Source organism: Phocoena sinus, chromosome 4, assembly GCF_008692025.1.
Source record: "Phocoena sinus isolate mPhoSin1 chromosome 4, mPhoSin1.pri, whole genome shotgun sequence".
NCBI classification, from domain to species: domain Eukaryota; kingdom Metazoa; phylum Chordata; class Mammalia; order Artiodactyla; family Phocoenidae; genus Phocoena; species Phocoena sinus.
Genome location: NC_045766.1, coordinates 41,031,415 through 41,103,503, shown reverse-complemented (window position 1 = coordinate 41,103,503; position 72,089 = coordinate 41,031,415). Strand labels below are relative to the sequence as shown.

Here is a 72,089-nt window from a genome sequence, read left to right as displayed (position 1 = left end):
GACCTAAATATCCATTAATAGGGTGATGGATGAATCAAATGTGAAACATCACATGATGAAATATTCAGCAGTAATTAATTTTTTAAAAAGCTTCATATAACTAGTTCTTCAAAACAATGTTGAATGAAAAAAATTATTTCATTCTTCTGTTCAAAACCCAGACATACCTCCTTGTTTCACTCAAAACAGCTAAAGACTCTACAATGGCCTATAAGGCCTTATACGACCCGGTACTCCTATAACGTCTCTGACCATACTTCCCATGCAGTTGGCTCCAGCCACACAGGCCTCCTGGTCACCCCCAGGCACATTCCCACCTTGGAGTTTTTGCACTGGTTGTTCCTTCTGCCTGGAACTCTCTTCCCCTCTAATTCCCTCATCCTCAAATTTTTGGTCAAATTCCTTCTAATCAATGAGACCTGTCCTAATCACTCAAATTATAATTGTAACTCACAAATTAGAACACTACCTAACACCATGCATGAAAATAAATTCAAAATGGATTAAAGACCTAATGTAAGGCCGGATACTATAAAACTCTTAGAGGAAAACATAGGCAGAACATTCTCTGACATAAATTGCAACAAGATCTTTTTTGATCTCCTAGAGTAATGAAAATAAAAGCAAAAATAAACAAATGGGATCTAATTAGACTTAAAAGCTTTTGCACGCAAAGGAAACCATAAAAAAAACAAAAAGACAACCCTCAGAATGGGAGAAAATATTTGCAAATGAAGCCACCAATAAGGGATTAATCTCCAAAATATACAAACAGCTCATGAAACTCAATATCAAAAAAGCAAACAACCCAATCAAAAAATGGATGGAAGGTCTAAACAGTCATTTCTCCAAAGAAGACATACAGATGGCCAAAAAGCACATGAGAAGATGCTCAACATCACTAAGCATTAGAGAAATGCAAATCAAAACTACAGTGAGGTATCACCTCGCACCAGTCAGAATGGCCATCATCAAAATATCTACAAACAATAAATGCTGGAGAGGGTGTGGAGAAAAGGGAACCCCCTTGCACTGTTGGTGGGAATGTAAACTGACGCAGCCACTATGGAGAACAGTATGGGGTTCCTTTAAAAAAGTAAAAATTGGGGCTTCCCTGGTGGTGCAGTGGTTGAGAGTCCGCCTGCCGATGCAGGGGACGCGGGTTCGTGCCCCGGTCCGGGAAAATCCCACATGCCATGGAGCGACTGGGCCCGTGAGCCATGGCCGCTGAGCCTGCATGTCCGGAGCCTGTGCTCCGCAATGGGAGAGGCCGCAACAGTGAGAGGCCCACGTACCACAAAAAAAAAAAAAAAAAAAAAAAGTAAAAATTGGGCTTCCCTGGTGGCGCAGTGGTTGAGAGTCCGCCTGCCAATGCAGGGAACACGGATTCGTGCCCCGTTCCGGGAAGATCCCACATGCCGCGGAGCGGCTGCGCCCGTGGGCCATGGCCGCTGAGCCTGCGTGTCCGGAGCCTGTGCTCCACAACGGGAGAGGCCACAACAGTGAGAGGCCCGCGTACCGCAAAAAAAAAAAAAAAAACGGAAAAATTGAGCAACCATATGATCCAGCAATCCCACTCTGGGGCATATATCCAGAGAAAATCACAATTTGAAAAGATACATGCACCCCAGTGTTCATTGCAGCACTATTTACAATAGCCAGGACATGGAAGCAACCTTAATGTCCATTGACAGAGGAATGGATAAAGATGTGGTACATATATACAAGGGAACCATAAAAAAGAACAAAACAATGCCATTTGAAGCAACATGGATGGACCTAGAGATTGTCATACTGAGTGAAGTAAGTCGGACACAGAAAGACAAATATCATATGATATCGTCTACATGTGGAATCTTAAAAAATGGTACAAATGAACTTATTTACAAAACAGAAATAGAGTTACAGATGTAGAAAACAAACTTATGGTTTCCAGGAGGGAAAAAGAGGGGAGGGATAAATTGGGAGATTGGGATTGACATACACACACTACTATACATAAAATAGATAACTAATAAGGACCTACTGTATAGCACAGGGAACTCTACCTAATACTCTGGAATGGCCTATATGGGAAAAGAATCTAAAAAAGAGTGGATATATGTATATGTATAACTGATTCACTTTGCTGTCCACCCGAAGCTAATACAACATCGTAAATCAACTCTACTCCAATAAAAAAAATAATAATTGTAACTCACCCCCTGATACTCCCAAACCCCTTTCCCTGTTCTACTTTATCTTTTTTCCATAACACATCACTTTCTAACACACCCTATAATCCAATTTTTATTGTGTTTATTATCTACTGACTGTCTCCCTGGCTCAAACATAGCTCCATGAGGGCTGGGATATTGTTTTGTCCACAGGCATTTCCTAGGAGCTAGAACAATGCCTGGCACATAGCAGATGCTCAATAAATATCTACTAAATAAATAAATACATGAATATTTATTGGAGCATTTTTGTAGGGGCAAAAAAACCTTGAGAAACACTGAATGCCAACAGTAGGGAAATAATAGAATAAATTTCTTATCATGGAATGTCATGAAGCTATTCAAAAAACATGGATTACATCTGTTATCTGCTGATTTCAAAGAGGTTCATGATGGAGAAGGGATAGCATGGTATGTACCAGACTTGGTACATTGGTTACCTTGAGGAAGAGAAGAGAAAAAAATTTAAATAATAATAAAAGATTAATAAAATGGAAAAAAGCCTTCTGATGTAACATTAAGTAAAAGTATAGACTACAGAGCCCTATCTATATTATTACTGCAGTGTGTAAAAATTTTAAACAGATATGATCAATGATTATGAACTAACTTGGCCACATAAAAATGTTGACTAGGTTTCAATGGGTAATTTTTGTCTCAGATTTCTTGTTATTTTAATAGCTTTCATAATGAAGTAACATTTTTAAAAGAGAATATAAAGAAATCTTGACCTATTATATTTTCATTAAAAAAAAAACCTGAAAAGAAGCATTTTCATTTATTTTTGAAGTAGGAAAGACTTCCTGGTTAATTAATCTTTTTCCACATGCAAACACATTCCGTCCTGGAACATATCACATTCAGTTCTTCCCTAGCATTATTAAAGACGTGAATATTTCCCAAAATAAACCTCTAATATGCAATAAAAATCTGCCACTTAAACCTATTTAGCATTGGCAAGAGTAAAAGTAAATTCACTGTTTTCCTCTCAATAATATTATTATGCTATTTTACACAAGCAGTATACTTTATAATTATTTTTCAAATTGCTTTCAAGTAGTTTTTTTTTATGATCCTTTTTTTTAAAAATGTTATAAGAAACTGGTAGAGAAGATATTCTTAGCCTGATCTCATAGATGAAAAGGAGAAAGTTTGAATGACTACCCAAGGTCACTCAGCTAGTTAAGTAGGAACAGTGCCCAGTTACCCTGCCTTCTACTTCACTGATTTTCCATTTTTGTCAGTAAAAATCTGACAGTCACATTCTTACAGCAGTTTTTTAAAGTACAAATGAAATATTTTATCAAGACTCTCCTGTCTTCCGCTGAGGTGATCACTTACCAATTGCTTTTCCTTTGGGATAGAAGAAAAATTGGATTTTCTAACCACCAGATCATAGTCACCTCCCAAGAGGCACCAGTGCGAATAAAGATCAGATTATTTAGAATGGTGTCAACATCCCTGCTTCTAATTCATAACCACCAAACGAAAGAAAGTTTATGGAAAACTAAATAAAGTCGATAACACAATATACGCTCTGAATAATTGGGCCAAAATCAGTTCTTCTGATATTAAGTAAAAATTTTCACCAATGTATGTTATAGATATCCAACTGTTTTTTTCATTTATTTTTCAGTTGACAAGAATAAATACAAATGCAAATTTTTCCTTTTTTTTTTCCCCCAGAGAAAACAGAACAAATCAGGCTAGGAAAGGCTAGGAATAAAAGGATAAGAAAATCAAAAAGGAAGGAACAAGAATTATTAGAAATAGTTTTCCCCTTTAGTGCTGTGTTGTCCTAATCCACCTAACGTAGCCCCTTTAGTTACTTTTCCCTTTAGAGGTGATTGACTTGTGCTGATTCTTTATGTTCTCATTTTCCACTGAAGAAGAGCCTGCATTTGCAGGATGGATGATCTGTCACAGAGTCACTCTCTGAGGCCAAGTAAAGAATGAGGATGCCTCCTCTTCCAGTGATAAAACCTTCATTGTCAACTGACTTCATTACTACTACATGCTCCTGTGCCCACAAACTAAGGAGAAGAGATGAAGTAAAGAAAGGAGGTAAAGAAGAGAAGAGAGGGCTTCCCTAGTGGCGCAGTGGTTGAGAGTCTGCCTGCCGATGCAGGGGACACGGGTTCGTGCCCTGGTCCGGAAAGATCCCACATGCCGCAGAGCGGCTGGGCCCGTGAGCTATGGCCACTGAGCCTGCGCGTCCGGAGCCCGTGTTCCCCAACGGGAGAGGCCACAACAGTGAGAGGCCCGCGTACCGCCAAAAAAGAAGAGAAGAGAACCTTGGAGTACAGAAGGGTGGGTGCCAATGGTATCCAGAATTTCTCTTGCAGTCTTCTACTGAGACCAAATAGAAATGCAGGACATTTCCTAGTGGGCATAGCTGACTCCTTACACTTCTGACAGCGCTATCATTTCCATAGGTTACCCACAGCGCTCCACCCCACCCCACAAACCATCTGGGAAGTTAGATTAGCAGAGTTTGTGCTGAATCTATGGGGTGGGGGAGAGAAAGAGAAAGAGATGTGGAAACCAGAGTACTGAAGTTTCCAGCAGAATCAAGAACAATGTAGTGTCAGATTTTAGCCCCAAGAAAATGTCATAAAAAGAACTCCAACCAAACTTGGACTTTTCAAAGTGGCTATAAAATTGCAGGGTCCTGCCCACTTATCAATTCCCCCTGCTCCTCCCCACACCCCCCCCCCACACACACACATTCTGAAGTGTGCATAGCTGCCCAGGTGTGGTATTGGTGGAAGCGGTGATTGTTTTAGTGGGATTGGTTTATTCTGGTTTTGCTTTCATTTTATATCAAGAGTCGGAAATGTAAAGCACATTTAAGTTGCCCCTTACATTTTCACGGATAAGATATTTAGGTGGATATGTTACAAATGTAATACAAATATATTGAGTGGCCATGAAAAATAAAATGTATGGATTCTTGGGATATATTCTGACAGTAGTAAATGTTTTCACATCATATGATTTTATGGTATGGTCAAAAATTCCCCTAAAAGTAATTAGCTGAATAAAATGTGACATCATGTAAAGGTAGCCCCTATTAGCAATTGTTCTGACAATCAGTATGAATAAAGCCAAAATAAAAACTTTATCAGATCAAGAGGATAAGATTACATTTCTGGAAGATGGCACGCATGAAACTACATGTGCTGAGACTGGGGAGACAGAGGACACCATCCCAGCCCAGGTTCCCTCTGCCTGGCTCCCCTCCACAATGCTGTCCTGGCTGAAGGCTGGTGTCTTCATTTGTACAATGACAGAGCAACCCAGTACAACTCCTGGGACTGTCATGAGGTTAAAAATAAAATAGTTTGTTAAGAAAGTATATAGAAATCTAGAAAATTATGTGTCACTATTTATTATGTATTAATATAATTATCAAAGATAAAACCATTCTTAAGATATGCGGGTAATTAAATACTGGGTGAGAGACTGAAATAAAGGAGCAAAGACTTATTAGAAGCTACATTTTTGTCATATTATCATTTACAAAAAACTAGGACAATGCACTCTGTTTAGTAGAATGTTTCAGGAAACACAGTAATAACAACAACAACAATGATAATAATAAGCTTTGCATCTGTATGCTAAACAACTAAAACCTCACTTCACCTTCCCAATGTGGATATTATTCCTGTTTGATAATCAAGAAAAACATTTAGCCACCTGCCCAAGGTAGCTCAGCTCTAAACTGCAGAGCCAAGACTGAAATCCAGTCTCCTGACATGTCCTCATACGCTCTTTCCAAAAAGTGCTATTTAACAAGCAAATTTGTTAATGAAGCTAGATGCTGCTATTAAATGACCAAAGTCAAGTAAAAAGTTTTTAAGAACAAATAACACAGAAAATAACAAGTGTTAGTGAGGATGAGGAAATTGGAATCCTTGTGCACTGCTGCTGCAAATATAATATGGTACAGCCACTATAGAAAACAGAATGGAGTTTCCTCAAAAAATTAAACATAGAATTACCATACAATCCAGCAATTCCACTTCGGGGTTGAAAAGTCCACTTCTGAATTGAAAGCAGGGTGCAAAAAGATCATTGCAACCCATATTCATAGTAGCATTATTCACAATAGCCAAAAGGTGGAAGCAATCCAAGTGTCCATCCACAGATGAATGGATAAACAAAATGTGGCATACAATTATAATTCAGCCTTAAAAAGAAGGAAATTATGACACATACTACAACATGAGTGAACCTTGAAGACATTTGGCTCAGTGAAACAAGCCAGTCACAAAAGACGAAATGTTGTATGATTCAACTTATGAGCTGCCTAGAGTGGTCCAATTCATGAAGACAGACAGTAGGATAGTGATAACCAGAGACTGCAGGGGAGGAGAACTAGGGAGTTATTGTTCAATGAATACAATTTCAGTTTTGCAAGATGAAAAGAGTCCTGGAGACCGTTGATGGTGACAGTTGTGCAACAGTGTGAAATACTTATGTGAACATACTTATGTCACTGAACTATCCATTTAAAACTGGTTAAAATGGCAAATATATTTTCCATAATTTTTAAATAAATAAATTGTACTAATAAAAAAGCATCCCTTCAATGAAAAGTATCTGTGATGGTTAATTGTATCCATCGATTTGGCTAGACTATGGTGGCTAGACTAGTTTGGTCAAATACTATCTAGATATTAATGTAAAGGTATTTTTTAGATGTGATTAACATTTACAATCAGTTGACTTTCAGTAAGGCAGATTACCCTCTGTAATGTGGGTGGGCCTCATCCAATCATTTAAAAGCCTTAAGAGCAAAACGGAGGTGTCCCAAAGGAGAAAATTCTGCCTCCACACTGCAACATAGAAATTCTACCTGAGTTTCCAGCCTTCAGACTCAAGATTACAACATCAGTTCTTACCTGAATCTGCAACCTGCAGATTGTCCTATAGATTTTACACTTGCCAGCCCCACACTTGCATAGCCAATTCCTTCAAGTAAACTAAATGCCTCTCTCCCTCTCTCTCATATTCTACTGATTCTGTTCCTCTGCAAATCCTTGATTAACATAGTATCTAAAAATCTTAAAGAGAAGCAGTCTTTAAAAAAAAAAAAAAGAAACTCATGTGTTTAACACTAGTAGCCAGCAAAAATGCAAATTAAAACCACAGTGAGATATCATTACAGACCTATCAGAATAGCTAACATGAAAAATGTCAAATGCTGGCAGGGATGCAAAGAAACGATCACTCACATATTACTGGTGAATGTAAAATGGCACAGCCACTCTGAGAAATAGTTTGGCAGTTCCTTTCCCAACTGAAAACGGAATTATTATATGATACAGTGATTGTACTATTGATCATTTATCCAGAGAAATACACATTTATTTTCACAGAAGAACTTATACATAAATGTTCATAGCAGATTCATTTATCTGAGCCAAAAACTACAGACTACCCAGATGCCTTTCAAAGGATGAATGGTTCAACAAACTGGTATATCCATGCCATGGCATACTACTCAGCCACAAAAACCAATGATCTACTACATGCAACCACCCAAATGAACCTCCAAAAAACAATGATGCTGAGTGAATAAAGTAAATCTCAAAAGGATTCATACTGCAAGATTCCATTCTGTAACAATCATGACATGACATAATTATAAAAATGGAGAACAGATTAATGGTTGCCAGAGGGTAGGAAAAGGGGAGGAGATAGGAACGCTATAAGGGGGGAATACAAAGGAGCTTTGTGGTGATGGTACAGTTGAGTATCTTTATTGTGGTGGTGGTTACAGAAGTTACACATGTGACAAAATTGCATAGAGCTACATACATACACACACACAAATTGTGCATATATAACTGATGAGGTTGGAATAATCTGTATGGATTGTGCCAATGTCATATTCTTGGCTGTGATATTATCCTGTAGTTGTGTGGGATATTGGCATTGGATGTTTAGAAGGGATACGTGGGACTTCCCCGTACATTTCTTTGTAACCTCCTATGAATCTATAATTACTTCAAATTAAAAGTTAAATAAACTAATAAAACACCTTTTTTTAATATTCATATAAACTTTCTCTCTTTAGGAAATTAGACCTTATTCTAAATAAATTCTTCGTTCTAGAGTTTCTTTAATAAACATGCATTTTTCCTGATCCACTCTAAGACCGATTTTTTTGTCCATTTAATCTGCCAGCAATTTATTTCCCAAACAATAACTGCCTATGTAATAAAATAAAATTACCAGGAGGCAAACTTACATCTATTAGGACTGTTTACAGGTTTGTGAAATGTAACTACACAAAAGATATCAAGCGCAATGAACAAAAGAGTAATCCTACTTATGCAAACAATGTGATTCTATTATTTTAATAGTTTATGACCCCCTTTAAGACAAATAAGCTTCAATATTAGGAATGCCACAGACCATTCCACCACTAGACATTTCTATTGACTGGGTTAGTGCCCTTTCAATACCAAATTAATGGGCAATCATGGCAAACAATCTTAGTAAGGTAGTTTGCATATTTATGAAGACCCAGTAGCTTAATAAACTGTTATAGGGCAATGAAAGTTTATGGAGATCACTAGAAATGTCAGAATAGTACTCTAAAGATACAATAAAATTTAGTAATCCTCGTTTAAATCCCAACCTATCTAAAATAGAAACCAGTAGGGTTTTTTTTTTTTATTAGCCTTGTCTAACTCATAACAGAATCTAATTTTCTTATGTGGTGTTCCGTTTACTAATATTTAGTTGACCGTATGGAAGGGCTGCCATGAGCTAGATTGTATATAATAAATTTAAGGGATTTAGGTTTAATTTTATGAAAGATGATTTCTATGCTCTTTAGCTGTACATATAAAAGTTGATGGATAGTTAGAGAGAAGGGGTATGGTAGCTAAGATTATAAATAAAACACCATACCAATAAAACTACAACAACACCACCCCTAAAGCTAAAATATTATGCTACCATGTCACACTGGGGTTTGGAACTAGGTAATGAATCAGATCCTCTGGTTTTAAGCAGAGCATTTATCAGCTTAGAGTTTATCTCCACAGTGATGACTGCCACTGCTCAAAGTAAAATCATTGTTAAGCTTTTATGTATTATAACAACTAAAAGCCACTGACAAGTCTACAATGATAATAGCCTTTAAAGGCAGGATTCTGTAAGTTACTTGTCAAGCTCTAGTTAGTGGCTGGCCCTTTTTCTCCCAGCTGCAGCATCTACCAATCTTCCCCACCCCTGAGTCTGTTAGTCTCCTCCCTCTGCGGAGGGTCAAACACTGGGAAAATCTGGACCCTTTTTCATGTCTGGCTGAGAAGGAAGGAAAAGATTAGCATCTAAAACTATACTATATATCCCAGCCCATCACAGCATATAGGATTATTAAAGCGATCTCTGCAAAAATTAAAGAAGAAATGTTTCTGAAAAGTTATTTCTTGTCATTTTAAGTAGCTCGCAGAGATTGCCCCTGAGAAAATCATAGTGGAATTAAAATCTCTGACCCAACAAGTTTAGATGGATACGTTTTTTTAATTAACTTGCTACATATTTTTTCAAAGGGGCTTCTCTTTATAAATCCAGCCAAAACTGTTTGTACTTATAACCCCAAATGTCTCAACAAATATGTTTTCTACATATTCTACCAGCCAATGGATAATGTTTGCAACAGCTAAGAGTAGAGGAAAGAAAATCTGGATCTAAACCAAACCAGAGGGAAAAGAGGTACTAGATTTTGTATCCTTTATTTTACAGTCAAATTAAATAATTTTTGAGAAGACTTAGAGTTTAAATATTAGAGTGGAAGCTTTTCTCCTCCACATCAAGAGTTAATACCTTTAATTTTTGAAGAGCACGTTTAAATGTATAAGAAAACAATTTCTAAAAAGAAAAAGAATATAAATGGAAAAATTTCAGAAAAAAATTATTGAATAGCGTGTTGTATATGTTCAACTTCATTAGTGGTCAAAGCATGTTGGCCAGGTTGTGATGAAAGCATGGTAAAGGTGCTGCCAAAGGCACTGTGAACTGGAAAATCCATTTGAAAAGGACTATAAAAATATGTAGTAAGGAAGGTAAAAATAAATTCATGGCACCTTGACCTGATCAGCCCACTCCTGGGACTGTATGTTAGATGCGGCAGACACTGCAGAATCACTGACTCATCCTTAACCCTTTCCTGTGTGCCATCTTCTGGCCAGGTGTGGCCACATATCACAGTTCTAGTCAAGGAAAGTGAGAGCAAGTCTACTGGGTGCACCTTTCTTTCTCCTTCCTCCTACTTTAAATGGGAAAGTGGTAGTTGAAGCTGTAGCAGCCATCTTCCGGACATAAGAGAAAGATCGTAGAAACACTGGCCCTGAAATCAGTGAACCACCAAATCAATGCCAACAACCAGCACATAACCTCCGAATTTGCTGTGTAGGAGAAATAAACCTTGGTTTGTTTGAGCCACTTAATGATATACAAAGGAATAAATTCAATAAGAGAATTGCTTAACATGCTTCTGACTAATTCAAGATCTTTCTATATGAGTGAAGAAAGGAAAGCGACCAATTGCTTCCTAATTGGGAGATGTTTAGGAATAATGATGCATACAAATCAGATGATCAATCTGAAGATCATGTGTTTGGTGGATTGATTGTATTAATGACCCCGATTTTTTATCCTTTCCTAGAGTCACACCTTTCCCCATGAGGCTTTGCAGTTACTCTCAAAAAAGAGACAAGATGACTCTCCTGCCCTTGATTCTGAGTTCAGCCAAGGCACTTGCCTTTGAACAATGGGATGTTAGCAACCCATGGCAGAACTTGTCTTGAAAAGTACTTCTGCAGTGTACTTGTCCTCACACTATCACCTCGGCCATCTTCATGAAAATCATTCCAGGCGAGCCTGCTGAAGGCCAAGACATGTGAGTAGTGCCAGGTCTCCCCAGTTGTCTGAGCTGAGGCTATTCTAAGCCATCTGGCAGCCAGGCAACTCTCAGACAAATAAGAGAGCCCAGCCAAGATCAGCAGAGCTGCCCTAGATGGCCCATGACTGCCACATAAAGAAGCCCAGATGAGATCAACTGAGCCCACCCCAGACCAGCTGAACTCTATAGACTCATGGAATATTTACTGCTGCATGTCACAAGAGGTTTTGTGGTCGTTACACAGTATTTATATGGCAATAGGTAACTGATATAATGCAAAAAACAAATTTATTTAATATCTGATGCTCATCTACAATATACCAGGCCTTATGTTCAGCAAAAAGAAACAGGATTGTATTACTCTGTGAGGACAAAGTTGTAAACTATATGACATATATGGGAAGGGCTAGGAAGGATGCTAATGCCATACATTGTCTTTATTTTGGTTGTTTGTTTTGTCTTTCCTTTAAAATGGCTTTCACCTGCCAAGTTTGTAGGTCGGTGGCATGCAAAGGATGAAGGAGTAAATGTGAATTGAAAAAAGTGGAGAGAATGAATGACAAGAATGGTGTAGAAGTGGGTAAGGAGACATTAGGATGACTAATAAGTCCTTTTTGGGATGGAGAATACAGAAACATGTTCATAAGCTCAAATGAAAGCACTGGAAAAGATGGAGCATTAGAAGAGATGAGAGACAGGAAAATTGATGTGTAAAGTCAGTGAGGAGAGACAGGAAGACACAGGTTGCCCAGCACAAGTGAGGGCTGAGATGGAAGGAAAAGAAGCTACCTCTGTCTCTAAAACAGTGGAAAAGGATGGAAGAGTTTTATGTGCTTTTAACTGTAGAAGGTGATAAAGCTGCTACCTCAAGGGCTGTACTTTCTTAAGCCGCAATGCAGCAAAATTATGTACCAAGGGTGAAGAGAACGAGGTGGGGAGGGAGCAAAAAGTGTTTGAAAGAAATAGTGAAGGTCTGTGAAAGGAGGCTGAGTGTAGGTAACACCAAGGATTCCTGAATTGTGTTGCAACTTATTTCCTGTCTCAAAGAAGAAGTTATGTTTCAGAAGAATTTTTAAAAGCACTTTAAAGTGACAGCAGAGAAAAATCTATATAAAAATAATGCCTTCATTAATACCTTGCTTACTGGTATTGCTGAAGTTTCATTTTTAAAACTCCTTGATAGTTTATTTAGGGGTCAGCATAGATTCAATAAGATATGGAAATTTAGGTATAAGGTATAGTGAATTAAAATATAGACCAAAAATGTACAAATGAGAAAAAATTTTAAGTTATCTTCATGCACTCCACTTACAATTATAATTTTAATTAGAACATCTTAACTGCTCCATCACTTGATGAGGATTTTCTTTTCCTAATTCTATTTTTGCTGCCTTAATAGTTTCTGCCCTTAACTGCATTAAAAGATTCTATGGTTGTAAATTCCTTAGTAGCAGTTTGGGAATAAAATAACCAAAAAAAATGGATATTACCAAAAATACACATGTAAGAGATAATGGTGTTTAGTGTAAAAAGTATGATTTAATTTCCCTTCCCCACTGCCACCATGTTACTTTTTTTTTAAAGCAAGGGGAAAGAGGCTGATATTAACAATTTTAAAACTAGTTTAACTTTGACAACCAGGGAATTAAGTCATAAGTTTTGAGGAAAAGAATGGAGTAGGGTCCAAAGTTACTGACATCCACAACTTCCTTGACTTCACTCAGTTACAGCATAACTTGAGTAAGCAGTCCAGTTATTCCTGTACTCCTGTATGGATATATCGACCCCCCAAAAAAGTACTTTATGTGCACAAACACTACCACATTTTTTCCCACAGCTTTCTAACCTGTTTGGGGCCATAAACCCTCTAAAAACACACATTTGCACACATACATTGAAATTTTGCACATAGTTCCGGGAGGTTTATAGATCCCACAAAGCCCACCTAAGGGTCCTCCTTGAATCTCTTCTAGATCCTGTTTTCCAAGGTTCTACTAGATTAATGAATCTATGAAACTATTTTTGTTCTGTTCAGCCTGCATCAGCCTTACCTAGAGGGACAGTTGAGTGTTACCAAATTGATGTTTCACCTGAGGCACTGAGATGCAATAAAGCAAAATGAAGAATTTACAGAGAAAATTATGAAAACTAGTCCCCTGACTCTTGGACCAGTCAACCAGGTTAAAGATTCTTTTTAAAGGGGGTCGAAGGAAGGATTTTTTTTTTTGGACCCAACAACAGTCTCAGCCTCCACTACCCCTCTCCTAACTTCACCCTCACCTAAAGCCTAGTAAGCAGGGGCAGGGGGCTTCAGTGGGACAGTCGGAGAGCCCATTACATGTGATGTATGTCTCCCTTACTCTGCAGCAGAGTGGACCGGGGGCTGACTCCTAACCTGGGAGATCCAGAGGGGCAGAGAAATGACCAACTACTACAGAGGGGAATTGCTGTGCACCACTAAGAACCAGTGTGGGGTCAGTAGGTGAGGAAAGACTCAGCAACAGAAAGCTCAGGTAAAAGTCAGAAATCCTAGGGCTTACAGATGGAGGCTCAAACATCCACTGACATCAATTTGCAACCCCCCTCCTCCTTCCAAGGCAGATGCAGGTGAGAAGTTCCTAGAGATGGGGATCACGGAAGGAGTTTTGAAAGAACCTCACAGAGAACGAACTTCAAGTCTGCCTGAGCCAGCTCACAGCAGCACCATTTCAGGTAAGAACTTTATTATAGCTTTTACACCCTTCACCTGCGAGTTGAGAGAAGCGGTGAAGAAGAAAGAAAAGGAGGACCATGACACTCTCTCACAGAGCAAGGGACCAGCTGAGGGAAAAGAGAAGATGGTTGACAGATCAATTATGAAATTTTGATTATTGTGGAGGACTGAAGACTCTAATTTCTGAACTGAAAATGTTTATGCCTTAAATCCATTGTGGGCAGGTCTTTTACTTACCAAAAGTCCTTTGAACCTGCCTACAGTTTCCAGTGGAAAAGTCTCTTCCATTAAATGCAATTTTAGAGAAATCAGGGGAGACCGAAACAAAACTGCATTTTGATTGTGTCTCTCAAATTATTTGTTCAGTCTATAGCATGAAACAGCATTTCAGAGGTTGCAAACTCTTGGCATGCATGCTTGATGAGTCTAGGAAATAAGTGTGTCTAGCTGCTGAAGTGATTTTTTAATTTAATGTGAATGCCTTCAGGTGCCATTGGCACCCCCCAGTTCAGCCTCTACATGACTCACGTCCCCTACCACCGACCGCTCACAGTCACTCATTTATGTCCCTGGCTAGTCGGTGAACACACTTGAGTTTCAGGCGGCAAGGTCTCCACCTTAGAGTAACAGAGATGGATTTTATGTAGATTCAAGCAACTCTTAAGTCAAAATCTTGGCTCCAGCGTGTATTGGCTTATCCTGGACAAGATATTTAATGTTTCTGAAAGGTCTTGTCTATAAAATATGTTCAATATCTATCTCATCAGTTACTTAGAAGCTAAATAAGTTACTGTGTGCAGTGCAAGTCACCTATCACAGAGTGATGGCCCAATGAATATTAGCTTCCTTCCTCCCCTTAATTTTTTATTGCTAAGTCCATTAGATGAGAAAATAGGGTTGTATAAATAACTGTTCATTGCATATACTGCTAGCTTTTCTTTTAGCTGTTTTGAAGGCTTTATAGCAAAATTACATTAAGAGAAAATTCCACCTAATTATAAATAATAACCAAAAATTGAGTTGGCCTCAATTAAAACAATTTCATCCAAGACTCTTCAAAACATTAAAGTTAAAATATGTGGCAACAATATAATTAAAAAGTCAAAAGTCTTGTAATTGCCTTGTTTTTGCAGGGAGTAAAGGTAAATGTATGAAATTTTTTAAATTCTCTCCAAAGGACTGTTTACCTTTCACTTGGCCTCATCAATTTTTATTTGTTTTTTGTCATATTAAGGTCCTTTTCAATTACTATTTCAATAACTATAGCTTCAGGGTGATTAAGCTTTGTCTTTGAATGAGTAGTTTTAACTGCTGGCTTTTCTGAGGAATTACACATTCTTGACTGGCATTGACAACTCACCAAGTGAAGAGTTACAATGGCCTGTTGATAGATCAAATTCTAAATGAAGGTCATATTTATGTTGACATGACTAGGAATTAAGACATAATCAGAGCAGCTCACATAAAAGCAGTTACCTAGTCTAACCATGCATTCTGTGTGTGAACCTCTCAACTATATTGCTGATAAATGATTGTCCCCCCTCTGCTTGGAAACCTCCAATAAAACAACTCACCATGACCATGAGCATCTGATTAAATTTTAAAACATGTGTAAGTTTTAGAGACTGTTTCCTTATATCAACCTAAACCAACTGGCTCATTAGCAGAGATCCCTCCAGTCACTGCCACCTGATACCTATGTACACAGCCATTCCAATTTTAGCTGCCCACCCAGAGACCTCAGCTAAAATGTCATCTAAGATGAATGCTGCCCAAATGGTGGCATGCTACAGTTAAGCCAGTTTATAATTGTTGCCAATGGCATCAAAATTGATCCCTTTTAAAGTTGCCTGTGTGCTTTAAAACTTTAAGTGCATGTGTGTGTGTGTGTGTGTGTGTGTGTGTGTGTTTAATTTCTTTATGAGTAAAACCTGGGATAAAGAACGTTCTTGATCAGCATTGCTGAGAGATGGTATCTAAAAAAATGATGTCCTCAACTTATGAGAAAAAATAAAATCCCTTTTTCTGTGTCACCTGCACATTCTTCGAAATGAAGACACTGCTGGAAAAGAAGCTGGGGACCCATGTGACCAGCAGTGACTTTTGTGATGTCAGCTCTGCTTTGTAACAGACCCTGAGCTAAATACCTTATTCTCATTTAAACCTCCAGTCACCCACATGGTAGGTGCTATCATCATTGCTCTTGAGTGAAGAAACTGAGACAGAGAAAGATAAAGCAGTTGTCCAAAGTCATACAACTAGTCAGTGAAGGAGGCAAAATTTTTACACCACGAGTAGGAACTCAGAGCCCAATCTCTTCACCTCTGTGCAATTAGTGTCTTAACCAATCATTGTAATCCCATCCCTCTTGCCAGTGATTGGTTCAGCAACCTAGATTTAAGCCAATTAAAACACTCCATAGGTTCCCTTGGAGACAATTTCTGCCCCAAGGATGAGGAGTGATCTAAAGTGATTCACAAAACCTGGAGAGTGAACTTTTTTCAGAAAACTTAAACCTAACTCACAAAAACTTGAAGTAAAACCGATAGTTTATTATTCTTTAATGTAAAATTCAAGCTGGTAAGGTAGCTCTCCTCCACAGAACTGTCAGATGTCCCAGCTACTTCTACCTTACTGCTCTGCCCTTTTCCATAACAGACCATCTCAAGGACTAAGCCCACCAACAAACCCTCATTCCATCATGTATGTGTGTGTGTATATATATATATACACACACACACACACACACGGACAGAGACAAGGAGAGAGAGAGATTGGAAGAGAAATGTTATTATAGGAATTGACTCACGTGATTACGGAAGCCACGAAGTCCCACAAGCTGGAGAACAGGAAAGCCAATGGCTTAATTCAGTCCAAGTCCAAAGGCTTCAGAACCAGGGGAGTCAATGGTGTAAGTCCCATTAGGAGTCCCAAAGCCCAAGGCGGCGGGGCGTGGCCCAACTTTGTAAGTCCTGGTCCAAGTTTTAAAGCCCAAGAACCAGGAACACTGACGTCTGAGGGTGCTCAGCTCAACACAGTGAGCAAATTCACCCTCCCTCCTCCTTTTTGTTCTATTGAGGTCCTCAGCAGACGGAATGATGCCCACCTGCATGTGTGAGGATTATTCGCTTTGCTCAGTCTACTGATTCAAATGCTAATCTCTTCTAATGTGTGTTTCTAGAAGACACATTTTACCAGATATCTGGGCATCCCTTAGCCTTGTCAAGTTAACACATAGAATTAGCCATCACAAGGAAGAATAGATATTGGGTTATAACTAAGGTGTCTGACATATTCAAGAAGAGATATTTGCTTCTGGACGTGACCAAGGAAGCATGCTTCCTTGGATGTTGCTGGCAAGCATGTTAACACAATGGGAGAAGCCAGCCTGAGAATAAAGACAATGTAGAGAAGAGGGAAGAGGCCAAGAGAACAGAGAAACAGAGCAAGCATCCTGATTTCCTCATGCCTGAGGTCCATGCTACCTGTTAACCACCTGTTAGGTGAGATAATAAATTTCTTTATTGGTTGAATTAGGTTGCCCATTAATTGCAGCTGAAAGGAATCTAACTACTACAATGGCCAAAAGACAAACAAGAGGAGGGAAGGAGAGTAGCAGTTGGATCCCAGTGACCTCATAATAATTAATGAGGGCTTTCATTTCTCTTTAGGTATAAGAACAAACTTCTCTACTGCTTTTTACTTTATCCTCTCAGTAAATTCTTAGTTTTCTACAGGAATGTTGTACATCATCTGTATTTGAAAACAGAACTAATTTGATGCCCCTGACAGGATGGGCTGCCTTGTGCTGAATTGCAGGTCTCTCTAAGTGTGGTACACAGTGATACATCTTAATTAGAGAGGGTCATTGTAATCTCTAAGTCAATTAAAATTGCTCAGTGGCTTAGTTGTAAGCAGCGTTCAGTGAAGCTGCAGACTTGTGAATAATAATCTAAAATCATCATCATTGCACATTAAGAACAACACCTAATGTCAGCATAAAGCATAAAAGTACAAGAAGGAATGAAAATGCAGTGTTTTCATCATGCTATGTAATGCCCTGCAATTACTTAAATATCCACACAGCACACACTGCCGTTAAGCTGTTCTAAGTTTTAATCCCTAATTCTATAACCAAGTTTAACTCATAAGTTCATACCTCAGCCAGAGCCATATTTACAGTCCCATTACAAGGACTAACTTATGCTTTTGCCACACACCAGGAAAATGACGACTTCTGTCACTCGTTAAAACAGAAATCATACAATATACCACCTGGTTTTGCAGGGGAAATCAGTTGTAAGGCAAACAAAACATAAAGACTGTATCAGTAACATTGCAGTTATATGTAGCTTAGTCTACACTGTAAAATATTCACCATATCCCTCAGTCCATCCCAACCTCCCCCCTAAAAAAATGTGTTCCTATGTTTAAAGACCTATGGATCACTCTAATCCTGGCTGGATGATTAGTACTATTACATCAGTTCTAAATTAATGAATAACTGCTCAGATATTTCTCACACATGGATACCTCCAAATTATTACAGTCTAAATTTTAATTTTTCCCCCATGGCAATCTTACCCCAAGTCAAGTATTTCAGATCATGACAATGCATATCCTTCTAATATCAACTCATCTAATATAGCATGAAAGAAAATTTTAGAACATTTCCTTTGCACTGTAGTATTTTCTAATAACTTCTGATCACAACACTTCTGAAAGCGATTTCAGTTTATCTGTAGAAGTTATTTTATTTTAAAAAGTACAATACATATATACTTACATCGTGGTAGCTTGTATTTATCAGCAAACATTCACGCTACCTACTCCCACCCTTGCTCTGTGGGAAGAGTATACTTCTCAGCCCAGTTATGGGTTTGCTCAGAAGACTTTCTTTGCAAATGGAATTTGAGTGAATATGACTTATGTCCAAGCAGAAACTTTTAGTACAAGTTTCTATCACTCATTGAGCTCCAGCCCTCCACCATGAAGAAAACTTTCCCTACATAATGGCTGCTCATTTCACTTAGGGCCCCAGAATGAAAGAATATATGAAACAGACTTGAACCCAGTCCACAGCCTAGAGCCCAGCCCAGAGCAGCCAAGCAGAGCTGAGCAAAGCTACAACCAACCTGTAAACACATGAGTGAGAAATAAATATTATAAACCATTGAAATTTGGCGGTTGTTTGTTACTGCAGGAAAAGCTCACTAATATATACCCAATGCTTCTGAAGGGCATTTAAGAGGATATATAATAAATGTAACCCTAAATTAACCCCTTTGAATCAGATACTTAAAAGTTATTTGACCAGAACATAGTCAACTAGAAAACCAAAGGGCCATTTTCTTCTTCTCACTTTAATAGGCTTATTTTTTGTCTGCTCTGACACCTCTCAGTAGAGACAAATAGCCCAAAACTGCTATACAAGTCTTTGAACACTTGAGGGTAAAGGATGGGAAATCCCTATGAAAGAGTTTAAAATTCTATCTTGATTAGGATAGAATGGAGACAGGTCAAACCCTGAATCTAGCTCCTTCCATTTTCATCTACCTCTCAGCTACTCTCACCTTCATGTCATTGGGATATGACATTCCTACATTCTAAGAACTTTTAAGGATAAGATAGGGACCCTGTCATATTCATTGCTGTATGAATTCCCCCAGTGTTTATTAGTGCCATCCATAGAGTAGGCCTTACATAGATAGGATGATAAACAGAGAGACAGCTAGATGCAGCTAGCTATCCCAGCCCCTGGTAGATTTAACTGCAACATTACTAGAAGCAACTACTTCACTGGATTCTCATCGCATGCATTCCACATGACGTCAGCCCACACCCCCCTGTTTGCAGTTCTGCAAATTCACCAATCTCTTTCCAAACTGTAATTCTATCTACAGGAGCCCCTTACAGGAATGGCTTTCCTCCCTTTTCACCAAAAAAATACTTCAAGACATGGTTTAAAGTCATCTCCTCTGTCTTTCCCACTAAAGTGCCAGCTCCATGAAAACAAAGGCTCATCTTTCTTATTCAAAGCTGTATCTTCAGCATCTATCTTGATGCTGGTATGAGGTAGATGCTCAATGAATACTTCTTGAATGGGGAAATAAATTAAAATTAATGCAAAAGCTCCCCTAATCCTCACAGACTGCTTTGAACCTCTCTTCTGGTCTCCTATTATAGTTAATAAATACTTTAATTAAGGAATTGACAAAACTGTATGATAACTATCTATCACAGTACCCAACTGTTAATGACCAATAAATATTTGAGGAGTGAAATATTTATGGCAGAAACAGACTAAGATTCTCAAATCTGTGCCTGTGGGGGGTTTTTTTTAGCACACATAACTGAGAACTGGTTTTATAGTGAGAGATTAAATAATACAGTTTGCTTAGGTTGGTCATCTCCAAACCCTGTTTTCTTTTCTAGCAAACTCTCAGCTTGAGGATGACCAGAGACTGCTTTGGGTCTGGCTAGGCACACACACACACCTCTATTTTAATTTTTTTCACTATTTTTGGCCCTCTTTGTCATCACTAAAATTGCCTTCAATGATATTTCTTATTTTTTTCTGAGTTTTGCTTTCACTTTCAAATTATCTTAAATCATTTTCTTGTCTATAAGGTGTTAGACTCCACTTCCCAATGTAACACGGCTCATTAACTTAATAAGCATGTTTTATTATCTCCTAACAAGTCATTATTGCAACATGAAGCCTGGTTTCTAGGACAACAAGCCTCCCTGGAACATCACACCATAAGGTTCCCAGGTTGGTGTTAACCACTGATGCCCAATCTTTGAAAATAGTCCTGAAACCAGTGATCCAGGTTTAGCCCTATATTCCTTAATCCTTTCTCTTTTTTTAATGAAGCAATCATTTGTTGATGAATAAGTGTCTTTTTCCTTTGTCCAACATTTAATTGGCCCACATTCAAAGAAAAGTTTAAGAAATGACAGCAATGTTGGATTTCAGAGATATAAAAAATACCTCTTGTTGGTCATTCTTGCCCCGCAATTTCCCTCAAAAAATTCTCCATCAGCTTCCCAGTTTCTGAAATTCCACCATCAGTATTCTGTTGATTTGTTTCATTTCCTTTCAAAAGATAAATATCTAGGGGTTAAAGTAACAAAGAATTTTCATTAATATCTAAGCATTAATTCACTTATATCTAAGCATGAATTCACTTTTGGGAGCAATTTTAGTCCCACAAAAGTAGAGAACCACTAGGGGAGCTTACATTTGAGAGTTCTGGAAATCTAAGAGGAATGAATGAAAAGCAGGAGGGGGCTCAGGAAACAAACTGACCCACTTGTAGAAAAAGAGAAGTAGATTAAAACTCCAGAGACTTGCATGCAGACAGTCTAAAGAACTCCTCTAAATCAAAACGAAAAAGACAACCCACTAAAATTTGGCCAAAAAGTTGAACAGGCACTTCACAAAAGAGGATATTCAAGTGGTGAATCAGTATACGAAAAGATGTTCAACATTTTAAGTACTACTGATACACACAACACCATAGATGATATTCCAGACAGATGTTGAGGAAAGAAGACAGATATGAAAAACTCTAAACTGCATGATTCCATTTATATGAAGTTCAATAACATGCAAAATGAATCTATGGTAATAGACATTAGAGTCATGGTCATGTTTGTGGGATGGGGTGATTTGACTGGAAGTGGGCACAAGGAAGCCTTCCAAGTACTGGAAATTTTCCATATCATGACATGCTGGTGATTTCATGGGTATCACCATCTGTTTAAAGCCACCAAGCTATACGTTCAACACAGCTGCACTTTTCTGAAGGTATATAATATACCAATAATTTTTTTTTCTTTTTCAAATCAGAAGCCTTTGGCTGCAATATGAATGCTGCAATATTTGGGTCCTTGGGTCACACATCTTGAGTTGCAGAATCCAGGCTTTGGACTCTCTTCCCTCATGAGGAGTTGGTAAGGTGAATATAGAGATCCTTTCCAGGCCTGGGTGAAAGCTTCTGCCTCCTTTGGTTCTGGACTTTGCCAGGTCAACTTCTGATTTCCCCACAGAGTCTTTAGCCCTCTCCTGCTTGTCAGTCCAGGATCTTAGAAACAAGACTTAGGGTCCCAGATTGTAATACCCAAATGTGAAAATGTCATTCTTGGGTTTTTGTTTAACATTTTTTTCCTACTAAGACTGAACTTTTTGAAATAAATTGCTTATCTAGTACTCCATGGAGTAGTTAAATAAGAACATCAATCAACCAACTTGCTGGATTAAGTGTTTTCTCCAGTTCTCTTAGAATAGCTATGGCATTTAGGTTCTTGGTCATCCCTGAGACAAAAGGATGGAACAACCCTTGTCTTTACTTAGTCACCTCTTCCATTCGACTGTGACTTCCTTGAAGACAAGAAATTATCTCATTCTTCTTTGTATCCCTGGCATCAAGCCCAGTGCCTGGCACATAGTAGGTGCTTATTAATTTTTCCTGAATTAAAATGAATGAGTAAGACCTTCACAAAATCTTTTGTCAGAGGCAATTTTAACTTGCATTCAACATCCAAGGAGAGTGGGTGTGCTGCTTTGGCTCTGACATTGAATAATCTGGATGTTCCAAATTTCTTCTTGCTCATTTATCCTCAGGGAAAAAGGGAAGCAGGGGAAGATCATGTTTGTGGGCCTGGCAGACACATCTCAGACTCATCGCCCCGTGTGACAGATCACATGAAGCAGCAGCAAGACCAAGGCCACCTGCCCTGCCGTCTTCTGACTGCTGGTGTTGCCTTAATCACCGAGCCGATGCAATTTCCTGCTGCTAACCCTCGCTATGGTCCACTGGGAGGTCTCATTTGTCACTGTCATTACCTTTCAGATCAGCAAAACATCCACCTTTAGTTGGGCCTTCCTTCAATGCCTTGTTCAGGTATATAGGAAGCTTATGGTCAGCAATGGCAATCCAGGACAGTGGTCCTCGGTGCCTCAGTATGAAGGTGGATTCATGCACTTTGATATACTAACTCTATCAACAGTAATTTTGAGGAGAGGGTGAACCTCAGTCTCATTTTAAAGGAGTAACACTTTATTTTTATATATCCTTTATAGAACATATTTTTTGTATTTGTTTTAATAACTCACATATTCTATGGAAAGGCCTTGATTAAATGTATAGCTCCAGGACTTCCCTGGTGGCGCAGTGGTTGAGAGTCCGCCTGCCGATGCAGGGGACGCGGGTTCGTGCCCTGGTCTGGGAAGATCCCACATACCGCGGAGCGGCTGCGCCCGTGAACCATGGCCGCTGGGCCTGCGCGTCCGGAGCCTGTGCTCCGCAACGGGAGAGGCCGCGACGGTGAGAGGCCCACGTAACGCAAGAAAGAAAAAAAAAAAAATAGTATAGCTCCAATTCCACCAACGCTCTCACCTCTGTTACTACCCTGGACCCAAATCAGTCCTCTTCCCCCTCCACTCAGCTGAAAAACTGAAACATACCTGACCCCAAAAAGGAATCTGAACCATATGCAAAATGCACCCTCTCACATTTGACTTGAATAGAACTGGCTTTCTCATCTGACAAACATCTGTCTAGCATTCACTATGTGTCAGACACAGTTCTAAGAATTTTGCAAATATAAACTCATTTATAACACCAAAATCTCATTTTATGGATGAGGAAATGGAGGCACAGATAGACTAAGCATCTTGCCCAAGGTCACATGGCTAGTAAATGAAACTCTAACCTAGTGCATCCCATTCCTGAGTCCATGCACTTAATCAATCACTACAGTCAGACAATAGGAGGTCTTTGGACCTAAAGGCCAGGCCCAAAGCTTCCAATAGTGTTCTGACAACATTACTTAATTACCTAATCAATTCTTTCAGCCCTGGCTCAGAACAAAGGAGAGGCGTATGTGTAGGTGTGGGTGTGGGTATGTGGGCGGGGGGGGGCGGTGTGCACATGTGTGAGTGCACAGTGAACAAATGGTCCACAAAATTGTACCTCTACCACTGTCTCTCACATTTTCCATCTCATGGTCACCAGTTGGGTCTCCAGAAGCAAATGTTCAGAGAGAATCTGAGGCACAAGATGTTTATCAACCCCTGTGAAGGGAAGGGAAAGGAGGCAGAACTGAGCAGGGAAGAGCCCAACTGTAAGGAAGGCCCAGCAAAGCCTCAGTCAGGAAGCAGAGAGTCTGGAGCACATATGGGTCATCCAGGTAACCACCAAGGGCTGAGCAGCTGGGCCTTTTTCCACCCACCTTGCTCGTTATCGGTCTGGGGCTGCCCCACGAAGGGCAGCCTCAAAAGAGGCAGCTCTGCAGCCAAGGCAGACCTTGAAGGAGCACAGTCCCTCAGGAGGGCATCCAGACTTTCCTTGAAGGAGGTGAGGTCTGGGTGGCGCAACTCCACATGTACCAAACCAAAGTCCTACACAATCTGTGACCCCATTGCCTCTCTGACCTCACCCCCCGCTTCCTGCAGTCTCACTGGTCTTCTTGCCAAGCAAGCCCCTACCTGAGGGATTTTTGTCCTTGTGTTCCCTCTGCTTGCTCTCATGTCCACATGATTCGCTCTTTTGGCTTCTTCATATCTTAGCTCAAATATTACATCTCAGTGAAGTGTTTTCTGAACACTATTTTAAATCTCTCTCACCACCCCCCAACCCTACTCTGATACTCCCAATCCTTCTTCCTGCCGTATTTCTCTCCATACCATTTATCATCTTCTGACATAATATATAGTTGATGGCTTATATATTTTTAATTCTTTCTCTTCATAAGCACTATGAAGACAGAGGATGTTTTCCCCTGTTGTGCTCACTGATTTATCCTCAGTACCAAGAACAGTGCCTGGCACACAGTAACCCTAAGGCAATGAATGACTACACAGAGAGTAGAAGAAGGAAGCTTCTGTCTCCTCAGCGTCCTCCACAAGCTCAGGACAAGAGAGATGCCTTCCATGCATTTCCTACCTTAGAGGCAAGGAACCCTGAACATGCAAATCTCTCATGTCATCTCTATTAGACACAAGGTAATTCTTATACTTCAAGCAACAATAAATATGCTTTAATTCTAGTTCCTAGAACAATCAAGCACTCCTACTAAATTTTCCCACCAAACTCACATGGATTATTCACTAGGCTGATCAGAGCGCCCAACTACACACTCCATTATCAGTAAACCCCATCAGTTCCAACTGCAGTTTTGCATGAAACCCATTCTTGTATCCCCTGCTGAAATATCAGTGGATTTTTATCCCCTTCTCATTCCCTTTCCCACTTGGGGTGATAGCCTTGAGAAACTGAGCTACTACCATTCTTTTTCCCATTATATCAATACCAGGTCTTACCAGTTAAGCTTTTTAGTAAACACTGCTTTGCTCCATTGGTTAAGAGGGCGGGTTCATGATATCTACAAAACAAAAACAGACACACAGACTTAGAGAACAGATTTGTGGTTGCCAAGGGGGAGGGAGTGGGGGAGGGAAGGAGTGGGAGTTTGGCATTAGCCGATGCAAACTGTTATATATAGGGTGGATAAACAACAAGGTCCTACTGTACAGCACTGGGAACTATATTCAGTACCCTGTGATAAACCCTAATGGAAAAGAATATGTATATGTGTAAGTGAATCACTTTGCTGTATAGCAGAAATTAACACAACGTTGTAAATCAACTCTACTTCAATAAAATTTTTTAAAAAGAGTGTGGGTTCCTGGCTCCCCCACCTACCAGAAGGGTGTCCTTTGACACATTGCCTAATAACCCCATGCCTCATTCTCCCCACGTGATCTATCACTTAAGGCACTTTAGACACATAAAGCTCGGTGCCTGGCACGTTGTTGGGACCTAGGAAATAGCAGTTTCTATGACTCCATAATTCTCTCTCTCCTGCCTGCCCCACCCCCATCTTTGTCACTGGTAACAGCATTGCTCTCAATTTTTCCTTCTCCCTAAGTCCTTCTTCCAAGTTTTACAGCATCGTTATATCTTAAAGTCTTACCGTCTTCTTGCCTCATTTTAAAATCATTTTGTAAGTGGCTTCACAGATATAGAATATAGTAATTCCCAGGACTCAGGATGACCCATTTGGGGCTGGGTTAAGAGATAAAAATGGTTTAGACACCCACTCAAAAGGAGCATCATCGCCAGCAACAGGAGACACGTTCCCCTTCCATACTTGTAAGCTCCTCATTGCAACCCTGTGGAACCGCCCAGTAGTCCCCTGTCCCCACAGGAAAAAAAAATTCTGTAGCTCTTTGAAACACAATGAAACATAAAACATGGCATTTCATGAAGCCAGTTTCTTAATTATGAAATCTAAGAAGTCACAGTTTTAGTTGCTTTGCAACTAGACTAGTAGTTTGTCGTTGTTTTACATTAAGATGGAAACCAAAAGCAAGATAACCTGTGAGCATCACCTTGTAGAGAGATTTACAACCACCACAGCAGCTTGGACCCCATCAATCTTCATTCACTGAATTAATGTGCTGGTGCTGGGGAAAGGGCAATAAACAGATAAAAATCCTTGGAGTCCTGGAACTTACTTCCTAGTGGGAAGACAGAAAATAAAGATCAGTAAGGGAAATATATATTAGATGTGGTGAGTGCTGTGGAGAAAAAAGCAAGGATGAGAGGATGAGAAATAGGACATGGGAATGCAATTTAAAATTTAAAATCAAGTAGTCAAAGACCTTACTGAAAAGGTGATATTTGAATAAAGGCTCTAGAGAGAGGAAGGGGCCAGTCATGCAGTTACCTGGGATAAGAGCCATTTAGGTAGAATGGCACGTGCAAAGCCCTAGCCCTAAGTGGAAATATGTGAGTGAATTGGAGAAATAGCATTGAGGGCAATGCCCAGAGTGAGCGTGGAGGAGATGGCAGAGTCAGAGGGAAAGCAGGGACCCGATCACACAGGGGCCTTTCCGGTCATAGTAAGGAATCAGCTTCTACTCCCAATGAGACAGGAGCTTCAAGAGGCTTTGAGCAGAGGAGTAAGATGATCTAACTTCCTTTTTAACAGGATTGCTTTGATTAAAGGAGTTGGAGACAGAAATAGGAGATACTGCCTTTAGACCCAAGCAAGAGGGGCCCCTGCCCTGGGCCCCATATTGTACGGGGTCCTGCATAAAACAAACACAAAACATGTACATTTATGATAGTACCCAGGGCATCCTTCTTAGCAATCAGGCTCAATTCTGGCACAGCACAACCTGCAGTCTTAAATATGTATTCCCATGACTACCACATTTTAGACCCTTTTAGACTCTTCTCCACACCTCTTGCCATGTGTGCATCAAACAAAAGGTGACTGCCTCCAAATGCCATCAAGGCTGCAAACATGGAAGCTGGACACTGCTTAGGAATGTGGGGAGGATTTGAGAAATGGATGTGCCTAATTAAGAGAAGTACGACTTCACTTACTAACTTCCTCTTGGAGAGCATAAGTGCCATAGATAACAACATATTATGTCTCAGTTGTGCTTCTCTTTGTGTTCCAATTCAGCATTCTTGAGATATTCACGAATGGCCCAGGGTTTGCAATGGTTGCATACTTAATGACTAGAAATATTAAACAATTCATATCTCTCTAAATTTGTATTTATGCAGGTCCAAACAAAATTCATGCTGGAGCTAAATTCTAGAATATTGTTTCAAGAGATGACGAAAATGGCAATATAAGTGATCATAGTTTATAGGATGAAATTTAAATATTTTGAAATATTGTTTACAATAGTGGTAATGTATCATCTGCAACCCCAATTACAATACTTGAACATGATGTGTAGATGTTGTGGTTCTTATTGCTAGTTCAGATGAGCAAAGTTTCTCCAAACTGAATTGAAATTAATATGTTTAATTAATTTTTAAAATACAAAGACTCAACAAGAGTGGTCTAATTTGATAAAACTATCAATAGAACATCAACTACATGGAAATCTTGGTTATGTGGCATATATTTTACTGAAATTAAGTTTTAAAAATAACATCTACAGGATAGACATATAGTAATTCATAACTTAAACTCTTTCTATACTCATCCAAATATCACCTACCCATTAAGAGAACACCCAGACACACACAATAGTAATTCAGTCATCTGTTATGTTTTGCTTACTGTTGGTCATATAAAAATCATTAATTGTTTCTTACTTTTTCATCATAAGAGTATACGTTAAAGTAGGAGGGTAGAACATATTTTAAATAACTTTGTTAGATTGACTCATAAAGTTCAAATATTTAGATATTTATTATGTTGGGTCCCATTTGTATTTTGGCCCCTTGTATTTTAGGGAAATCCATTTTGCAGGTTACTGCAATAAAAAAATCCTGGCAATAAATGATGATGGTCTCATCAGGGTGATGGCAACGGAGATGTGAGAAGTCATCAAATTCTGAATACTTTCTGAAAGAAGCACCAGAAGGATTCCTGACAGACTGGATTTAAGTGTGAAAGGGAAGAATCAAATGACACAAGGTTTTTAGCCTGAGCATCTCCATAAAAAGCTGCCATTATGTGAGCTAGGGCAGGATGTAGGAAGAGCAGCTTGGGGAGACTTTCAGAAGCTTGTTTTGTCATGTTAAGCCTGAGATGTATTTTAACTCTCAGCAGTTTTTTTTTTTTAAATACATTTATTTATTTACTTACTTACTTACTTACTTTTGGCTGCATTGGGTCTTCACTGCTGTGCACAGGCTTTCTCTAGTTGCGGCAAGTGGGGGCTACTCTTCGTTGCAGTGCGTGGACTTCTCTTGCAGTAGCTTCTCTTGTTGCAGAGCATGGGCTCTAGGTGCACGGGCTTCAGTAGTTGTGGCACGCAGGCTGAGTAGTTGTGGTTCACGGGCTCTAGAGCGCAGGCTCAGTAGTTGTGGCACACGAGTTTAGTTGTTCCATGGCATGTGGGATCTTCCCGGACCAGGGATCGAACCCGTGTCCCCTGTTTTGGCAGGTGGATTCTTAACCACTGCACCACCAGGGAAGTCCTCTCAGCAGTTTAATACTCTAGGCAGGCATTCAGGGGAGAGGTCAGGATATGTGACAGTCATTAGGGTAGGAGCAGGATATGGGTTACATTCAAATCCTTAGGATGCAAGAGATCCACTCTTTGTTTTTGGGCTTTCAACGAGATGGAAGACATGGTATAGTTGAAAGAAGGGACATTGTTGTGCCACTTCACCCTTGTAGCAGAGAGTGGCATACAGAACCCAGAAGTCACCTCCCAAAGCCATCCCAAAGGCTAAGAACTTCCTTAGTTGGGATGCCCTGAGGAAAATTCATAACTAACCACCAACCCTGGATCCTAACCCTAAACTCTTAACTTCAGACTTCCTACAAAATGTTTACCACAAACACACATGTAAGACACCGCTGGATATCATATATCCTCCATGTGAATTTTTCCTCTCTTACTGGCCCTCTGCCCAGCTGCCTTTTACATCACATCCTTTGATATGGTTTATCTTCCATCTTCCTAGGTTAGTTGGTCTCAGCCTCCCAAATCCCTATGACCCAAAGATGGAGAAGGCATAAAGAAAGAAATATATCTATAAGACAATACAGAGAGACAAAACTCTAAGTTCCTGGAATCTCTTCACTATCCCGTCCTCAAACTGGAAAAGAAAAGTCTAAGTGCAAATATCGCTGCCTTAATCATTTGTGAATTCTTATTCTCCCTGTGACAAATACAAGCAAAGCCACAATTAAAGCAATATTGCAATCTAAATAGAGAAGAATTGCTGAAGCAAGGGCTAAATGTCAAGAGTAAACTTTATCCCAGCCTGCTGGGTAATCTTTGGATGAGACACTAATGCAACATTTCCAAAATTGGCATCTTACAGAACGCTGTTCCATGGGATGCTGCTTGATGAGTTCTATACTCAAAATAAATGGACAAAGCAAAATTAAACAAATTTCTTTTCTGTAGGAATATGAGGGACTACACTAAACATGCTCTATGAATCTTTAAAAGGGAGATAGAATACAGCATTTCCAACATTTGTTTGACACAGAACCCACTCTTTGCAGTAGCTCATAATAACAACTTCCAGTAATGGTTTTCCTCTGAACACAGTTTGAGAAGCACTATTCTAATATATATATACATATATATGAAGATCAAAAATAAATTATGTTTTTCAGAGCTTGTTTATCTGGCAGAGCAAGGCCAAAATGTTTCCCATCACCCACGCCCTGATTTGACTCACCAAGATTTGCAAATCTGCATAACTATATGCTTCATTAAACCAAATTCAAGAGTCAACAAATTCACTTCTTAGTAAATGAGGCTGTTGAGTTATTATATATTCACAGCTTTAAATATTCACATTGCAAGTGAATTCCCAAATACCCACCTGTTACAGCAATGTTATCACTGAATAACTAGAATTAATTATTTTAGAGATGATGATAATGAAGCCAAAGAATTTATCCAAATTGAATTAACATTACCTTCATGTTCTTCCATGAAGAAAGGGCTGAAACTTTAGATCAATAATGATTTAATTTTACTCTGAAATCTTTGGGGGACATTCAGTTCTTCTAAGCACAATAATTAGATGAACCGCTGGATCTTTGCTATGATGAAGCAATATCTATATCAACTTTCTTTTTACCTTTTACCCAACACACAAGTCCATATAATACAGGTTTTTTATGAGCAAACCCTTACACACTGATTGATCTTAAAAATACTTTAGCTAGTCTTTACTATTCTTTCTGTGTACTCTCCCTGAATTAAACTAACGTGGGAATCGTCCTATTTTGTGGGAAGGCAATCCTCCCAACAGAATTAGAAACTTTTGAGAAATACCTACCCATCATATGTCAGCTGTTAGCCTCACATTCACACTGAAAAGAGTTACACACGTTTTTATGAGACAGAAAATATTTAGTTAGAATATATGTATTTATTACAAATTTCATTCATATTTTTGTATACAAATATTATTTGAAGGGCTTGAGAAATGCCATTAAATGCTAAATGAAAAAGGCTAGCTACAAAATTAATAGACACATGCTCTCAAATACATATAAATATTTTTTAAAGGTGATGTTCTAAAATAGGATTATTGACTCTAGGTGATATAATTTTTTCTTAATTTTTCTGTATTATTTTTATAATCATGAAAAAAAAAAGAAGCTTACTTTTTTCAATAGCACTACCCAATGTTACCTCACTTATTCCACTAAACCCAAACTACAGTGTTGAAGATACAAGTTTATGGTGAAATGCCAGGGTTTTCCTCTGGGTACAAAAGGAACCCAGTAAAAATGCTATCATCCTCAGCACTGACATACACCCCATTCCAATCTTTTGAAACTTCCAGCCAGACTTGGTCCCCTGCTTTTAATTTCAAGATGATGAGGAGAGAGGCCTGGTCTATTTCATGACCATAGAGCGTTTCTCTGGACTTGAACTGCTTCCTATTCCAGGCCACCAGGCTGATCTGAGCAGGTCGGCCCCTCACGGTGACGTGGTAGGAAAAAACATATGCCCCAGGAATACTACAGTTAAATTTCCCAGTGACAGGGCTGTAGTTCCCTTGGTCGTTATAGAGAACCTTGTCAAACTTGATAGGGGCATTTGGAGGGGGGAAAGGCTTGGATAAAGCAGCACTGAAAGCTGACTGTGGGACTCTGGCCATCTCCCCCTTGGAGCCCTTGAGGCCCCGAGAGCCCTTCTTCCCAATAGACCCTCGGACCCCTTTGCTCCCAAGTTCACCCTTTGGCCCTGCAGGTCCCACAAGACCAGGAGGACCCAACTCTCCCTTTTCTCCTTTAACTCCTGGATCACCTTGGGGCCCAGGCAGCCCGTCTGAACCACTTTTCCCTTCCATTCCAATATCTCCTTTGCTACCTTTTTCTCCTTTCATGCCCTCCTCGCCTTTTTCTCCTTTTCCCCCCCTCTCCCCAGAATCTCCACAGTAGCCCTTATCCCCCATCTCCCCCTTGTCTCCCTTGGCCCCAGGCTCTCCATTCAAGCCTGGTGCACCCACAGCCCCTCGGTCTCCTTTATCTCCTTTGGTACCATTGGCACACGTGTCCCCCTTCGAGCCTTTTTGTCCTTTCACTCCTGCCAGGCCAATATTTCCTCTATCCCCCTTAGGACCAAGTCCACCTGAAATGGAAAAATTAAAATAATGGTTAAGGCTCACATATGGTATGACCAGTATGCTATTATCAGAGAGCTCACAAAATGAAACAAAACCTCTTAACTGGAGCTGGAAACCTGCTTCTTGCCTGAGCAATGGCCATGCAGAGCAGACTCTTACACTGAGCCATTCAAATCAAGAGACTCCCTCATAAAGGAAAGAGTTAATGCTACTGAGAAGCAACAGCTTATATTTAGATCTTATATATCTAGTTTGTCTGTTTGTTTGTTTGACTTTTAAGATAATGAATATTAGAACTATAGTTGCCCGTTGTGTTCCATTATACTTTGCATTTTGGCCCAACCGAGCTATTCTCCTAAATCTCCATATTGTCCATCCAAACCCAAAATCTTACAGGCAAAAAATCTGCAACCCAGGAAGATTTAGAGATCTTTTTCCCAAGGACAGCGAGAAAGAGGTGCAGAGTTCAGATACTTTTACCATTTCCAGATTCCTACACCAGTGCTGATAACACTCCATCCAATCAGTACACTAAATTATTAGAAGATTATTACTAATTGATATTTCCATCTTACCTCCCTGATAACTTTAAATACAAACAGGAAGAAAATTAAGGGCCATACTGCACATGTGACTACACACAGTAGATATACTTTATACACTACCTGGTACTCCAGGTTTTCCTGGGTATCCTGGAACTCCATTTGTTCCTCGCTCCCCACGTTCTCCCTTAAATCCTAAAATGATACCAAGATTAACTTTTTTCTAACTATATTAGCTATGATATAACAAACACCCATTTCACAACTGTGTCACATTCTAATGCTTCCTTTACCAAAATGTGTAAAGGTAAAACAATATGGAAAAAGAATTTATTGAGCAACATTAGGAATATTTTATTCCAATTGATGGTGAACCATTTAAAGTATATTTGGAGGTAGTGCCAAATCTCTTCAAACAGATTTCAGCTTTTCCCTCAGCATTCTTGTAGCTCTTCAAATCTCTTACAAAACCTATGACATTCTGCCTTACATTATGTATGTCTGTGTTTGTGCTCTTCTTATTACGAATTCTGAATGACAGTTAAAAGGTTCTCTTTTTTTATATCCCTCACAGTGTGTGAGAGATCGTACCGTGCACCATATAAGCTAAAACACAGAGCACAACACTCTGCAGTCAGCTAAAACTATTCATGATAAAAACCCACACAGGGGGCCTCCCTGGTGGCGCAGTGGTTGAGAGTCCGCCTGCCGATGCAGGGGACACGGGTTCGTGCCCCGGTCCGGGAAGATCCCACATGCCGCGGAGCAGCTGGGCCCGTGAGCCATGGCCGTTGAGCCTGCGTGTCTGGAGCCTGTGCTCCGTGACGGGAGAGGCCGCAGCAGTGGGAGGCCCGTGTACCGCAAAAAAAAAAAAAAAAAAAACCCACACAGGATAAAAAATATTGTCCTTGATATACATAAAGCACCAAGGAAAAGCTAATTTTCATTTTGTTTGGAATTTTTTTCATACACTCTTTGGGCAATTATAAAGCTGTGAAAATTCATGTTTGAAAAAATAAAAATATCGGGGCTTTTAGATATTTGCAATATTACCACAAAATGGACTTTTATACTGGGCCTGGCCAAAGGCCCATCCTGTTACAGTGCAGCCACTCTAGATTTATTTTAATTGTAACTAATAATAGCAAAAATAACAGTAACAATAATAGCTAACTCTCATTGAGCACTTACTTTGCACCAGGTAATGTTCCAAGCTCTTAACATGAATTTTTAAATTTCAAACTTTTAGTTTAATATTAATTTTTATTTGATAATAAAACAGCCTCTCATATAACAGGGAGGCTCACATAACAGAGCACATTTCATCAATTGGAATATTTTTCATTTACAAAAGTTTGTAGCATCTCCCATCAAGAAAGGTAGAGCACATATTTTTGTTACCACTTTCATCACAAAAGAAACTGAGGTATGAAAAAGTTTAGCAATCTGTACAGAGTCAAACATAACTGTATATAATATTGGTTGGCATCAACTTACCAGCCATATTATTTATGATATAACCAACATATTTTGTTTCATTTTTTCCAGGGAAAAAGAAACCCTAAGTCAAATTAAAAGTCATGAGAAGAGGGGGCTTTTCAAGATGGTGGAGGAGTAGGAGGACATGGAGTTCATCTCTCTCCACAAATGCATCAAGAATACATCTACAGGGCTTCCCTGGTGGCGCAGTGGTTGAGGGTCCACCTGCTGATGCACGGGACGTGGGTTCGTGCCCCGGTCCGGGAAGATCCCACATGCCGCAGAGCAGCTGGGCCCATGAGCCATGGCTGCTGAGCCTGCGCGTCCGGAGCCTGTGCTCCACAGCAGGAGAGGCCACAACAGTGAGAGGCCCGCGTACCGTGAAAAAAAAAAAAGAATACATCTACAGATGAAACAATTCTCAGAGAACACGGGCTGAACACTAGTAGAAGACCTTGGACACCAGAAAGGACAATAAAGATGCCTGCATAACCAGGCAAGATGAAAGAAAGGGAGAAAGAAGAGGAGAGGAAATGGGATGGAACCTGCTCCCCAGTTGGGGAGCTGAAGCAGAAGAGAGGTTCCCACATCTGGGGAAGCCCCCTCACCGACAGAGAAATTGGTTGGGACAGAAGGGAAGCACCTGAGGCTGACAGAGGAGGGTGGAACGGCCAGTCTGTGGCAGAGAGCACAAAGTGAGACCTACACAGACAGTCCATGCAACAGCACTGCATGCCCCACACTGGGACGTGTGTCCACCGGTGCGCACGGTGGTGGGAGCTGGAGCGTGGGGACTGGAGTACAAACCCAGAAGGAGTACTATTGTTGGCTGCAAGGAGACAGCCGATGGGGATGGGAGGGAGGAAATATGCAACTAGGAATGCCTGTAGAGGAAACCTGGACTGCCATGGAAGCAAGGCACCACTGCTGAGTGACATGCAGGGGATGGAGCCACCGCTGCAGCCTCTCTCCCCACGCACCAGCCCCTGCCCATCCCCGCAGGTGCTAGGAGAGGGCCCTGACAGGGCTGGCCCTCGCACACCTGCCACTGGGCACTAGAAAATGCTCACACTAGGCCAGATCTCTTGTGCCTGTGGCTGCCACTTCCCTGCACATCTGTCACCACTGGAGCTCCTGCGACCCAGGCAGCCATGCCACCTCCATGCCATGTCCTCATGGGGCAGGCCCAAGTGCTCCAGGGCAGCCTAGGGAGCAGAATCCTGTGGGTGGCCCACATGCAGAAGTGGGGCTAAAATCACAGCTGAACCCCAGGGGCAGGGTGACTAAGGAAGAGGAACAAAAATCTTTCCATCAGTTGCACAAGCTACATATTAAGGCCCTGTGATCAGCTTAGTAGACCCTGCATCTATGGATCTGAATGGACAATGAGTGTTCCCACAAATGAAACTGGTCTAGCTCTGGCAGCTGTGGACTTTGGGGGCAAGCACACACATGAGCTGGGCCAGATCAGAGTCTGACCTGTCCTCACAGTGCCCACAGCAGGTCGAGAGACCAACCTAGAGGCACTGGAGGGCCTACTGGGGAGGTGGAGGTGGGCTGTGGCTCAGAGCAGGGGCTAGCACAATGACAGCTGAGACCCCAGGAAAATATTATTATTACTATTATTATTATTATGTTTTGATTTGTTCTGTTGCTGGCTTTGTTTTTTGTAATTATTATTCTTTATTTTTATTTAGTAGTTTGGGGGGTTTTAGGTTTGTTTGGTTTTTCTCTGTTTTCTTTTCTTCCTTTTTATAATTTTGTTAATTTTTTTGTTTTTATTTTTCATTGTTCTGTTTTTTTCCTTTTCTTTGTTCTATTTTGTTTTTATCTTTTTTTCCCTCTTTCTGTTTTTTCTTTTTATCCTTTTTTTAATTGTTTTTGTGTGTCTGTTTTTGTTTGCTTTATTCTTCAGTTTGCATTCTGTTTAAGTTTTGTTTTTTGTTTTCTGTTTGTGTTAGTTTTGTTTTTAATTGTTTGATTTCATTTTGGGGTTCTGTTTGCCTGGTTGTTCTCTTGGGTTTTGTTTTCTTTGGTTTTGTTTTTGTTTCTTTTTGTGTGTGCATGAGTTTGTTTTCATTTTTGTTTGGTTGGTTTTGCTTTTACCATTTGTCTGGAGTTTTGTTTGTTCTTTGGTTTTATTGCTGTTGTTGCTATTTGTTTCTGTATTTGCTATTTCCCTTGGGTTTTGTTTCTCTTTTTATTTTCCTTTGTTTTCTCCCCCCACCCCTTTTTTTCCCTTTATTGCTGTGATGTGTGGCTTGTGGGGTCTTGGTTCCCCAGCCAGGGGTCAGGCCGGAGCCTCGGGGAAGGGAGCACTGAGTCCAGGATGCTGGAATGCCAGAGAATTCCTGACCCCAAGGAATGTTAATTGATGAGACCTCTCACAGAGGTCTGCATCTTGAATACAAGACATGGCTCTACCTAACTGCCTGCAGGCTTTAGTGCTGGATGCCTCACAGCAAACAACAAGCAAGACAGGAACACAAAACTACCTCCTATCAGCAGACAGGCTGCCTAAAGTTGTGCTAAGCTCACAGACACCCCAAAACACACCACCTGACATGGCCCTGCTCATCAGAGGGACAAGATCCAGCTCCACCCATGAGAACACAGGCACCAGTCCCTCCCACCAGGAAGCCTACACAAGCCACTGGACCAACCTCACCCACCAAGGGCAGACACAAGAAGCAAGAGGAACTATGACACTTCAGTCTGTGGAAAGAAGACCTCAAACACAGTAAGTTAGACAAAATGAGAAGACTGAGAAATACGTTGCAGAAGAAGGAGCAAGGTAAAAACCCACAAGACCAAATAAATGAAGAGGAAATAGGCAGTCTACCTGGAAAAGAATTCAGAGTAATAACAGTAAAGATGATCCAATTCTGTTAAACAGAAATGTTTAACAAGGACCTAGAAGAACTAAAGAACAAACAAACTGTGATGAGCAACACAATAACTGAAATTAAAAATAAACTCAAAGGAATCAATAGCAGAATTACTGAGGAAGAAGAACAGATAAGTGACCTGGAAGATAGGATGGTGGAAATAACTGCCATGGAGCAAAATAAAGAAAAAAGAATGAAAAGAAATGAGGACAGTCTCAGAGACCTCTGGGACAACATTAAAGGCACCAATGTTCAAATTATAGGGATCTCAGAAGAAATAGAGAAAGAGAAAGTGTCTGAGAAAATATTTGAAGAGATTATAGTAAAAAACTTCTCTAACATGGGAAAGGAAATAGTCAATCAAGTCCAGGAAGCACAGACAGTCCCATACAGGATAAATCCAAGGAGAAACAGGCTGAGACACATATCAATCAAACTAACAAAAATTAAACACAAAGAAAAAATACTAAAAGCAGCAAGGGAAAAGCAACAAATAACATACAAGGGAATTCCCATAAGGTTATCAGCTGATTTTTCAGCAGAAACTCTGCAGGCCAGAAGGGAGTGACAGGATATATTTAAAGTGATAAAAAGGGTAAAATCTACAACCAAGATTACTCTACCTGGCAAGGATCTCATTCAGATTTGATGGAGAAATCAAAAGCTCTACAGAAAAGCAAAGCTAACAGAATTCAGCACCACAAAACCAGCTTTACAACAAATGCTAAATGAACTTTTCTAGGCAGGAAGCACAAGAGAAGAAAAAGACCTACAAAAACAAACCCCCCAAAATTAAGAAAATGGTAATAGGAACATACATACTGATAATTACCTTAAATGTAAATGGATTAAATGCTCCAACCAAAAGACACAGATTGGCTGAATGCATACAAAAATAAGACCCATGTATATGCTGTCTACAAGAGACCAACTTCAGACCTAGGGACACATACAGATTGAAAGTAAGAGGATGGAGAAAGATATTCCATGCAAATGGAAATCAAAAGAAAGCTGCAGTAGAAATACTCATATCAGACAAAACAGACTTTAAAATAAAGACTATTATAAGAGACAAAGAAGGACACTACATAATGATCAAGGGATCAATCCAAGAAGATATAACAAGAGTAAATATTTATGCACCCAACATAGGAGCACCTCTATACATAAGGCAAATGCTAACAGCCAAAAAAGAGGAAATTGACAGTAACACAATAATAGTGGGGACTTTAACACTCCACTTATATCAATGGATAGATATCCAGACAGAAAATTAATAAGGTAACACAAGCTTTAAATGACACATTAGACCAGCTAGACTTAGTTGATATTTATAGGACATTCCATCCAAAAGCAGCAGAATACACTTTATTCTCAAGTGTACGTGGAACATTCTCCAGGATAGATCACATCTTGGATCACAAATCAAGCCTCGGTAAATTTAAGAAAATTGAAATCATATCAAGCATCTTTTTTGACCACAAGGCTATGAGATTAGAAATCAATTACAGGGAAAAAAAAACAGTAAAAAACACAAACACTTGGAGGGAAAACAATATGCTACTAAACAACCAAGAGATCACTGAAGAAATCAAAGAGGAAATCATAAAACACCAAGAGGGGGCTCCTGGTGGCACAGTGGTTAAGAATCCATCTGCCAATGCAGGGGACACAGGTTCAAGCCCTGGTCTGGGAAGATCTCACATGCCACAGAGCAACTAAGCCCATGCACCACAACTACTGAGCCTGCACGCTACAGCCCACGAGCCACAACTACTGAGACTGTGTGCCACAACTACTGAAGCCCACGCACCTAGAGCCACAACAAGAGAAGCCACCACAATGAGAAGCCCGTGTACTGCAATGAAGAGTAGCCCCTGCTCGCCACAACTAGAGAAAGCCTGCATGCAGCAGTGAAGACCCAACACAGCCAAAAATAAATAAATAAAAATTTAAAATACCTAGAAACAAATGACAATAAAAACACGATGAACCAAAACCTATGAGAGGCAGCAAAAGCAGTTCTAAGAGGGAAGTTTAAAGTAATACAATCCTACCTCAAGAAACAAGAAAAATCTCAAATAAACAACCTAACCTTACACTTAAAGCAACTAGAGAAAGAAGAAGTTAGTAGAAGGAAATAAATGAAATAGAAACAAAGAAAACAACAGCAAAGATCAATGAAACTAAAAGATGGTTCTTTGAGAAGATAAACCAAATTGATAAAACTTTAGGCAGACTCATCAAGAAAAAAAGGGAGAGGGCTCAAATCAATAAAATTAGAAATTGAAAAGGACGAGTTACAACTGACATTGCAGAAATACAAAGGATCATAAGAGATCCTTTGTAAGCAACTCTATGCCAATAAAATGGACAACTTGGAAGAAACGGACAAATTCTTAGAAAGGCATAACCTTCCAAGACTGAACCAAGAAGAAATAGAAAACATAAACAGACCAATCACAAGTAATGAAATTGAAACTGTGATTAAAAATCTTCCAACAAACAAAAGTCCAAGACCAGATGACTTCACAGGCGAATTCTATCAAATTTTAGAGAAGAGCTAACACCTATCCTTCTCAAACTCTTCCCAAAAATTGCAGAGGGAGGAACACTCCCAAACTCATTCTATGAGGCCACCACCACCATGATATCAAAACCAGACAAAGATATCACACAAAAAAAGAAAATTACAGGCCAATATCACTGATGAACATAAACGCAAAAATCCTCAACAAAATACTAGCAAACCGAATCCAACAACACATTAAAAGGACCACACACCATGATCAAGTAGGATTTATCCCAGGGATGCAAGGATTCTTAAATACATGCAAATCAATCAATGTGATATACCATATTAACAAATTGAAGGACAAAAACCATATGACCATCTCAAGAGATGTATAAAGAGCTTTTGACAAAATTCAACACCCATTTAAGATAAAAAAAAAACTCTCCAGAATGTAGGCATAGAGGGAACTTACCTCAACACAATAAAGGCCATATATGAAAAACTCACATCGAGCATTATTCTCAATGGTGAAAAACTGAAAGCATTTCCTCTAAGATCAGGAACAAGACAAGGGTGCCCACTCTCGCCACTATTATACAACATAGTTTTGGAAGTCCTAGCCACAGCAATCAGAGAAGAAAAAGAAATAAAAGGAATACAAACTGGAAAAGAATATGTAAAACTGTAACTGTTTGCAGATTACATGATAATATACATAGAGAATCCTAAAGATGTCACTAGAAAACTACTAGAGCTAATCAATGAATTTAATAAAGTTGCACGATACAAAATTAATACACAGAAATCTCTTGCATTCCTATACACTAACAATGAAAGATCAGAAAGAGAAATTAAGGAAACGATTTCATTCACCATTGCAAAAAAATGAATAAAATATCTAGGAATAAACCTACCTAAGGAGGCAAAAGACCTGTACTCAGAAAACTATAAGATACTGATGAAAGAAATAAAAAAAGACACAAACAGATGGAGAGATATACCATGTTCTTGAATTGGAAGAACCAATATTGTGAAAATGACTATAATACCCAAAGCAATCTACAGATTCAATGCCAATCCCTATCAAATTACCAATGGCGTTTTTCACAGAACTAGAACAAAAATTTTTTACAATTTGTATGGAAACACAAAAGACCCCAAAGCCAAAGCTATCTTGAGAAAGAAAAAAGGAGTTGGAGGAATAAGGCTCCCTGACTTCAGACTATACTACAAAGCTACAGTAATCAAGACAGTATGGTACTGGCACAAAAACAGAAAGATAGCTCAATGGAACAGGATAGAAAGCCCAGAGATAAACCCATGCACCTACAGTCACCTTATTTTTGATAAAGGAGGCAAGAATATACAGTGGAGAAAAGACAGTCTCTTCAATAAGTGGTGCTGGGAAAACTGGACAGCTACATGTAAAAGAATGAAATTAGAACACTCCCTAACACCATACACAAAAATAAACTCAAAATGGATCAAAGATCTAAATGTAAGGCCAGACACTATAAAACTCTTAGATGAAAACATAGGCAGAACATTCAATGACATAAATCACAGAAAGATCCTTTTTGACCCACCTCTTAGAGAAATGGAGATAAAAACAAAAATAAACAAATGGGAAGGACCTAATGAAACTTCAAAGCTTTTGTACAGCAAAGGAAACCATAAACAAGACGAAAAGACAACCCTCAGAATGGGAGAAAATATTTGCAAATGAAGCAACTGACAAAGGATTAACCTCCAAAATATACAAGCAACCCATGCAGCTCAATATGAAAAAAAAAAACAACCCAATCCAAAAACGGGCAGAAGACCTAAACAGACATTTCTCCAAAGAAGACATACAGATTGCCAACAAACATATGAAAGGATGCTCAACATCAGTAATTATTAGAGAAATGCAAATCAAAACTACAAAAAGGTATCACCTCACACCAGTCAGAATGGCCATCATCAAAAAATCTACAAACAATAAATGCTGGAGAAGATGTGGAGAAAAGGGAACCCTCTTGCACTGTTGATGGGAATGTAAATTGATAAAACCACTATGGAGAACAGTATGGAGGTTCCTTAAGAAACTAAAAATAGAACTGCCATATGACCCAGCAATCCCACTACTGGGCATACACCGAGAGAAACCATAATGCAAAAAGACACATGACATGCACCCCAATGTTCACTGAAGCACTATTTACAATAGGCAGGACATAAAAGCAACCTAAATGTCCATCAACAGAGGAATGGATAAAAAAGATGTGGTACATATATATAATGGAATATTACTCAGCCATAAAAAGGAATGAAACTGGGTCATTTGTAGAGACGTGGATGGACCTAGAGACTGTCATACAGAGTGAAGTAAGGCAGAAAGAGAAAAACAAATATCGTATATTATCCCATATATGTGGATTCTTAAAAAATGGTATAGATTATCCTATTTGCAAAGCAGAAATAGAGACACAGACGTAGAGAATAAACGTATGGATACCAAAGGGGAAAAGGGTGTGGGTAGGATGAATTGTGAGATAGGGATTGACATATATACACTATTGATACTATATATAAAATAGATAACTAATGAGAATGTACTGTAAAGCACAGGGAACTCTACTCAGTGCTCTGTGGTGACCTAAATGGGAAGGAAATCCAAAACTGAGGGCATATATGTATATGTATAGCTGATTCACTTTACGGCAACTATATCCCAATAAAAATTTTTCAAAGAAGAAACCAAAATAATTTTTTTAGTTTCTTAATCTCTTTTATTTTATTTTTAATTGAAGTATAGTTGATTTACAATGTTGTGTAAGAAACCAGAATATTATCAGAGTCCCAGAAGACTCTAATGTGCCCCCTTTTTGTCACAGCCTAACCTTTGAGAGTAACTACAGTTGACTTTTAGCATCATAGACTTTGGGGGGTTTGTACTAACCATTATATAATTGAAGTTGTAGAGTATATAATCTTTTGTGTCTGAATTCTTTCACTCAACATTATATTTGTAAAATTGATTTATACTGTTGCATATAGTTGTTTGTTGGTTCTCATTACCATTGTATAAATATGCCAGTATTTAATAATCTACTATAAAGAATTTATTAATTTTACAATAAAAGCACAATGGCTGTAAATAAATAAATAAATACATAAATAAAAGTCATGAAAAGCAATTCAGCCAAATTTCATAAGACTAGCTAGAGAAATCCCACCATAAGCTGCTCAATTGAGTTTTCTAAGTAGCTTGCTCCTCTTTATCATTCCATTTAAAACTTAAAATTTGGAAATTAGGGCTTCCCTGGTGGCGCAGTGGTTAAGAGTCCACCTGCCGATGCAGGAGACACGGGTTCGTGCCCTGGTCCGGGAAGATCCCACATGCCGCAGAGCGGCTGGGCCCGTGAGCCATGGCCGCTGAGCCTGCGCGTCCGGAGCCTGTGCTCCGCAACGGAAGAGGCCACAACAGTGAGAGGCCCGCGTACCGCAAAAAAAAAAAAAAAAAAAATTGGAAATTAACCCATAGGCCATCGGGAGAACATCTGTATACCTTTGAAGAGAACATAACTATGAATGGAAGTGAAGGAATAATTCTATTCCCAGTCCTTGTCAATATTCATATCCTGACCTTCACTGCACAGTTATTCTGATTCTCGAGTTCATTTAAAGAGTTTAACTGCTTATAATGAATTTACTCAATCAGATAATGATTGAGTAAAAACTACAGTCATTCTACTCATTTATTTTTTTAACTTTAAGTCTTAAACAAGAGTCCAAGTTAAGTTGAAGTAAAAGGAAAACACAGTTGTCACTTTATAGAGACTGGTTAAATGATTTTATACTTTTGATCCTTCATCAAGGCATATTCTTAAGAACCCCATTTTATAATACTTCCCTGGTTTTTTCTTCTACTTCCAGAAGTCTAACTTTCAAAATGTATGAAACACTGGGGAGGTTCATCAGTCATCTTTATTTCACAGGGCTTTCTGCTAACATAATTCAGCCACAAAAGGATTAAATGCTTCCAAGAATGAAAATCCCATAACTGACAAGTGTGTAGTGGCTCTCTCTTACCTTAGCATCTTTTTTGAGTAATTACTTCACTGAATGTTCTACCAGAAATGAGTTAGGCGGTTCCTGAGCCATGCAGAGGGTGATGTATAGATGATATTATGTCTTTTGACACGTGACACTAAGGCTAAAACATTTAACTTGACGGATATATAGTATTTCTACAGGCTGGTGGTATTCCCTGAGGAATTTCTAAATGTCCCAGTGAATCTATAACCTTCCCTAAATACCTTGAAGCACTTATAGAACCAGGGATTTCCCAGAGCAGAGCACCCTCTTTGCTGATACATCTATGGAATTACAGAATTTCTGAGCTGGAAAAGATCTAGGAAAGGCCCCATAATGACAAATCTTCCTTAAACAGAGTATAAATAAATATCTAGTCTAGTCCTCTCAATTTCCAGATGAGGTAAAGTGACGGGTCCAGGGTCACTGCAAATAGCTTGACTTCTTCCATTTTAATTCAGTTCTCTTCCCACCGTTGACACTGCCCCTGATTTGAGAGTAAGCCAAAGGATATGTCATACTCTCCTTAGTAGGTAGTCTATCCATCTATATGGAATATTCTAGAGGATTGCCTGCTCTGATTAGTTTTGTGTAGTATGAGATTAATTTGCATCATAAAGAAGAACTCAAACAGGAGTATATAGGAAAGGACCCTTTCCCAGAGTCTATGCCCTGTGGCTCCCAGTCACTGAGTCAGCCAGGTGGACTATAAGAAACAGAAAAGGTATGTGTGTGGGGGCGAGTATATTACCAGGCAAGTTTTAAATTTCTCAGTCGGCTATTTATAAAGTTAACATTTTTATATCAAATATAACTCACAATATGCTTTACCAAGTTTTTACATTTTAAAAAATAGATCTACCTGTAAGAATCTGGTATTTACTTAACAAGCTGCTCTTCTTAAAAATGATGCAGAACATCTCTTGAGTTCTGACATGAAATGGATATAATTACCTACCCTTCTCTCCTTTCTGGCCTTTTGGACCTTGGGGTCCAGTGACTCCTGGTGGCCCTAGGATCCCCATATCACCAGCTTCTCCCTTAAAACCTGGAAATGAGATTGAAAAACCATCAGGGTAGAAAAATTCTCTTTTGAAATTCATTACTTCCCAAAAAATCAGTCATTTTATTGAGGCCAATGACTGTCAGTGTCCTAATGATAAAATCTGGGTGAGAATAAACTATTACAGAGTTCTAAGGACAATATTTTTGTCTGATTTACAATTTTTCACTACCTGAATAGATAAATTGAGCCCATTAGTACTTGTCACTGAATTCATGGCAGTGATCAAATGATTCAGAGAAGCAGTACTATATCAAACAACAAGAAAAGATGATTATCTGACTCTTAACCTCATGTGGACCACACTTTCAAATTGGAAGTAAAACCACAATACCTAGCACTTTTGGTTTTCCCATTCCTTCACTTATATACTCATTCAGGAAAAATTGCTGAGCCCCCCTACACACCAAGCATCCTGATAGGTGTCAGGAATCAGCCATCAACATTCCAGCAGTCCCTTCCCTCATGGAGCTGAGAGTCCATGAAAGATAAACATGAACAAATAACCACACAAATAAATAGAAACGGCCACACTGTTGTTAGTTATGTAAAGAAAAGAGAAAGTTCCTATTGTAGATGGTGGTTTAAAAAAACACTGATTTATGGGATCAGAGGATACCTCCTGGAAAAAAATGTCATTAAGCTAAGACCCAATGAACAAATTAGAAATTTCTGAGACAAAGAAAAAAAAAAAAACATGGATGAGTATTTCAGGAAACACAAGAGTAGAAAAGACCATGGTGTTTTTAAGAAACTGAAAGAAGAGCACCATGGGCGGAGCTAGCGATCAGGGTAAAAGAGGCTGAGGGGCAGGCGAGACCTCACTGGTGTCCTCACTCATCCCAGCAGCCCAGGTCCCTTCCACTTACCTGGGCCACACAGACACCCAAGCCTAGGACAGTTATCGTTCCTGCAACCCCAGTCCTGTTCAAGCTTGATTGGAATAATTTATGGCCAGGTTCTTTGAAAGTTAACCATATAAATAAGTACACTCAATTAAATTGTAATCTTTCATCTTAATTATTATAATTAAGTTGATGGGATGGAGAAAATTATTTTCAATCTGTTGAATTTCCTCTTTGAAAGAACGCTGTATTTGTTTAGATGAAAAGCTTTAATAAATTGCATGCAATGGAGGTTAAGGCTGAAGGCAAGCTTAAGAAGCCAAAGTGGTGGTTAAGCTCTTCTGTCTAAAAAAGAAGGAAGAGCAGAGAGGAAAGGAATGGAGAACAAAGAGCAGGGGAGGCAGAAGCAAGCAAAATGATCAATTACAGTTCACTGTGCAGTGACCCCCCTTCCTCACGACCCCCAAATGCCCAATGTGGTTATGAGGGAAACGCACAGGGAGCACACAGCAACTGCCTGCAAGGGCACAAGGGGCAGGCAGGCTGCCCCTTCCATCTAGGCAAGGTGTACATCTTGGTTAGTTTAGTGTAGATATCGGAAGCCTGGACCTAATGGAAGAGCTGGGGCTGGAGGGTGCACAAACCGAGTTTGACACCAGGTTCTATACTCTCAGGTGCTATAACCTCTAGAATTACCTGAAACTCTCTGAAACGCAATTAAATTATGCACTGAAATGTAATAATATTTTAATCATTTTCTACAAAGATGAGAAACAACATAAAGTGCTTAACATTTCTTGGCACATAGTAGGTAGCTATTATATAACTGAATTAATGAGAGAAGCTGGAGATAAAATTTCAAATGGAATTTTACCTTTACGAGCTATTAGATAGAGCTGAGCTGTATACTTCAAAACACTTTCATTCAGAAACTCTGTAACATTAGGCTCATAACTTTTAAAGTCTACATTTATTATTCACATTACAGTAGATAACACAAATGTGATGTATGTACTATGTGTGTTAATTAATGTATGTAATAAGCTGAGCTCTAAGAACAGCACAGCTAAATCCACCACTGGGTAAGACAAAAGCCCTGATGCTATGACTTATAAGACAGTTTAGCAACCAGCTGTGTTTACATGACCCCCTCCCGCTCCCCGCTAGCAGCTTGCCAGACATGATACTAAGAGAAACCCTGGTAAATATAATTTTCTCAGTCTCATTAGATCTCCGGTAATGTTTTGGCAAGCCTGAAATCTTGGTTCCCCAGACCCCTGCCCAGCTTCTTTCCCATTCAATACCACCTCCACATAAACACTGATCACATTTCCCAAAAGCTTCCTGAAATGGGATGAAATGAATGAAAAGCTTAATGAGGATGCAGAATTCCTGATTTTATAACTTGAAATTCTTCAGGCAAGACACAACAAATATTTATATGTAATTTTTTCAGGGAATAGTGGATTTGAAATTGACATTCTGATCTCACTTTTTCCTTGAATTCTCTGCTGTAGGACATGTGAAAGCTGAACTGTATTACAATAAAAGTGAGAGTATATTCATACTGTATACATGAAAGACATCTGAAATTTTGAAATATTTAACCATGACGTTCAATGGAGAAAATTGCTGGGCAAGGGGACTGTGTTGCCTCAGAATTTCAATGAGAAGTGAACTGAATCCTGCCTTTATTCTCCACCTCACAGGCATTCCATTTCTAATCCTAACTACAAGTAGCACTCCAAAACCCCATCAGTCAGTAAGCAATCTTACCAGACCACAGAATTTTCACTTACCCTACTTACATCAGCCATTAATGAAAAGATTGTGTAACTGGAAGGACTACACACCAGTGCTAGGGTTGGTAGGCCAGTCTCTGCTCTAACCAGCACCATCCAGTAGAACTTCCTGCAATTATGGAAATGCTCTATATCTGTGCTGCCCATTGGCCACACGTGGCTACTGAGCATTTAAAATGGGACCCGTGTGACTGAGAAATTGAATTTTTAATCTCATTTAATATTAATAGCCATACATGGGACTCTGGCTACCCCACTGGGCAACAGAACCCATTGCATTTGTCACAGTGTTACACCTAGGCTTGTCCCATTCGCATGACAATGTAGAAACCCTTGAGGCAATTCCACCACCAATCCACCACCTCTCAACTCTAAGGATGTACAAGTGAGAAATATAGGGCCTCGTATATTTTCAAATACCTGGATTTCCAGTCTCTCCAGGTTCTCCTTTTTGCCCTGGTCCAGATGAACAACAATCACAGCAATTCAAGAAGAAATCAGCCGTGTCAAGAGTGAGGTTTTCAGAGGGGAAGAGGGTGGCAGCACCAAAGACAGAATTGAAAGCTGAGGGGTCAGGGGTTGGTTCTGCCATTTCAGCTGCTTCTGTGAAGGGAGTTTCTTCTTCTTCTGGAGGTTGGCCACTGGATGGCTTTGGACCCTTTGGCATCTCTTTTCCCTCAGACTTCTTCGTGAATTTGGTATATGGTGTGGTCTTTACTATTGTGTCCACACCAGCAACAGCCAAGATAATTAAAATGGCACAAAACCAAGAAAATATCCACATATTTGAGGCTGGAAGAAAGATATAATGGGAATATATACATATATTACAAACAAAAAGACAAAGTGATATAGATATATTCTTATATGAGAGGAATATATATACATATATGAACCATAAGAATGAACAGTATGCATAATACTAAATGATTTTTATACATTTCATATGTAAATGTATGCTTGATTCACAATGGAATATTTTATTTACTTAAAGTATTTATTGTAAGGAACATTTTGCTTCAATACTCCTTTCTGGTTGTTTTCCCAGTGTTACATGTACTAAAATATTGTTCTCAATCGTTAAAATTATCTTGCCAAAAAGCAAACATGATCTATAATAAATGCAACATGACTTAATAGCTCATATACCCTGTGGAAAACAAATATGAATAAAATCATGACTGACTTCACCCAGATTTATAGGAATCAAATACATCTGTATTAGAGGGAGATGAAAAATATTGAGCTGAATTGTTTATTTCAGCAAACTCAATTATTTCAAGAAAAAATACTGGTAAAAGAGTCCTTAAATCTACTCAGGATAATGGTCTTGTTATGAGAACAATCTTTTAGAATCTGTTGTAATAAATAGAGAGAGAGAGAATAAAAAATCATAAATTTAAATATGTGTTATGTCTTCAGATTCTTCACATGCCATTTAACTCTCCAATTCTTTGCTTTATAATTTAAGGGTTTTTCTGCAAACTCACATTTATCTTTGGATTATTTTAATGGGCCAAATAGTGGTTATTCTTATTAAGGCTTTTATCACTGTTCAAGGGGATATAAGGTTCCTGATGAAATGAAATTTTGAGAGTTCATAATATTCCATTCCCCAGAAACTCCCAGTGGTCCAGTGGCTGCTAACAGATAGCCAGGGTTAGAAATGCATGATTTCTGATTGGAAAAGGAAGGAGTGTTTAAGATAAACAGTAAGAGAGAAAAGAGAATGGAAATAAGGATAGTAACAACACCTACTATTTATAGAATCCCTACAAAGAGTAGGTGCCTTATATTCATCAATCCAATCTGTTCTCAAAACAGCTCTGCCAGGTAGACAACACTCACACTCACCTTCACAGATGAGGAAAGAGGCAGCAGGTGGTTACATACCTTGTTCAAGATCACACAACCCACAAGTTATTAAGTCAGAACTTAAATCCACGTCTGAATAATATCAAAGTCTCAACCATAGGACCTTCAAGATGGCAGGGAAGTAAGATGTGGAGATCAACTTCCTCCCCACAAATACATCAAAAATACATCTACATGTGGAACAACTCCTACAGAACACCTACTGAATGCTGGCAGAAGCCCTCAGACTTCCCAAAAGGCAAGAAAATCCCCATGAATCTGGCCGTGGGGCTGACAGGGTCTTGGTGCTCTGGCCGGGTGCCAAGCCTGTGCCTCTGAGGTGGGAGAGCCGAGTTCAGGACACTTTTCCACCAGAGACCTCCTGGCCCCAGGTAATATCAATTGGTAAGAGCTCTCCCAGAGATCTCCATCTCAACACTAACACCCAGTTCCACTCAACGATCAGCAAGCTCAAGTGCTGGAAACCCCACGCCAAACAACTAGCAACACAACCCCACCCATTAGCACAGAGGCTGCCTAAAATCATACTAAGTTCACAGACACCCCAAAACACACAATTGGATGCAGTTCTGCCCACCAGAAAATTCCAGCCTCATCCACAAGAACACAGGCATTAGTCCCTTCCACCAGGAAGCCTACAAAAATCACTGAACCAACCTTACCCACTGGAGCAGACACGAAAAACAATGGGAACTATGAACCTGCAGCCTACAAAAAGGAGGCCCCAAATGCAGTAACTTAAGCAAAATGAGAAGACAGAGAAATACACAACAGATAAAGGAGCAAGGTAAAAACCCACTAGACCAAAAAAAATGATGAGGAAATACGCAGTCTACCTGCAAAAGAATTCAGAGTAATGATAGTAAAGATGATCCAAAATCTTAGAAATAGAATGGAGAAAATACAGGAAACATTTAACAAGGACCTAGAAGAACTAAAGAGCAAACAAACAATTATGAGCAACAAAATAAATGAAATTAAAAATTCTCCAGAAGAAATCAATAGCAGAATAACTGAGGCAGAAGAACAGATAAGTGACCTGGAAAATAACATAGTGGAAATAACTACCACAGAGCAGAAAAAAGAATGAAAAGAACTGAGGACAGTCTCAGAGACCTCTGGGGCAACATTAAATGCACCAACATTCGAATTATAGGGGTACCAGAAGAAGAAGAGAAAAAGAAAGGGACTCAGAAAATATTTGAAGAAATTATAGTTGAAAACTTCCCTAATATGGGAAAGGAAATAGTTACTCAAGTCCAGGAAGCACAGAGAGTCCCATACAGGAAAAACCCAAGGAGAAACATGCCAAAACATATATTAGTCAAACTATCAAAAATTAAATACAAAGAAAACATATTAAAAGCAGCAAGGGAAAAACAACAAATAACACACAAGGGAAACCCCATAAGGTTAACAGCTGATCTTTCAGCAGAAACTCTGCAAGCCAGAAGGGACTGGCAGGACATATTTAAAGTGATGAAGGAGAAAAACCTAAAACCAAGATTACTCTACCCAGAAAGGATCTCATTCAGATTTGATGGAGAAATTAAAATATTTACAGACAAGCAAAAGCTGAGAGAGTTCAGCACCAGCAAACCAGCTTTACAACAAATGCTAAAGGAAGTTCTCTGGGAAAGAAACACAAGAGAAGGAAAAGACCTACAATAACAAACACAAAAAAATTAAGAAAATGGTAATAGGAACATACGTATCGATAATTACCTTAAATGTAAATGGATTACATGCTCCAACCAAAAAACAGACACTGGCTGAATGGATACAAGAACAACACCCGTATAAATGGTGTCTACAAGAGACCCATTTCAGACCCACTTCAGACACATACAGACTGAAAGTGAGAGGGTGGAAAAAGATATTCCATGAAAACGGAAATCAAAAGAAAGCTGGAGTAGCAATACTCGTATCAGACAAAATAGACTTTAAAATAAAGACTATTAGAAGAGACAAAGAAGGACACCACACAATGATCAAGGGATCAATCCAAGAAGATATAAAAATTGTAACTATTTACGCACCCAACATAGGAGCACCTCAATACATAAGGCAAATGCTAACAGCCATAAAAGGGGAAATCGACAGTAACACAATAATACTAGGGGACTTTAACACCTACTTTCACGAATGGACAGAAAAAGCAAAATGCAAATAAATAAGGAAACACAAGCTTTAAATGATACATTAAACAAGATGGACTTAATTGATATTTATAAGACATTCCATCCAAAAACAACAGAATACACTTTCTTCTCAAGTGTTCATGGAACATTCTCCAGGATAGACCACATCTTGGGTCACAAATCAAGCCTTGGTAAATTTAAGAAAGTTGAAATCATATCAAGTATCTTTTCTGATCACAATGCTATGAGACTAGTTATCAATTACAGGAAAAAAACTGTAAAACATACAAACACATGGAGGCTAAAAAATACACTACTAAAAAACCAAGAGATCACTGAAGAAATCAAAGAGGAAATCAAAAAAATACCAAGAAACAAATGACAGTGAAAACACAACGACCCAAAACCTATGCGATGCAGCAAAAGCAGTTCTAAGAGGGAAGTTTACAGCAATACAATCCTACCTCAAGAAACAAGAAACATCTCAAATAAACAACCTAACCTTACACCTAACAATTAGAGAAAGAAGAGCAAAAAAACCCCAAAGTTAGCAGAAGGAAAGAAATCATAAAGATCAAATCAGAAATAAATGAAAAAGAAATGAAGGAAATGATAGCCAAGATCAATAAAACTAAAATCTGGTTCTTTGAGAAGATAAACAAAATTGATAAACCATTAGCCAGACTCATCAAGAAAAACAGGGAGAAGACTCATATCAACAGGATTAGAAATGAAAAAGGAGAAGTAACAACTGACACTGAATACAAAGGATCATGAGAGATTACTACAAGCAACTATATGCCAATAAAATGGACAACCTGGAAGAAATGGACAAATTCTTAAAAAACACAACCTTCCAAGACTGAACCAGGAAGAAACAGAAAACATAAACAGACTAATCACAAGCACTAAAATTTCAACTGTTATTAAAAATCTTCAAACAAACAAAAGCCCAGGACCACATGGCTTCACAGATGAATTCTGGCAAACATTTAGACAAGAGCTAACACCTATCCTTCTCAAACTCTTCCAAATATAGCAGAGGGTGGAACACTCCCAAACTCATTCTATGAGGCCACCATCACCCTGATACCAAAACCAGACAAAGATGTTTCAAAAAAAGAAAACTACAGGCCAATATCATGGTTGAACATAGATGCAAAAATCCTTACCAAAATACTAGAAAACAGAATCCTGCAGCACATGAGAAGGATCATACACCATGATCAACTGGGGTTTACCCTAGGAATTCAAGGATTCTTCAGTATAGGCCAATCAATAAATGTGATAAACCATATTGACAAACTGAAGGAGAAAAACCATATGATCATCTCAATAGATGGAGAAAAAGCTTTTGACAAAATTCAACACCCATTTATGATAAAAACTCTCCTGAATGTAGGCATAGATGGAACTTGCTTCAACATAATAAAGGCCATATATGACAAACCCAAAGCCAACATAATTCTCCATGGTGAAAAACTGAAACCATTTCCACTAAGGTCAGGAACTAGACAAGGTTACCCATTCTCACCTCTATTATTCAACATAGTTTTGGAAGTTTTAGCCACAGAAATCAGAGAAGAGAAAGAAATAAAAGGAATCCAAATCGGAAAAGAAGAAGTAAAGCTGTCACTGTTTGCAGATGACATGATACTATACATAGAGAATCCTAAAGATGCTACCAGAAAACTATGAGAACTAATCAATGAATTTGGTAAAGTAGCAGGATACAAAATTAATGCACAGAAATCTCTCGCATTCCTATACACTAATGATGAAAAAACTGAAAGTGGAATCAAGAAAACACTCCCATTTACCACTGCAACAAGAAGAATAAAATATCTGGGAATAAACTTACCTAAGGAGACAAAACACCTGTATGCAGAAAACTATAAGACACTGCTGAAAGAAATTAAAGATGATACAAACAGATGGAGAGACATACCATGTTCTTGGATTGGAAGGATCAACATTGTGAAAATGGCTATTCTACCCAAAGCAATCTACAGATTCAATGCAATCCCTATCAAACTACCAATGGCATTTTTCACAGAACAGGAACAAAACATTTCACAATTTGTATGGAAACACAAAAGACTCCAAATAGCCAAAGCAATCTTGAGAACGAAAAACGGAGCTGGAGGAATAAGGCTCCCTGACTTCAGACTATACTACAAAGCTACAGCAATCAAGACAGTAGTGTATTGGCACAAAAACAGAAATATAGATCAATGGAACAGGATAGGAAGCCCAGAGATAAACCCATGCTCATATGGTCATCTTATCTTTGATAAAGGAGGCTAAAGTATACAATGGAGAAAAGACAGCCTCTTCAATAAGTGATGTTGGGAAAACTGGATAGCTACATGTAAAAGAATGAAATAAGAACACTCCCTAACACCATATACAAAAATAAACTCAAAATGGATTAAAGACCTAAATGTAAGGCCAGACACTATAAAACTCTTAGAGGAAAACATAGGCAGAACACTCTATGACATATATCACAGTAAGATCCTTTTTGACCCACCTCCTAGATAAACGGAAATAAAAGCAAAAATAAACAAATGGGACCTAATGAAACTTAAAAGCTTTTGTACAGCAAAGGAAACCATAAACAAGACAAAAAGACAACCCTCAGAATGGGAGAAAATATGCGCAAACAAAGCAACTGACAAAGGATTAATCTCCAAAATATACAAGCAGCTCATACAGCTTAATAATAAAAAGACAAACAATTGAATCCAAAAATGGGCAGAAGACCTAAATAGACATTTCTCCAAAGAAGATATACAGAATGCCAACAAACACGAGAGGATGTTCAACATCATTAATCACTAGAGAAATGCAGATCAAAACTACAATGAGATATCACCTCACACCAGTCAGAATAGTCATCATCAAAAAATCTATAAGCAATAAATGCTGTAGAGGGTGCGGAGAAAAGGGAATCCCTTTGCACTGTTGGTGGGAATGTAAATTGATACAGCCACTATGGAGAACAGTATGGAGGTTCCTTAAAAAACCAAAAATAGAACTACCATATGACCCAGCAATCCCACTAGTGGGCATATACCCTGAGAAAATCATAATTCAAGAAGAGTCATGTACCACAATGTTCATTGCAGCTCTATTTACAATAGCCACGACATGGAAACAACCTGAGTGTCCATCAACAGAAGAATGGATAAAGAAGATGTGGCACATATATACAATGGAATATTACTCAGTCATAAAAAGAAATGAAATTGAGCAATTTGTAGTGAGGTGGATGGACCTAGAGTCTGTCATACAGAGTGAAGTAAGTGAGAAAGAGAAAAACAAATACTGTATGATAACACATATATATGGAATCTAAAAAAAAGTGGTTCTGAAGAACCTAGGGGCAGGACAGGAATAAAGACACAGATGTAGAGAATGGACTTGAGGACACGGGAAAGGGGAAGGGTAAGCTGGGACGAAGTGAGAGAGTGGCATGTACATATACACATTACCAAATATAAAATAGCTAGCTAGTGGAAAGCAGCTGCATAGCACAGGGAGATCAGCTCAGTGTTTTGTGACCACCTAGACGGGTGGGATAGGGAGGGTGGGAGGGAGACGCAAGAAGGGGGGGGATATGGGGATATATGTATATGTATAGCTGATTCATTTTGTTACACAGCAGCAACTAACACAACAATGTAAAGCAATTATACTCCAATAAAGATGTCAAAACTATAAATAATTAAGAAGGAAAAAAATTATAAAATAAACAGCCTCAACCCTTTCCCACAAATCATGTGACATTTATAAGGGTGAGATTAAAGAATAATAAATCCAAGTGTAGGATCAATGAAACAGCTATGGAGGAGACAGATATAAATCAAAGCAGATGAGAAGGGACAAAGGATGCTGCATTTCCAAAACACTATAAAGATCCAAAAGTGCTAATCTTCCTTCAAGCTGTCTTTGCTACCATATTCATCCATTCAACCAATATTAACTGAGTACTGACAGTATTACAAGCACTGAGAAATTATATGTGGTAACATACAGTAATACAGAATACGCCATGGCCTGTGCCCTCTGGGAGTTGACAATCTAGTAGGAAAGTTGAGAAACAACAAAAGCAAAGAGGAAAGTGTGAAGGGCAGTGATAATAATGCATCTCTCCAAACACAGATCCCACAGCCCCACTCCCCCCATCTCTGCAACACTGAGCACATAAACAAGGTTCCTGTGCATCAGTAAGCTAAATCCAGCCCCAGCCAAAACCAGACAACACAGATATTCAGTTTAGATATAAAATAATTCAACTTTCATCAGTTCATACAATTGCATTCAATGAAACATTCATTTGTTCAACAAACATTTACTTAAGCATCGAAGAAGTGTCAGGTCCTGTGCTGGGTCATACAATATATAGACAAATAAATCGAGCCCCATCCCTAAGGATCTTGTCTGCAGTAAACATTCAAATATGGCAAATATCCAAAGTGCAAAGTATGCAAAGTGGAATATCGGTAACTTTTAATTTTCTTACCACTTTGCTATAAAAATAATTTGAGCTTACAAAATGCTGAGTGTTAATGCTCTAAGGCATTGTTTATGTTCTCTTAAACAAAATGAGGTTATATGGGGAAAAAACCGTGTTTTTATTCCTTACTAAAACATATCTGTATTATTCTTCTAGGCACACAAAGTATTTTTGATCCTGAAAACATGGTGTGATAGCCCCTTGGTAAACCAGTCATGAGGTGGCAAATAAGAGATAGCTATTGGGATGGGGAAGGGAAAGGAACTAACACTGAGATCATGACAGACATTTTCTAAGCACTTTGTAATTATTATTACAATTACCTCACACATGAACCATGCAAGGTAAGATTTACTATGCCCACATAATGGATTATAAAACTGAGGCACGGAGAGGTTAAGTAGCCTGCCCCAGATCACAGTATTAGTAAGCAGTGGAGCTGGGATTAAAACCTAAATCCATTTGACTCCAAAGTCATCCCATGTGCTCCCCACTGTGCTGTGCTGCCTGGGGATCAGTGAGTGATCAGAGATGCTGCAGAACAAACTGAGTTAGGCCCTTCAAGGAGCTCAGCCTGAGGCCCTTCAGTGGAAGAAAGTGGGACAAGAAACGGGAACCTTATGGGAGACATGAGGAAGAGGAAAGATAAGAAGTCTGGCTCTGACCGTGGAACATATTAGTGTGGGGCAAAGTTACAGAAGGGAACACAGCCCATCTGACAAGAGGCTAAAGGACCACAGAAAGGAATGAGCAGAACCAAGTAATATTGTGAAGGTGCTCAGTGTTCCTATTGGAGGGTGTGACTTGTCCTCATAAATGTCTTCCTTGCGTTGTAGCCTCCTGCTTCCCAATTTAAATACAGATATTAAAGGATAATGTAGTCAGTACCTTAAGACTATGATGAAGCTCCCCAAGAACTTGGAGATGAAGCCCTTTTTAAAACAGTAGAGCAAGAGTTGATAGCAACCTGATTGATGGTGTTTATATATTATTTCTTTTCATTTGGATTTTTTCATGTTTGTGTAAAAACACAAAAACTTAGCCAAACAAAACCTCCACAATGAGTCAAGCAAGTAAGGGCTTTTGACCAAATTTTAAGTCACTAAAACAATAAGACATGACTCAAATGCTAACTCTGAAGTTTAACACAGGTATAAATCTTAACAGAGGGCTTAGAAGTAAAGATCTAAAAGGAGATTGAGGTCCCCAATAAACCTAAATACAGTAAAAGCCCTTTTACCCCTCCTGAAGTTTGCCTGGACTGTAGGCATTTCAAGAGCAGAAAGTTAGGTCTCTTTTGTTTCTGTGTTCCCAGTGTCTAGCATAATATGTATCTCATAAATGTTTGCTAAAATGAAATGAAGTAAATGTAGTAGATTGCATTATTGTCTCCAATTTTCCACCCTTCCCTGTACTCACTCTTTGATGAGTTTTGCACTGCCTCCCACAAAAGAAATGATGTCTATACTCCAGCCCCTTGACTTTGAGTTCAGCCATGTGACTTTGGCCAGTAGAATGAGGTGGAAGTGACAGGATACCATTTCCAAGCCTAGGTCTCAAGAGGCCTTATGGGCTTCCACTTGCTCTTGCACTTTGGCCATTGCCGTGAGATGGATATGCATGGCCGACCTTGCTTGTCACAGAAGGAGGATGAGAGACACATGGAGCAGAGCTTCCCCAGGTAAGCTGCCCCAGCCCAACTCAATCTAGATGAAAGTCCACAGCTGATCCACAGATGTGAGTGAGCCCAGGTGAGACCAGTTGAGGCCAATCTAGATCAGACGACCCTCACTGATCCCACAGACATGTTCCAGTCATCTATTGCTGTGTAACAAAGTACCTCGAACTCACTGACTTAAAATAACCATTTTACCATAGCTCATAATGTCATGGGTCAGGAATTTGGGTCTAGATTATTTAGGTTGATTCTTCTGTTCCAGGAGGCATCAACTAAGGTCACTCAGCAGTATTCAGCTGGTGCATGGGCTAGTCTGGAGAGACTTCACTACAAATCCAATGCCTTGATAAAAATGGGGGAAAAAAAGCTGAGCTCATCAATCACAATCATCTCCCTAGCACGTTAGTCTCAGGATTGTCAAATTTCTTCAATTAGACCTCAGAGTTCCCAAAGAGAGTGTTCTAAGAACATGGAAGCTACCAGTCTACTTAGGCTGTACCTGAGAAGTGGCACAGCAACACTTTTATTGAATTCTATTAGTTACAGAAGTCACAGAGGCCAGCCAGACTCTAAGGGAAGGGCCATAGACCCTATCTCTTAAAGGAAGAAGAGACAAGTAATCTTTGGCCATCTTGAATCCACCGCAGACACTCAAACTATAATTTGTAAGCCATGGAGTGAGTTTGGGAAAGTTTAGGCAGCAAAAGATATTACCAATAGTTCCAGCCTCTAGCCTAACACTATATTTGCTACCATTGAGACAAAAATGACTAAGCAGCCTCCAGGCAGCACCATCTTTCCCTTTCCCAGCAGCAGGTATCCTATGTACTCCTCCCCCTTGTCAATCAACCCCCATAGTCTTGGACGTTGCCCCCGTTGAAAGTTCTTAAGCAGAAGCTGGGCCACGTTTTGTTGAGATGCTACTATAAAGAAACTTGAAGACTCTTCAACCTTGAATGCCCTGTCTAACCTTAAATACTATGATGTGGTTTTATAACAGTAGACATTTTATCAATATATGAAAATGAGTTAATACCATAAATTTGCATTCTAAATACAGGAGACATTACATTCCTTCTAATGGTGTACTCTTTCTTCTCTCTCATTAAGTTAGTGCCCATGCTTGGGAGGATGTTCTTTAAAGATTCATTAGTTTTTTTCCCCAAAATAACTGAGGTATTTACACCAACTTAATAATGTATATTTGTAAGATGACTGGAAAATTTTATGTTGAGGCTAAGGCCACGGATTATAAATAAATTTAATAACTGACTAGCAAGTAATATAGTAAAAGGACTGAAAGCCATTGGCTTTGTAGACAGTGAGTCCTGAGTACAAGATTCAGATCTTCTATTTACGAGTTGTTTGGGAGCAAGATATTGTACCTCTCAAAGTCTTAGTTCCTTTTTTTTTTTTTTTTTGTGGTACGCGGGCCTCTCACTGTTGTGGCCTCTCCCGTTGCAGAGCACAGGCTCCGGACACGCAGGCTCAGCGGCCATGGCTCACGGGCCCAGCTGCTCCGTGGCATGTGGGATCTTCCCGGACCGGGGCACGAACCCGTGTCCCCTGCATCGGCAGGAGGACTCTCAACCACTGCGCCACCAGGGAAGCCCTAGTTCCTTATTTTTTTTAATAGAGATAATAATAGTAGAGACATATTTTACGGTTGTGAAACTTAATGATGTAATGCATGTAAAGCTCTTAACACAGTGCACCTGGTGGTTACTGTTGGCTATTATTTTTAGTGAGGATTAGAGCTAATGAAATCAGCCAGAAATAGTATTTTAAAGCAGTGACAAGTATTTCCTATTCTCATATTGTACCAGATTGGCATTTGGCCCCATTTCCATCCCTTTATATGCTCTCTCCTTTATCTCAGGAACTCAAAGCCTGAGAACTACTTGTCCCCGAATCTCTTGCCATTAGGGCTCCAGTTCAGTTTCTGCCAGTGAGAAACAGTTGCATGGGATGTGGAAGACAGAAAGGAAGCAGAAGCCATTATACTTCTGCCGGCCGCAGCTAGTGACCGTATGGACTTTGGCAGAATCGAAGTTTTGCAGTGTTCTCTGGTACAACAACATGATTTCTTGCCCTGGTTGTGTAGCTGGCTGTGACCATCACTAGCAAAGTCTTAATTCTCTGAAGGCGGGTGACAAACCTGACAGCTAGTGTCAGCCCTTCCTGCCCTGTGCTCCTTCCCCTTCAATGACTGCATGAACACCTAATTACCTGTATCAAATCCCTTTCTGCCTTACACAGCTATAGGGGTCCCAGACTAAATCCTACTATAGTCTTCTTCTTCTCCCTTTACTTTTACTTCCACTTCTCTTATTATAAACTCCCAGCCTGCCTGCCTTAGCCCATCTTATATCCAATCCTACATTCTCTTTTTTCTTAACCCAGTCACTCCTCATCCATCCACAACATCTTAATCTCTTAGAAATTAGCTGGATCCAATTATATCCCAAAAGATTTTGTCAAAAGATCCTCCCACAATGTTCTGAGCCTGCAAATACATCATCCACACCAGTGATGCATCCCAGTTGCATTCTTGAATGCTGACTCCAGTATAATTATAAAGACTTTTGAAATAATTTTAGGCACACAGATAGGTATGGATATGTTGTTGGGCTGTAACAGTGATGGTCTTTTTCGACCTTTTGTAGAGAATTCTTCCCTTCTGACACTTGTATCATTATATAAGATTATAAGATGGACTTTTATGTATATAGCATTCCTTTCCTATGTGAACAGTTACTTTTAATTTCTCACAACACTTCATTATGAACAATATTCCATGCTGTGTTCCTTCTCATACCCATGTTTCACATTCATTCATTCTTTCAGTCAACAAATGTTTATTAAACACCTATTTTGTGTAGACACATTATATGCAGGAGTCGTAGAACAAAATATCTGCTCTCATAGAACTTACATTCCAATGAGAGTAATAAATATCTGATGGTAAAAAAAATCCAATATTTCAGACTGTAATAGTGCTATGGAAGAAATAAATAGGGGTATTTGATAAAGAGTGACAAGGAAAGATCGTTTCAGACAAGTGGCTAGAGAAAGCGTATCTAAGGAAGTGATACTTAAGTTAGGAAGGCCTGAGGAAGGAGCATTGATGAATCAGAGCAGCCAGTCTCAGGAAGAGCAAGGAGAAGAACTTTTCAAGCAGCAGGAACCAGGTGTGCCCTTGGTACTGGAGGCCTGACCATATGGAGTGAGGAAGAGAGATTACTGTCATGGTCACCCGGGATGCACTTTGTAGGGTGCTGTAGACCATCATTAGGATTTGGGGTTTCTTCTACAAGCTTTAAGAAGTCACTGAAAATTAAAGCATGAGCGAGACCCTGGCTTCTGTGTAGAGGATGGTTGCAGGTAGATCAAAACAATAAGCAGTAAAAGCACATGGGAGCTGCTGCAGTCCAGGCAATAGGAGATGAGGGTGGCTTACAACAGTTTGTTGATATTAATTCACAACTAATAGGTCAACCCATTCTGGAAAACAAGTGTTACTTTAATTTTTATCTGAAAAGTGCATCTTTCCCCAATGTTCATCACAGTGCTGTTTACAATAGCCAAGACATGGAAGCAACCTAAATGTCCATCAACAGATGAATGGATAAAGAAGATGTGGTACATATATACAGTGGAATATTACTCAGCCATAATAAAGAATGAAATAATGCCATTTGCAGCAACATGGATGGACCTAGAAATGATCATACTAAGTGAAGTAAGTCAGATAGAGAAAAACAAATATCATATGACATCAGTTATATGTAGAATCCCCAAAAATGATACAAATGAACTTATTTACAAAATAGAAACAGACTCACAGACAAAGAAAACAAATTTATGGTTACCAAAGGGGAAATGTGGGAGAAAGGGATAAATTAAGAGGTTGGGATTAAGGTATACACACTACTATATATAAAAAAGGTAATCAACAAGAACCTACCATAGCACAAGGAACTATACTCAATACTCTGTAACAACCTATATGGGAAAAGAAGGTTATGAGGAAAAGAGGAAGTTTTATTAGAGCCTGAGCCCCAGTCAAGAAACGGGATGACTTCAGGGCTTGTTCCTAGGATGTCGGCAGCCCCCTGTGACCTTTCCGCCTAAACAAGTAACCAAAAGTGGAGCTGAGAATCAAGAGCCGCAGACAAGTGAGATCATTAACATCACACTCACTTCAGGCATGTTTACCCCAAGGAAGAAGGTCCCACAACAGAGCATATTATATAAGGATGTCAGGAAGAGGAAAACAGGGAGGGCCAGTTGCTGCCACTACTTCCTTCTCCTTCCCCGAGAGCCACATCCATCGAATAATCTCCTCTTTTCCTTTTTAAGGTGCCTGCTGTTGAGCTCTCAATGCTATGCAGCCATAAGGGTGAATTAGGGAGAATTTCTGAGAAGCTGTTTTCTCTTGCCTGGTTGCTTCCAGCAAACTCAGGCAGGCCTCCTTGAGCTCAGAGTTTGAGTTCACAAATAAAACACCATCAAAAGGAAGGAAGAGAAACTTTGCAACTAGAGATTCCTATGTCCCACTTTATTTTTTAAGGGCAACTCCAGAGTGACTGTGATCAGCTCTAATAAGGCTTGCTCATCCCTTTGTGTCAAGAGATGCAGCAAAAGCATCATAATTTCCGTTATCCAGTGGGAGACTACTTCTCCCAGGGTGTCAAAATAAGTGAATCCATTCCAATTTTATTAAGCACATTGAATATAACATTACCTTCTGCCCAGTTAAATGCTTCTTGTATTTAACAAGTATGCAGTAAAATAAAAACATATTCTCATCATTTTTCAGTTAGATAAAAGGGATTAGCTTTGGTTCAGAGTCTAACACCATTGAAAAAAAAAAAAGTCCGGCAGCAAATGTGGATGCTTTTTTCCTTCTCTGCATGCCACCACTTTTTCAGTTACACCTCTTCTCCGCCCACTTTGTGTTAAATCCAGGAAGCAAAATGTTCTAAGCGGCAGGCGAGGCCCATGGCACAGAATTGGGTGCAGAGAAGGAATCGCATTCAGGAGAGCTGGGAGCAATCAAGCTAAGGCAGGAGGAAATAATCATTCAGGCGAGCAGCTGGTGGAAAAGCCAACTCGACCCACACGGATGAGCAGACAGGTTATAAATGTACTTTAATTTAAGCATGAAAATAAGCCCTGGCCCCAGATCTCCAAAAACCAAAAGAAACCTTTAAGAATGGAATTAGGCAAAGGCAAGAATGAAATTCTTACTACTCTGGTTCATCTTTGTTTATTTCCCTCACAGGGATTCTGAGTGTGTCTGCTGTAGTGGTTTTCCTATTTTATGGAGAGAGAGAAAGGAGGTGAGAAAAGGGACAGTGTGACTGGGTGGGTAGACAGTGAGCCACTGATTGTAAAAGGCAGTGGATAACTGTGTGTGAGGGGTGGGGGGATGGGTACATGGGACTCTCTGTACTTTCTGCTCAATTTTCTGTAAACTTGAAACTACTCTAAAAGATAAAGTCCATTGATTAATAAAAAGAAAAAAGCAATGGGGCCCAAACATGATTGATTTGTTCCCTTACTTGTTTATTAGCCGGTCCTGGTGGCAGTTAATAATCTATCGAAGTTGCTGCTAAAAAACTGAATTTAAAATTTACCTATGCCCATGATATATTTTTGTTAAGTTTTGGCACGTTAACAAAAATCTATGGTGGAGCCAAACTGGCTTCCATGTTAGAAACTTTCTTCATGAAGCAGAGATTTCACTGAAATTTTTCAACTTCCTTGACATAAATTATTTAGACACCCATTTCAATAAGTATAACCAAACCTAAGCAAACCACTTCACGTTTCTGTCGACCAAGCAGAAGGTCTGTCGTGGGTGTTCCTCAGTAGGGAATTATTATGGAAAGGAGTGGAAGCCAGCTCACTCGTGCTCCATCAGGTCCACCCGAAAATTAGCCAGAGGTACCCTGATGGGGAGGTTCTGGACAACCTTGAGGATACAGAATCTAGCAGATTAGAGGGTTTAAAGAAAAGAAGTTTGTAATAACCTGTACTGGAAAAGGATCTAAAAAAGTATATATATGTATATGTAACTAAATCACTTTGCTGTATACCTGAAACATCGTAAATCAACTATACTTCAATTAAAAAATAAAAATAAAAAAGCAAGGACAAGGAGTTTGTCTTTGAAGCAAAAGGTATTTTTCAGATAACATGATAGATGAAAATTTTCATCACTAGTAGCTTACCTTCTGCTGGTAGCCTTGCTTCTCACTGTTGAAAGATTAGTGTTGATCCTTTTATCAGCTTACTCACATGCTCATATGTAGGGAACTCAAATATGAAGTAAATCTACTAAAGATATGGCATGAAATAAATGCTTTATTATACAAAAATATTTCCAATTACCAAACTTCTATTTGTCTTCAATTTCTGCAGTGTTTAAGATCTCCCTTTTTCTAAAATCCAGTGTTCCAAACTTATTCCAGTGCTCTGAATGTCTTATAAACAAACATTAGAAAAGTAAAACGTTTGAGGATGCCAACAGACATTACATATATCCCAAAAGATATCAGTTCCTATCCTGCCCACCTGAATCCGAACTAGTAACAGCTGTTTAGCATCTTAGATCAAGGCAAGAGCAGGCCCCATAGAAACATTTTAATCATAAGTTACTAAGAGAAATCAATCTAGGCCTATAGGTAATGGAGTTGGTCCTTACCCTGCCTCTAAAACATTTCCAAAAGTTTTTGAAAAACCCTTAATTACTTCCCACCACTCATAAGGTCATTGTCACTGACCCATACCATTGACCAAAAAAAGGCAGGAAACAAGGATATTGGCCACACTGCATTTTTCTGGGTCGTACTGACATGCTGATTCTAGCACTTTCCTGCTTTGCTCTAACTCCATAATTTGGCATTAATTTCCAAGACTTCATCATGGATATGGATTCTGTTAACTCCATAAAATGAAGTCAAGAACCTGGGTCACTAACAGCTGTGAGAGACCTGGGGCAAGTCAGTTTACCATTAAAAACAATGAGTTCAGACTAGATGAGCCAGAGTGATAAACCCTTTTCTAATTCTAAAGTATTAAGACTCTTTTCCCAACAAACCCTGGCTAATCATATCGCTCGAGAATTAAATATTGTTACATCCTCATTTTGTCACCTGGTCCAGGGCCTATTCCAGGACTTGAGAGGCACGTCATGGAAAGCTCTGCCTGTGGCAGTGGCTCTGGAAGACCCTTTAGAGGTCAAGGGCTCTCCTGGAGAAAGCTGAGAATCCCAGAATAACAGGGATCTCTGATGAGCATCAGGTTTGGTATCAGCCCAGAGAAGAACAGAAGGGAGTCTGTCCCTGAAAAAGCTACCAAGAGGTTAATGCTTCACATGCAAACCAGCAGTCCATTTCCTCTTCCAGAACAGCCACGCTATTTAATACCCAAAAGATCAAGGACAAAGAATAAGCACTGTAACTCAAGCAATTAGCCAGGTAATGGTCTATGGGGTTCATTATAGCAGAATGTCAATTAGAACACTTGGAAGGAGATTACACAAAGCCCTTAGATTTCAAATCTTATAAGCTACACAGTAAGACTAAATTACAGTAAATGTCATATCACTACAGTAGGTATCACATAAATGAAAATAAGTTTCTTTTCTAGTATGGACTCTCGCTTAATATCTTATCAATTCCAGAAATTGAAAAAAGCAGCCAAGTGTCTAGTTTTCATTCAACAATAAAAGATAAGGGATAAAGGCTGTGATGTTTCAGTTGAATATCTTCTTTCCTACCTTTGGCCTTATTAAGCAGTATTTTGTATATCTCTAGTTAATTGTGTTTTAAAGATTAAAAAGTAAAGCAATTAGTTTCATTTTAGATTTCTGCCAAAGAACTTAAGGAGAAAGAAAGGAAGAGGAAGGAATAAAATGCGAATTTCAGAAGGAAAATTATTTCTTAGAAAGATCTTTAGATAAGATTTCTTCTGTTTAATGATCTGCCTGACTTCATTCTCACAGAAGCATAGCATTTCCTTTTTTTTTTTAGTACAGATATGTTATTAGAAAAATTGGCTTCTTAAAAATAGAAAAATAAATGACAGAGTTCTTTATGAAATTTCAAAAATGAAAATAGCATTTAGGATCAAAAAGAGATGGCCACAATGATTTGCCTTAAACACTGGTAGAAAGAACATAATACATAAAAATTAGCTTCTGTCCTGAAAACCCTCAAGTCAAGTTTAAGTCAGCAGTTAATTTTTTTTTAACATTTTTATTGGAGTATAATTGCTTTACAATGGTGTGGTAGCTTCTGTTTTATAACAAAGTGAATCAGCTATACATATACATATATCCCCATATCCAGCAGTTAATTTTTATTCATGAACTATAAATCCTTTACAGAGGGGGTGAAAATAAAATGACCATTAGATCTAGAAATGTAATGCTCCACTAATTCTATCGTAAGAAGCTAAATGCATATTAAATTTTTATTATTGTTCGTAATTGTTCCCTAAAATACCACAGGCATAACATATTTTTGAAAGCAAACTATCTTTTCTCCTCACCAGATAATTATTATGATAGAAACCACATTTCTGATACAACTACCTACATCATCTTAACTGAAGATATACCACAGTATTGTAATCTAAACAAAACCTGATTTTTAACATCTTCATCTCTGAAAGGGAGTTAAATATTGCATGGAACCAAAAATATGTAGCTTGACCTCAGTAATACCAATATATTATAATCTCCCTTTAGAATTTATTTATTCTACATGTCTCATGGATATTCACAAACTTAGTGACTTTAAAATTAAGAATGATTTTATACTCCATACCACAACCTTCCACATTTCAAAAATCAATACAAAAAATAGATTTAATACAACAGAGGAAAGACTGCCTTCTACCAATTGCATGCTTTTATCATGTCTATTCATATTCTTACTTCCTTGAGGCAAATTACATCAACACAACTTTTTTAAGCCTGGGATCTTATTGCAAAAGACCTGATAGAAGATAAAATAAATCCTTGTTTGTAATCATCACCTACCTTATGGATGTTTCCTTATCAGTAATCCCTCTCCTGGACAGCACATTGGAAAATTCAATCACATTCACCATCAGACAGGGGTCTGTTTTACTCCTTTCAAGATTTGCCCCTACCCAATGAGAGATGAGTACCCTATGATGAGGGGAGGGGTGACTTTTTTTGACTCTGAAGAAAGGCTCTGAAATCTGATGAAATGCAAATATCTTGGGAATATTAAAGCCTTAGCTCTTCACCGGCCTGAACTTCTCTGCCATTCCTCTTGGTTTACAGGATTATCTTTCATCCTAATACTTTAAGACCATTGCACCAATGTGTCAAACAATTCTCCTGTTTAGTAAATGCCACAGTTTTCTGGAGAATCTCCACTGGAATCTATTATTCAGGCAGCATTTGGGTATCTAAAGGCATCTGCTTCCGCTACTGAGTGAGCCCTCACTGCAGGAGAACAATCACTTGGGTGACATTTCTGAACAAACACATTCCCCCCAACCTTCCCCTTTACTTCAAAAGCCTGACACCCATTGAGGATTGACCAAGACTTGTAGATTCTTGGCCAGGTTCATTTCTAAGAAGATAACTTTGTCATATTGTTTGGGATTACAATAAGATGTTCCCAAGAACTTACACATTACAAAAGCACCATTGGTCTCTTGAAAGATCATTCATTCAGCAAACAAGTAAGCAAGCATTCATGAGAACCTATCAAGTGCCAGACTCTGTTCTAGATGCTGGGAATAGAGAAGAAGAAAGGTTGACAAGGTTCTTACCTTCATGGATCTTATATCCTAATGGGAGAGACAACCAAAAATTAAAACGCAAAGATGTAAATAGTAAATATCATATACTAATAAGCCAATGAGCATTACACACAAACTAAAATAAAGTGAAGTGACAGAGAACGAGTGGCTTCTTTAGACTGACTGCTCAGGGAAGGTCCTTCTAACAAACTGACTTTAAGCTGCTTCAGTTTGAATGTGGAGAAGGAGAAATCAGAGGATAATGCAAGAGCACCCCAAGTGCAGAGACTCTGAGATGGCAACAAGCATTAGACTGTGAAAGCAACACAACATAGATCAGAGGAGAGATACAAAGAAAACCAAATTAAATCCCAGATCAGCAAAATGGTGATATGATTAAATATATTAACATACCTAGGACTGGTGCTATAGAAGGGACTAATCAACCATCAGAACATAGAAAAAGGAATTTGTGAGGCACAAACAGGATTGGAACCCAACCAGACAGGCCCAAGGAACCTAAGGCAATGGGACTTCAATATTCCAGTCCCATTGGTAACCTGATCCCCATTATGAGCTGGATGCAGCTTAACCAGAAGCCATGAAATATTTGATTAATGTAAATCCTCTCGTTTTGATTCCACACTCACCAAGTCCTTCCTCATTCTGCCCTCAGAGAGAATGCGTTGATCATAATGCTTAAAATAATTTGACATAGTGATTACTCATGGTAAGTTACAAAGCGGGTTTCTAATTATCATTTGGCTTCCGCTGTAGCTTGCTGGCTTGGAGAGTATGCTGTGGTCAGGCTAATACAAACACAGCAGCCCATATGGTTATATTTCTCATTATAAATTAATAGGCATTCTGAAAGCTATCTGTCTCCTCCTCATTTTAGTGTTTCTGGGGTCTTGATCACTGCTGGACATTGACAAATGCAAGTTTAATCAAGCCACTACCTAGAGAATCCCAGCCCAGCCCCAGCTGGCCTTTCCTTCATAACCACTGACTCCTGATGATGAGGATATATATGTCTATGTCTACCACATCTTCATCTAAAATGCCTCATGAGTTCAACTGGGCATGATGAAGAAAGTTACTGCCCTGAAATAAACAATCAAGCACATTGAATTCTCCCTTTGGGTTTACCATGCTCTCTGAGAGCCTTGGCAAGCAAATATCTGTTTCCTCTATAAAATGGAAGCATTGGTCTCCTCCAGGTCTTTTTTCATAGATTTTTAATTACACAAGTAATATATCAATACATTTGTCCTGTAAAAGCATAAAACATTACAAGCAACAACACCCCAATTGCTGTCTGCTATTCCCACTGTCCAAAGAGGAGCACTGTTATCACATCTGAATCCTTCCAAACCTTTTTAAGCATTTACATCCTATGTCTACATACATATATACTCATAAAAAAATAGTATTGTTTGCTTTATGTTTAATAAATAGTTCCACATGGTACATCTTGCTCTGTAACTTGCTTTCACTAAGCAACATATCTTAGAATTGGACTCATCTTCATAGGCAGTGTGTGAATAACAGTGGAAGATGGTTTAAAGTTGAAGTAATGGCCCCATGACCTTCACAAAGTTTGTTTCTCGGGTTACTTACATTTCTTTTTCTCTGTAAATACCTAAAACCATTATACTGCTTGGAGTTAAAACATCTTTACCTAACAAAATTGCAATAGCTTTGTTCAGATCTCCTGTATAGCAGTAGAAGTAGATATTTTCCTCACAAAGTATATGAAAGTAAATGTAGATCTTTCCACATCAGAACATAGCTCTCCCTTAGTCTCTTTAATTGTTGCCTAACATTCCATCATATGAATACACTACACTTTTGTGTATTATTTATCAATTGGAAGCTATTTAGGCTTATTTCAATGTTTAACCTCTACCAAATGTCACAATAAATATCCTTGTACATTCTTTACTGTGCACATAAAAGAGAGTTTCTCTAGAATAGCTCCAGGAAGGGGAACTACCAAATGACAGCATCTGAGTCTAGGCTCAAGCTATAGTCTGTAGACCACCTGGATCATAGAAGTGTTTACTAAAAATAAGGAAATGTATAATACGAGATAAAAAGGGAGCTTTCTTGGTCCCATCTCACACCTTCTGTGCCAGAATCAATAGGTATGGGGGCCAGGACCTATGTTTTATACAAACACTTTCACAGTGAAGTTAGAGAACTATTAGAGTAGGTGGCTCTCAGGTGCTGTCTGTCTCTAAAAATGTACTAAAATGTCCATCTAGCAAACACTTGTATGTGCAAGGCTCTGCATTAGGAGTTTTGCACACGCTTCCTGTTGAATCATAACTCCCGTAGTCCAGAGCTGGGTTGCAGTTAAATCTGGATTCCAATCCAGACTTTATCTACTAAAATATATGTGGGCCCATGGACACAGTGTTTCCCTCCCACTGTGCACCCTTCGCTCCCACATCCCACCACTGTGACTGTCCTCATCCACCTCTGCCTCAACACTGCTGTTTCCCAGAATGTGCTCTGATGAGCCTGAGTCCCTGATGCGTGCTGTCCCTGTCAGAGTGTGATTGGCCTGCTGCTCTGACTGTCTGGTTTTCTATCATTTTTCCTCTGTTATTACCAAATCTGCCTGGATAGCCTTTCTCCTTAGACAGCAGGAGAAGAGACGCTAAATGAGCAAAGACCCACCCATCTTCACTGTGGTTAGGAGGTTACAGAGAAAGCTGTAAATATTAACATATTAATAATTGTATTTAATTATTAATTTACTAGTAAATGAAACCGTGTGCAGGAAGTACTGTTATCCCCATTTTACAGATGAGAAAACTGAACACAGAGAAGTTAAGAAATTTGCTCAAGAGAACCAGCCAGGGAGAGGTAGATCCAGCATTCAAACCCAGCTCTGTCTGGTGTCAAAGTCCAGCTCATAAGCCTGTTTTGTACTATTTCCCATTTCTAGTCCACACGTACCTGTGAATTTTTTTTTGCGGTACGCGGGCCTCTCACTGTTCTGGCCTCTCCCGTTGCGGAGCACAGGCTCCGGACACGCAGGTTCAGCGGCCATGGCTCACGGGCCCAGCCGCTCCGCGGCATGTGGGATCTTCCCGGACCAGGGCACGAACCCGTGTCCCCCGCATCGGCAGGCGGACTCTCAACCACTGCGCCACCAGGGAAGCCCGTACCTGTGAATTTTTTCCTTCCTCTTTTCTGGGCATTTGTGTAGGACTTTATCATTAAAGTACAAGAAACAACCTTGAGCATGATGTTTAAAGGAGCGTGGACCACAGAAGTCTGCATCAGTTCATCTGAGAGTGTTCAACAGGCATCACACACTAGGCTGAGTCACATTAGGAATCCATGCCAGCCTGTAATTCTTCACCCTCTCTGATGTGCTGGCACTGGATGGATTTCTGTACCACTAAACTTAGATAGCTTAAAACACCTCATTGCCTAAGCCCTCAGTACTGCTGATAAAATACATGTAGCTGCATTTATAAATCATTACATTTACTTACACTTAAAAAATTGAAAATAATCTTCTCCAAGAAGTTGTTGGACAGTTTCAACTCACTATGGACTGGCTGTGATTGCTTTTTATGCACCATATCTTTATACTCTTATCACCTCTTAGGTAGTTACTATGAACTAAATTATGCTCCTCCCCCCAAAATTCATATATTGAAGCCCTACCCCTCAATGTGATGATATTTGGAGATGGGACCTTTAGGAAATAATTAGGTTTAAATGAGGTCGTGAGGGTGGGGCCCTCGTGATGGGACTAGTGCTCATATAAGAAGAGATACCAGAGAGCTTACTCTCTCTCTGCCACGTGAAGACACAGCAAGAGAGCAGCTGTCTGCAAACCAGGAGAAGAGCTCTCACCAGAACCCTGCCATACTCTGGCATAGAATTAGCATTTTTAACTCATACAGTCTCTAAATATTAACTTTTCTTTAACGGCCATCACAATCACTTAAAGGAGTCTTTCTGTGTATTAAATTTTGAAAAAGAAAATGTGTTAGGGTGAAATTTAAATTATGAGCAGCAGAAAAACAAATACATAAATATATTTGTGTATTATAATACATACATATATGATATATATCATAATACATATTTATAACATGTATTTTATAATATATGCATTATATATAGTTATAAATAAAACCAAATGACTTCATAAAATGTTTTATGTTCCTCTTCAGGGTACATTTGTACTCAAACTAATTTATTAGGAGGAAAACAATGAAGGCCCAGAATAAAGCTCTTTTTATAAAACAGCTACATCACCAAGCAGATTATATTCCTGACCCTGAGCTGAAGGAGCTTGTCAGCTTTCTTTCTTTCCAAGTAAATCTTCCCTGTTGGGCTTCAGTCCAGGAAACCTCTCTGCTTTAGCTCACTGCATCTCCCTCTGACCTCTACTTTTCAGATGTGTATCTCATGTAACAGGTCTGTACACTTGACCCTGACTCCTTTGAGCAAACATGAAAGAAGAAGGAGTTCAAGGAGAAAGCTTCCCTGAGTAAGAGGACTGCAGAAAGTCTTCATATATCAGAGCATTTTGATTTTAATAATATAATTTTCCCTTAAATGTACCTATTTAAAAATTAAAGTTTCATTAGTACCATGGAGCTTGGAAAGTCCCAAACAGTTTGAAATTAATTTTATACTTTATAAGATTTTAATTGTATGAAGTTTTGTTTCATCCTCTCTCTAATTGAAAATCTCATTGCAAAAATACTCACTTGTTTTCAACTCTGGTAAAATTATAAACCTTACAGTGGAAAATTTAAATAGCAGAGAGCTTCCTTCTATTTTGTAATTTAATGTGTAAATAAAGTCAAATTTTTAACAGCTAGACATTTCACTATACTTGTTAATCATTCAGATTGACTACCAGAAAAAAAGAAAGATGATCTCTTTGGT

At 39.1% G+C, this 72,089-nt stretch overlaps 1 protein-coding gene across 1 annotated transcript; it reads right to left on the bottom strand.

The window, feature by feature from the left end:
* Positions 1 to 30,896: 30,896 nt before the first annotated feature.
* OTOL1 (otolin 1) lies at positions 30,897 to 63,892 on the bottom strand. Its single transcript, XM_032630948.1, has 5 exons — positions 63,611 to 63,892; positions 47,576 to 47,947; positions 44,404 to 44,493; positions 32,610 to 32,681; positions 30,897 to 31,949 (listed from the first exon to the last, which is right to left on the bottom strand). Exons 2-5 carry the CDS (start codon positions 47,937 to 47,939, stop codon positions 31,051 to 31,053), a joined length of 1,425 nt encoding a protein of 474 aa, XP_032486839.1. The 5' UTR covers positions 47,940 to 47,947; positions 63,611 to 63,892; the 3' UTR covers positions 30,897 to 31,050.
* Between the last annotated feature and the right edge of the window lie 8,197 nt (positions 63,893 to 72,089).

What these genes read in the sequence shown, in the direction of transcription:
- OTOL1 (XM_032630948.1), bottom strand. Translation starts at nt 47,939, where the DNA reads ATGTGGATATTTTCTTGGTTTTGTGCCATTTTAATTATCTTGGCTGTT. An exon ending in AGGCCAGAAAGGAGAGAAGG is followed by an intron (nt 32,682 to 44,403) that starts GTAGGTAATTAT and finishes GTATCATTTTAG; the next exon opens with GATTTAAGGGAGAACGTGGG. An exon ending in AGGAAAACCTGGAGTACCAG is followed by an intron (nt 31,950 to 32,609) that starts GTAGTGTATAAA and finishes TTTCCATTTCAG; the next exon opens with GTGGACTTGGTCCTAAGGGG.